The sequence below is a fragment of the Rutidosis leptorrhynchoides genome, chromosome 3 (genome assembly GCF_046630445.1).
Source record: "Rutidosis leptorrhynchoides isolate AG116_Rl617_1_P2 chromosome 3, CSIRO_AGI_Rlap_v1, whole genome shotgun sequence".
Classification (NCBI taxonomy): domain Eukaryota; kingdom Viridiplantae; phylum Streptophyta; class Magnoliopsida; order Asterales; family Asteraceae; genus Rutidosis; species Rutidosis leptorrhynchoides.
This window is the reverse complement of record NC_092335.1, coordinates 105,107,388-105,179,476: the sequence shown is the minus strand read 5'-3', so window position 1 is coordinate 105,179,476 and position 72,089 is coordinate 105,107,388. Positions and strand designations below refer to the sequence as shown.

Genomic DNA, 72,089 nt, shown 5'->3' with positions numbered 1-72,089 from the left:
ATCCTAATTGAGTTGTGAAATGGACATCTAACAGATTACAGAAAGAAAACAAAATTTGAAAAAGTTGGATTGAAATGGGTAACGGAATGGTACTAGTTCTTGACTTTTTTTTTTAGATTAATATTAATAATTAATAAATATATTAATAATAATAATAATAATAATAATAATAATAATAATAATAATAATAATAATAATAATAATAATAATAATAATAATAATAATAATAATAATAATAATAATAATAATAATAATAATAATAATAATCATCATCATCATCATTATATCCATAATAATAATAAGTAATAATGATACAAAAATCATAAAAAATGATAATAATATTATTAATGATAAAAAAAATAATGGTTTCTTTAATAATAATATCTAATTCACGGAGTATTATATTGTGTCCATTGCTAAACAGTTAACATATAAAAGTGTTCCTAAAAATCCCAATTTTTTTGATTAAACATATTTAATTATTTCACTCATTACCTGTTTGAAACCTGATCAAAAAGGTTCGAAAAATATTTATTTTCTGTTCCAATTTATATGTACGGAGTACAAAAACTTAGATTGAAATGGTAAAAAAAATATTTATGAAAACTATTATCTTTTTAATCAAATTTTGAAACAACATTTATTTTAGAACTTCTTATATATATTAGATCTATTTTAAAATAAGTAAACGTCAACCGAAAGTTACAGACATTTACCATTTAAGCTCAAAATTAAATATATTTAATATACACTATGTATATATATAAACAGTTTTAAATAACAAAATTTACTATTCACATAAATATATATTAAATGATTAAAATATATATACATATAAAATAATAGTTTTTATTACAATGTATTTTATTGTACATATTTATTTATAACAATAAATGTATATAATAGTTTATTAATGTTCATGTTATTATATATATTATACATATATTTATATATACACATATTTATATATATCCACATATTTACAAGCAATGGTTCGTGAATCATCGGAAACAGTCGAAAGTCAATTGAATATATGAACATTGTTTCAAAATTTTCTAAACTCAACATTACATACTTTGCTTATCGTATCGAAATCATATCAAGATTAAGTTTAAATTTAGTCGGAAATTCCCGGGTCGTCACAGTACCTACCCGGTAAAGAAATTTTGTCCCGAAATTTGAGTGAGGTCATCATGGCTAACGATAAATATGTTTTTCTGACGAATATGAGCTGATAAATAGAGTTTTATCATTATTGCATAATACAGATAAAATAATTCGATTATTCGAAGAGCACGAATGAAGCTATCACCAAAGAGTGAAATAGAAAAGTAAAGATTCATCTTAACTTTTGACAGAGTCAGGGTTGAATTTAGAAAATAAAGTTTGTCTTAACTTTTGACGTCGTCTTGATTAAATTCCGGAATTCAAGGGATATAAAGAAAATCTTCGAAATCTAAAAGATTTGATTATTTGGCGAATAAGAAAATTAAGATCTCTATAATTAAATGCGACGATTTGTCCCGATTACTACATCTGATATTTCCATTATAAATTTACCTTTTCCGTTCCATTAGTTTTCACCACTTCTATACTCAATTCCCAAATCCAGAAGATTGTGAAAATGCTTAATCCAATTCTAATCCTTGTCCTTATCCTGACTGTCTTAACAATCATTCTCCTTTTCCAACTTCCACAGAATGAATCTGTTTATTTCTACTATGCTCTACGGATTATTGTATTTATAATCCTCCCGTGTCTTTATATTGCTATACGCACTGATATCCACAGTTTGTAATTTCGGTGTTGTTGTTGGGCTTTATATTCTTCCTTATATTTCAATGTCCCTATTCCTGTCTCCTATAATCACTATCATCCACAGTTAATACTTCCCCCCTTATTTGCTGCGATTTATACTCCAATTTATATTTCGGAGCTTTGTCCCTTCGTTTCTTCTTCTTCTTGCGATTGTGCATCTCTGGTAATGGTCCAGAATTCGCAGATATAAGTTTCAGAATGAACATTGTTAGTGTCCTAAGAAAGAAACGGTAATAGCACAATTTGATTTGTTAAATTACCAGAATTCAAGGAAAGATAGGACTATCAAGAAAAATATGTTCTTAATATGTTTATAGATTAGACAGAACGTAAGAGTCGTGTAACATGGCACATGATGACGTTATGATCTGTGAATCATCATGTTCCATTTAGAAACTCAGCATGACTTATTGTAATATAATCACGTTGATCAAGTGTCATTATATTATACTAACTCATGCTTCGGTTCCAAACATTACTTCAATAACATTCATATTTTAAGCTCAAAAGTTTACATAATATAGAAACTAACAGTTTCTATATGATGTAACACTGATAGCACGAAGAGATTAATGATTTCAGATTAGAATAGTTATGAAAATATAATATAGAGGATATTTATAATGAAAGATACGATGATATCTTGGAATTTCTAATATCGAAGGGTGGTGAAGAAAATTTATCCGCAAGAGTTTGGAGTCAGAAGAAAGGTATTCGCTAAAGATTTCATCAGAAATAGAATCATCAGGATTCTTAATGTACAAGCTTAGTTCTTATGATTTGTTCAAAGACTCCTTCGTAGTTTGCTCAATCAGTTTTCCAGTTCTAACTTTTCTGAGCTTTTCCAATATACTATTCTTTATCATCAAACTTCCGATGATTAAGGGCGTTTATGGTTGTCTATGGTTTCTGCTGCTTCATTCAGCTTTTTTTCAACATTCAGAGTATTGATTTGTGACTGAGTGCTTTTCAGAATTTCAGAATGAGAGATCATAATTCTAAGAGATAAATGTCATACATATAACTGTTGATGTAGATATGCTGTGAGTTTTCAAAGTACTGATGGCTGATTCCCGGTAATTGGTATGGCAGTTCTCGTTACAAGATGCGTATGAGTATATGATAGGGTTTCAATGAATAAATATAATGATTTGTCAGAGAGATTTAAGCCAAGAAGCAACAAGGTTGCTGGTACGTCTGCTGGTAATATGGTGGAATATAAAAGAATTCTCCGGTATCAAAAGGGTAATTGTATATATCAGGATTTATAGTAAGGTTACTTCGAATGAAAAGTCGAAGTTGACCTGCTGGAGCTGTGACAAAATTGGCTACTTTGAAAAGGGATCGCAAAGTTATTTTTGCTAATAAATGCCAAAGGATCTGACGCGGCTACGTGTTAAACTTTTACTCAATTGCCGAGAGTTTCTTAGGTGCATAACTATATGCATAAATCTTTTCTTCTGTAGATGAAGTGTGGTTGGTTCATCCTCTCGATTGAGGTGTTTTCAAGAATCATGAAAGGTTTGAACGTAGACTGTAATCGTCAAGATACAAATGAGGTTTAAGATGAGACTAAGTGGCAAACTTGAAGAAATATTTAGTTTCATATGTTATAATCAATATTTTAATTCATTTTAATTGTCCAATGTTGATAGTCCACAGTTAGCTGTGTACAAATAATAATTCATATATAGTTTACTATATAATATTCGAATTAATTAATACGTGTCGTGACCCGTATACGTCTCAGACTCGATCACAACTCAAAGTATATATATTATTATAGAATCAACCTCAACCCTGTATAGCTAACTCCCGCATTACTACATATAGAGTGTCTATGGTTATTCCAAATAATATATATAGATGGGTCGATATGATATGTCAAAATCTTGTATACGTGTCCCGATATTTAAAGTGCGTAAAAATAAATAACAGAAATTAAATGACGATAAATAAAGTGCGTAAAGTAAATAACAGAAATTAAATGACGATAAATAAAATTGCGAGAATGTAAATTTCGATAATTAAATTGCGATAAATAAAGTGTAATCAGTTAGCTGGGAACAATTAGTTAGGAACAGTTAGCGTGGATTCTTAACAAAATTTCTCATAGTTAATTTGTTCGTTTCTAACAAATTTTATTTTGTCAAATGTTTCCTTCATTATGCCACTTGATTTTTGATAAATCAAAATCCAAATATGAAATTGGATGAATATGGTTATTCTGTGGTGAACGGATTTGTATATCGGTGGACGTAAGTAGGATAGTAAACGACTGTTGAATTATATTCGAAGAATGTACAGTGTAACTTATTAATGTGAAATCTAAATACTCCTCGAGTATTACCTACCCGTTAAAATATTTTCACCATTAACAGTTTGTACACAAGAATTTTTAATTACAATCTTTATGAAAATATATATACATATATATTTTCTTCAGATGTAATCATGGATTTAATGAGTCAATATGATATTAAACTCATCTGATTTACCGTTGGAACAAGAATATATAATCTTTAAAACATTAGAGATTACATAATCGCCATGTCGAACGAAGATAAATGATGTAGAACGATACGTAGAACGATGATTATACTTGAGGTACAGAGTGAGATGTTGAGGCATGGATTGTTGATGGTACTGGTACTGTTATTGATGGTACTGTTGATGTCGGTGATGTTGCTGAAGCTGGTAAATTTTGCACTATCTTTTCCAAGGCTACAACTCGGGCGTGAATCTCGTTGACTTCTTCTATTATACTAAGATGATTGTCGGTCGGAATGAGCGGATGAATAAGGTTTAGAATTGTGGATAGAATATAATCGTGGCGAGATATTCGGGCAACGAGAGTGAAAATGGTGTTTCGTATTGGTTCGCCGGTGAGTGCTTCAGGTTCATCGCCAAGAGGGAAATATGGTTGGTGAAAAGGATCGCCTTCTTCTCGTCTCCATTGATTAAGTCGACTACGAATCCATCAGATGAATTGGGGATGGCTGATTGATTGATTCATTCTGGTGACGCTGTTTTTGGAGCTGAAGTGGGACTCCATATCGGAATCCGAGGGACTTGAACTAGTGGTGAGTTCCATTGCGTACGATTGAATAAAGAATTTTTCGATATGAAATGATTTTCGGATATCGGATGATATTCTGATTACATAGAATACCTATGCATAGTACAGAAGATCCCGTAGATTATGAAGGGAATTAAGGAAACGTGTCAGATAAAGTCTACAGTAAAAGATATGCGGGGATATGAATTAGCAGATATGCTAAGATACGAATTTTGTCTATACACTATTCATGCAATCATTGCAGTAAGATATGTTTAGACTAAGAATGATAAGCAGGTAATTTCCTAAGGATGATAAGCAGATGATTTCCGACAAAAATGATAAGCAAAACTTTTGACATGCAGACACGGTCGAAGTCCAGACTCACTAATGCATTCTAACGACTATCAGTTTGACACACTAATGCAGACCTGGTTCGCTAAGACCACCGCTCTGATACCAACTTTAACGCCCCGTCCTAACCCATCCGGACGAAGTCCATATTGATTATAAACGATTCACAACAGTTGATTACATCGCGAGGTACTTGACCTCTATATGATACATTTTACAAACATTGCATTCGTTTTTGAAAAGACAAACTTTCATTTCATCGAAAGTTGACAGGCTTGCATACCATTTCATAATATATCCAACTATAATTGACTTGATAATAATCTTGATGAACTCGACGACTCGAATGCAACATCTTTTGAAATATGCCATGAACGATTCCAAGTAATATCTATAAAATGAGCAAATACACAGCGGAAGATTTCTTTCGTACCTGAGAATAAACATGCTTTAAAGTATCAAGCAAAAGGTTGGTGAGTTCATTAGTTTAACATAAATAATCATTCCATAATTTTAATAGACCACAAGATTTCATATTTCCATTTCTCATAAACATACGTCCCATGCATAGAGACAAAAATATCATTCATATGGATTGAACACCTGGTAACCGACATTCACAATATACATATTAGAATATCCCCATCATTCCGGGATCCTCCTTCGGACATGATATAAATTTTGAAGTACTAAAGTATCCGGTACTTTGGATGGGGCTTGTTGTGCCCGATAGATCTATCTTTAGAGTTCGCATCAATTAGGGTGTCTGTTCCCTAATTCTTAGATTACCAGACTTAATAAAAAGGGGCATATTCAGTTTCGATCATTCAACCATAGAACGTAATTTCGATTACTTGTGTCTATTTCGTAAAACAGTTATAAAAGTTGCGCATGTATTCTCAGCCCAAAAATATAAAGGGAAAAAAGGTAAATGAAACTCACAATACTGTATTTTGTAGTAAAAATACATATGACGACATTGAACAATGCATGGTTGGCCTCGGATTCACGAACCTATATCAAGTATTAACACATTATAGTATAAATCAATTAAGTTTATATATTTGTTATGTATTAATTATTCTTATAATATATTATGATACTTATTTGATATTTAATTAATGTTATATCAATAATATTAGTTGAAACATAATTTTATATAATATTAGTATATTTTATGTAATAATATATTTACATATATATCTTTTGTTTTGCAAAATTAATAATTGTAGAAATACCTGACTAAGGATAATAATAATAATATTAATAATAATAATAATAATTTTTAAAAGTATAAAACTACCTTAGGAGTCAGTTTTAAAAAGATTGCACCAAGCCGGGCTCGAACCCGAGACCTCTCGCTCACTCATCAACACCCTTAACCATTCCTCCATTTCAGTTTTTCTGATTTATAATACAAACCCAAATACTTATCTATTACATGTTTCAACCCACTTCATCTTCTTCACCAAAATCTAAACAATCAAACAACTTCATTCTTAATAGTCAATCATCAAAATGGTTTTAGGACTTCTAAACAAACATGAAACAAAAAATAAAAATGTGTTCATGATATAAAAAAAATGAGAAAAAAAAAACAAAAAAAAATCATACTGCTTGCTAGTAGCTAGAAAAAAAAAATTTTGTTTTTAATTTTGAGTTCGTTTTGGACAATCTTTACAACATGAAACATGTTTCAAATCATTCCTAAAAACTATTGAAATCGTCAATTGAACTTAAAACATCAAAACAAGCTCTAATTTCTCCAAGAACAAAACAGTTGACTTTTGACAATTTAACTTTGACTCGCAAATTCGAATTCGTTATTAAGAATTGGAACTTGAGATTTTGCAGGAAGTTTAAGTAAATGATTCCTAACAACTCTGAATTTTTAGTTTTTGAAATTTGTTTCGAATTTACGTTAGTGTATATTACTGTGAAGAACTCAAGAACTCAAAAATTGATTTTTAGATTAAGAGTGTTATAGGTTATGATTACAACATGAATTGTGTTGCAAATCATTCCTATAAACTTTATGGATCATCAAATTAACTGGAGATATCAAAACAAACTCGAATTTGATTCAAGAACACTTAGTTGACTTTGAAAACCAAAACTTTGACTCTCAAATTAGAAATTGATAGAAAGAATTGAAGATTGAAAACTTACAGATAGTTTAGATAGATGATTCCTAACAAGACTGCATTATTACATTTTGGAAATTCATTCGAAATCAAAATATGGTGAAAAAGATGAATGTACAGAGTGTCGAGCTTATTTTGTGATTTTTTATGTTTTACTTAATGAATTGCAGAATAATTCTTTTATAGAGTGATTGCATTGATCCTAATTGAGTTGTGAAATGGACATCTAACAGATTACAGACAGAAAACAAAATTTGAAAAAGTTGGATTGAAATGGGTAACGGAATGGTACTAGTTCTTGACTTTTTTTTTTTAGATTAATATTAATAATTAATAAATATATTAATAATAATAATAATAATAATAATAATAATAATAATAATAATAATAATAATAATAATAATAATAATAATAATAATAATAATAATAATAATAATAATAATAATAATAATAATAATAATCATTATATCCATAATAATAATAATAAGTAATAATGGTACAAAAATCATAAAAAATGATAATAATATTATTAATGATAAAAAAAATAATGGTTTCTTTAATAATAATATCTAATTCACGGAGTACTATATTGTGTCCATTACTAAACAGTTAACATATAAAAGTGTTCCTAAAAATCCCAATTTTTTTGATTAAACATATTTAATTATTTCACTCTTTACCTGTTTGAAACCTGATCAAAAAGGTTCGAAAAATATTTATTTTCTGTTCCAATTTATATGTACGGAGTACAAAAACTTAGATTGAAATGGTAAAAAAATTATTTATCAAAACTATTATCTTTTTAATCAAATTTTGAAACAACATTTATTTTAGAACTTCTTATATATATATTAGATCTATTTTAAAATAATTAAACGTCAACCGAAAGTTATAGACATTTACCATTTAAGCTCAAAATTAAATATATTTAATATACACTATGTATATATATAAACAGTGTTAAATAAAAAAAATTACTATTCACATAAATATATATTAAATGATTAAAATATATATACATATAAAATAATAGTTTTTATTACAATGTATTTTATTGTACATATTTATTTATAACAATAAATGTATATAATAGTTTATTAATGTTCATGTTATTATATATATTATACATATATTTATATATACACATATTTATATATATCCACATATTTACAAGCAATGGTTCGTGAATCATCGGAAACAGTCGAAAGTCAATTGAATATATGAACATTGTTTCAAAATTTTCTAGACTCAACATTACATACTTTGCTTATCGTATCGAAATCATATCAAGATTAAGTTTAAATTTAGTCGAAAATTCCCGGGTCGTCACAATAAAGACACGTAATTCATACGTCCAGAAACAAGTCATGCATTCTGGTTTTACTAGGACTACTTCCCATCCTTGGTCTTGTGGAACATAACCGTTATGGCCGTTGATAAGACAGCGTGTTGTAACGTTGTCAAAGGGACGAGGGTTACGTAATGACCAACAGTCTCGTAATAACCTAAAAACCTTGTTTCTCACCCCAACTACTGAGTCCGTTACTTGTGGAAACATTTTGTTTAATAGTTGTAGCCCGATGTTCTTGTTCTCACTTTGGTGAAAAGCGAACATTACTAACCCGTAAGCATAACATGCTTCTTTATGTTGCATGCTAGCCGCTTTTTCTAAATCACGAAGTCCTATATTCGGATACATTGAGTCAAAATAATTTCTTAACCCGTTGCGTAAAATAGCATTTGGGTTCCCCGTAATATATGCGTCAAAGTAAACACATCGTAACTTATGGGTTTCCCAATGTGATATCCCCCATCTTTCAAACGAATGTCTCTTATAAACCAAGGCATTCTTGAAACGTTCTTCGAATGTCTTACAAACTGATTTCGCCGTAAATAGTTGTGCCGAAGAATTCTGACCGATTCCAGACAAGATTTCATCAATCATGTCTCCGGGTAGGTCTCTTAAAATATTGGGTTGTCTATCCATTTTGTGTTTTTATACTGTAAAATAGACAAGAGTTAGATTCATAAAAAAAATACTTATTAATACAAGCAATTTTTACATATATCATAAAGCATAAGCGCACTATATTACATATATTACACCACACGAATACAACTATCCTATTCCGACTCGCTCGTTTCTTCTTCTTCTTCTTCTTCTTCGGTTTTGGTTCGTTTTGCCAAGTTTCTAGGGATATATGATGTTCCCCTAATACGAGCCGTCGTTTTCCACATCGGTTTAGAAAAACCTGGTGGTTTAGAGGTTCCCGGGTCATTGTTACAACTTAAGGACTTCGGGGGTTGACGATACATATAAAGTTCATCGGGGTTGGAATTAGATTTCTCTATTTTTATGCCCTTTCCCTTATTATTTTCTTTTGCCTTTTTAAATTCAGTTGGGGTAATTTCTATAACATCATCGGAATTCTCGACAGAATCTGATTCATCAGAGAATTGGTAATCCTCCCAATATTTTGCTTCTTTGGCGGAAACACCATTGACCATAATTAACCTTGGTCGGTTGGTTGAGGATTTTCTTTTACTTAACCGTTTTATTATTTCCCCCACCGGTTCTATTTCCTCCTCCGGTTCCTCCTCTTCCAGTTCTGATTCTTCTTCCGGTTCTGATTCTTCTTCCGGTTCTTCTTCGGGAACTTGTGAATCAGTCCAATATATATTCGACTCTTCGTTATTATTAGGTGAGTCAATGGGATTTGTGCTAGAGGTAGACATCTATCACACAATATCAAACATGTTAAGAGATTAATATATCACATAATATATACATGTTAATAATATATAGTTTCCAACAAAAATGTTAAGCAATCATTTTTAAAGAAAACACGGTCGAAGTCCAGACTCACTAATGCATCATAACAAACTCGATAAGACACACTAATGCAAATTTTCTGGTTCTCTAAGACCAACGCTCGGATACCAACTGAAATATCCCGTTCTTATTGATTAAAAACGTTCCATATTAATTGATTTCGTTGCGAGGTTTTGACCTCTATATGAGACGTTTTTCAAAGACTGCATTCATTTTAAAACAAACCATAACCTTTATTTCATCAATAAAGGTTTAAAAAGCTTTACGTAGATTATCAAATAATGATAATCTAAAATATCCTGTTTACACATGACCATTACATAATGGTTTACAATACAAATATGTTACAACGAAATAAGTTTCTTGAATGCAGTTTTTACACAATATCATACAAGCATGGACTTCAAATCTCGTCCTTATTTAAGTATGCGACAGCGGAAGCTCTTAATAATCACCTGAGAATAAACATACTTAAAACGTCAACAAAAATGTTGGTGAGTTATAGGTTTAACCTATATATTATCAAATCATAATAATAGACCACAAGATTTCATATTTCAATACACATCCCATACATAGAGATAAAAATCATTCATATGGTGAACACCTGGTAACCGACATTAACATGATGCATATATAAGAATATCCCCATCATTCCGGGACACCCTTCGGATATGATATAAATTTCGAAGTACTAAAGCATCCGGTACTTTGAATGGGGTTTGTTAGGCCCAATAGATCTATCTTTAGGATTCGCGTCAATTAGGGTGTCTGTTCCCTAATTCTTAGATTACCAGACTTAATAAAAAGGGGCATATTCGATTTCGATAATTCAACCATAGAATGTAGTTTCACGTACTTGTGTCTATTTTGTAAATCATTTATAAAACCTGCATGTATTCTCATCCCAAAAATATTAGATTTTAAAAGTTGGACTATAACTCACTTTCACAGATTTTTTACTTCGTCGGGAAGTAAGACTTGGCTACTGGTCGATTCACGAACCTATAACAAATATGTACATATATATCAAAGTATGTTCAAAATATATTTACAACACTTTTAATACATTTTGATGTTTTAAGTTTATTAAGTCAGCTGTTCTCGTTAGTGACCTACAGCTAGTTGTCCACAGTTAGATGTACAGAAATAAATCGATATATATTATCTTGAATCAATCCACGACCCAGTGTATACATATCTCAGTATTGATCACAACTCAAACTATATATATTTTGGAATCAACCTCAACCCTGTATAGCTAAATCCAACATTCACATATAGAGTGTCTATGGTTGTTCCAAAATATATATAGATGTGTCGAAATGATAGGTCGAAACATTGTATACGTGTCTATGGTATCTCAAGATTACATAATATACAATACAAGTTGATTAAGTTATGGTTGGAATAGATTTGTTACCAATTTTCACGTAGCTAAAATGAGAAAAATTATCCAATCTTGTTTTACCCATAACTTCTTCATTTTAAATTCGTTTTGAGTGAATCAAATTGCTATGGTTTCATATTGAACTCTAATTTAAGAATCTAAACAGAAAAGTATAGGTTTATAGTAGGAAAATTAAGTTACATGTCAATTACTAAAGAGGTAGTCATTTCCGTCGAAAAAACGACATCTTGATGACCATTTTGGAAAACATACTCTCACTTTGAGTTTAACCATGATTTTTTTGATATAGTTTCATGTTCATAAGAAAAATCATTTTCCCAGAAGAACTACTTTTAAATCAAATTTTATCATAGTTTTTAATTAACTAACCCAAAACAGCCCGCGGTGTTACTACGACGGCGTATGTCCGGTTTTACGGTGTTCTTCGTGTTTCCAGATTTTAAATCATTAAGTTAGCATATCATATAGATATAGAACATGTGTTTAGTTGATTTTAAAAGTCAAGTTAGAAGGATTAACTTTTATTTGCGAACAAGTTTAGAATTAACTAAACTATGTTCTAGTGATTACAAGTTTAAACCTTCGAATAAGATAGCTTTATATGTATGAATTGAATGATGTTATGAATATCATTACTACCTCAAGTTCCTTGGATAAACCTACTGGAAATGAGAAAAATAGATCTAGCTTTAAAGGTGTAACGACCCGGATTTTTCCGATCGTTTTATACTTATGAGATTAATATTTACATAAAATAAACCTTACCAACATGATAAGCAATCCAAACTGTTGAGACTTATGTTTTTGAAAAGAGTTTCACACAACGTTTGACCGTTCAATTTGACCGATGATATCACGAACTATATAACACACGATAATTATACGATTATGTATATGTACATATTTATACATATTTAACATGATTTAAGGATGGTTTAACATTTCATTGTGAACTAACAACAATGAGTTATAAGTATACTTTGAGACCACTAACTTAAGTTTTCAAAACGATAACTATATGTAACATTCTTTGACATATATACTTACAATATATAATGTGTTGGTGATCTATGTCACCAATATGATTTAAGTGTAATGGGATTAATTTGTAACCAAAATAATCTTGATAAATATCGAACAAGTTTGGGGAAGTGTGGAGTGCACACTTGTTTGAACTTATCTTGATTATGACGGGGGTTCGGGGGCAGCGCCCCCGATAAGCGGGGTCCAAGGGGTGGCAACCCCTGGCGGGGTCCAAGGGGCAGAGCCCCTGGCTGGGTTTATTAAAAATGTCTTAAAATTTTATTTTGGCCCGGTTTGACCCAAAAATAAAAGCCCAGTTTTGAGCCTCTTTTACAGTTATAAACCCGTCCATATTTGAATTCTCGTTCCGATTCCTCAAAATTTCTACAAGTATATCTAGGGTATATGTAACCGTATCATACCCAGCTTCTATACGTATTTTCTATTGGTATATACCAACAATAAACTTCAATGATCAGCCACTAGACATGATGTTACATGTGGGAACCAGCCATTTAACCTCATGTGTGACTTTTGTGCAAGAAAACAAACTAAATCTCCTATATATCCATCCCATAATCATGCTATTTTGCACACACACATTCCAATTTTCTTTCAAGTTAATTCACTCCCTAATCTCTCTTCATTTACCTACTCAAGAACGTATCAATATAGTCATCCGATTCAAGGAGATTACTTCCAATCTTTCAATCCCACTCCACCACTCTTTTGATTCCAAGATTTTTCTTACCTTTTTCAGTAGCTTTGTCCAAGTAAATTGAGGTAGTAACCTTATTCATAACCTTATTCGATTCATATTTAAATAGCTATCTTATTTTGTGTTATAAAATTTTAACAACAAGAACATAGTTTGAGTGATTTCAAACTTGTTCGCAAACTAAATAGATCCTTCTAATTTGATTTTTAAAAACACTTCAAGACCTGTAATATATCATATTATGACAAAATCGGATTAATCATATCTTGGATAATTAACATAATATTTAATATATATTTACTTATGATTTGATTTTATATATTTCAGGACCACCCGTAAACAACACGAGAAGATTAATCATAAGACCTCATGATTGTACGCAACACGTCATTTGACAACACGGTACTTTATGTACGCAACACGTCATTTGACAACATGGTACCATGGGTGAAGATTAATTCTGATCATTACGAATACGATGGGGTCTTTATTTATTTTATTTAAGCAACTAATTGTGGACCACTAACATCGGACTGCTAACTACGGACTAAGAAAATATTAAAAGTATTAAAAGTATATATATATATATGTAACGATTACTTGAAAAGAAAATATGTTGATATATTATATATATGGTTAGGTTCGTGATATCTATCGGAGACCAAGTCGAGTTAAATACCTTCAAGACAAAAGTGAGTATATAGTCCCACTTTTAAACTCTAAATATTTCGGGATGAGAATACATGCATTTTATGATTTACGTTATGGACACAAGTGATTAAAAATATATATTCTACGTTGAGTTGTACCACTGGCATACTTCCCTGTAACTTGGTAACTATTATTTACATGAGGTATTGTAAACGCGAATCCTGTTGATAGATCTATCGGGCCTGACAACCCCAACCGGACTGGACGACCAGTATTCAACGGTTGCACAGTACTTCGTTTCGGTGACTACACTTGGTACGGTGTAGTAAGATTTCATAATAAAGGGAATATGCGACGTTGATTAAATGTTAAGTATGGTTATCAAGTGCTCAACAACTTAGAATATTTTTATTAAAACGTTTATATATGAAATCTTGTGGTCTATATTTATAACGCTGCCGGCATTAAACCTATATCTCACCAACTTTATGTTGACATTTTAAGCATGTTTATTCTCAGGTGATAAAACTGCATATCGGAGGATTTGTAATGTAAAATATGTTGGAAATCGTATTGTTATTATCACATGTAAAGTTTGTAAGTCTAAGATTATCGCTAAACGATAATCATTATTAAGTTGTTTAAACCTTGTATTTGTAATAAAAGTTATGGTTTGTATTGTAAAAACGAATGCAGTTTTTGAAAAATGTCGCATATAGAGGTCAATACCTCGCGATGAAATCATATGTTATTGTATTCGTCCTTATGGTTAAGGTTGGGTTATGACAAAAGGATCCTTGGATGGATTGAAAGTTCTTGAAGCAGAATCATGACACGAAAACAATTTCAAGTAAGATTTCCACTCGAAATAAGATTGTTATAGTTATAGAAATTGAATTAAAGTTTGAATATGATTATTACCTTGTATTAGAAAGATAACCTACTGTAAGTAACAAAGGTTTCTTGATCTTGGATGATTACTTGGAATGGATTTAGAAAACTTGGAAGTAAACTTGCAATCTTGGAAGTATTCTTGATTTTATGAAACTAGAACTTTTGGAATTTATGAAGAACACTTAGAACTTGAAGATAGAACTTGAGAGAGATCAATTAGATGAAGAAAATTGAAGAATGAAAGTGTATGTAGGTGTTTTTGGTCGTTGGTGTATGGATTAGATATAAAGGATATGTAATTTTGTTTTCATGTAAATAAGTCATGAATGATTACTCATATTTTTGTAATTTTATGAGATATTTCATGCTAGTTGCCAAATGATGGTTCCCACATGTGTTAGGTGACTCACATGGGCTGCTAAGAGCTGATCATTGGAGTGTATATACCAATAGTACATACATCTAAAAGCTGTGTAGTGTACGAGTACGAATACGGGTGCATACGAGTAGAATTGTTGATGAAACTGAACGAGGATGTAATTGTAAGCATTTTTGTTAAGTAGAAGTATTTTGATAAGTGTCTTGAAGTCTTTCAAAAGTGTATGAATACATATTAAAACACTACATGTATATACATTTTAACTGAGTCGTTAAGTCATCGTTAGTCGTTACATGTAAATGTTGTTTTGAAACCTTTAGGTTAACGATCTTGTTGAATGTTGTTAACCCATTGTTTATTATAACAAATGAGATGTTAAATTGTTATATTATCATGATATTATGATATATAATATATCTTAGTATGATATATATACAGTTAAATGTCATTACAACGATAATCGTTACATATATGTCTCGTTTCAAAATCATTAAGTTAGTAGTCTTGTTTTTACATATGTAGTTCATTGTTAATATACTTAATGATATGTTTACTTATCATAATATCATGTTAACTACATATATAACCATATATATGTCATCATATAGTTTTTACAAGTTTTAACGTTCGTAAATCACCGGTCAACTTGGGTGGTCAATTGTCTATATGAAACCTATTTTAATTAATCAAGTCTTAACAAGTTTGATTGCTTAACATGTTGGAAACACTTAATCATGTAAATAACAATTTCATTTAATATATATATATATATAAACATGGAAAAGTTCGGGTACTACACCCACCAGTCCATATCCTATGTACTGGCAGCAACTAGTTACCAAAGCTAAGGGATTTTCGGTTTAAACTCAGTGTAGAATTAAGTATGTACTTGTATCCATTGCGTTTAAATTAAAGTGCATGTATTCTCAGCCCAAAAATGTATTGCAAAAGCAATTAAAAAGGGATCATATGAAACTCACCTTAGCAGCATATAAAGTCGTTCACCAAAATGTGACTGAAACTCGGATTACCAAATAACCGTAGATCTCAACCTAGAGAACATATGTTGGTCAATAAATGTCTATCAAGCTAGGTCTGGTCATAGTGTATCACAATCCTAATGCTCGAGATTGACATACAAAAGTTATCCAAAGTCATTTCAAAGAGTCAATTTTGACAATAGTTCAACAAAACGAGACATACCTTATATAAGGAGTTATTTACTCGGTTGGTAATATTCAAAAATCCATTTTATCAATCTCGTAAACAAGTTTTTTAAATCTTAATTGTAGATTCAAAAGCAATTTCAATTAACGTTAATCATAATTCAGTTGATCATATCTTTTAATCCTTTCATCGAAACTATTCGATATCTAAATGAAAAGTCATTGATTTTTCGCCAGCTTTCCAAAAACATGCATATCATATACCTTTTACCAGTAATATATGTATTTAATTCATGATTCATCATAAACTGTTTAACGATGAAATTTAGCATACAAGCATGTATAAATATATATACTCGAGCACTAGATATGGATACACAATTAATATATAAAAGATAAAATACGAGTGCATACGTATCAATATTGAGATTCAATATTGTAGGAAAGTACGTAGACACAACGGAGATGATAAACACTAGGTTTGATTTACAAATATACCCCCGAACATTACCCATAACCTCCTTGGCAATAACCCATAATTTCCTTAGCTCTATCCCGCTTGAAAACCATTTTGAAAGTGACACACTCATAACCTCATCGTAGTATTTTATGTATAATACTACTAATAAAAATAATAAGATTAATAATAATAATAATAATAATAATAATAATAATAATAATAATAATAATAATAATAATAATAATAATAATAATAATAATAATAATAATAATAATAATAATAATATAAATAATAATTATAAACTAAGTATAGATAAATATATGTGTGTAATTGAACTGAAATCGTGCAATTTATAGAACCTTTTCTGAAAAAGCACCCCATGCTATCGCATGGGATTTGTACTTCAAGGCCATGCGATCGCATGGCCCTCTGATCCAGCTCACAAACTTTTATTTTCTTGTTTGTCGACATATTTATTTATTAATATATAATATATATAATTTATATTAATTAATTATATATTATATTATATTCTCGTGCATAGTTGACTTGTAATTTTCGTTCCGATGACTCGTACGTTGTCACCCGACTTATGTCCCAGTTCCGGTTTCTCGAACGCATTTTCGTACGTTTAGAAAACTCGCAATTTACGTTTTGTGACTCGTACCTTTGTCAAAATATAGTCTTAAATTATCAATAAACTATATCATTCAAAGTGTATCTTAAACTTTCGAGTGTTTTGGTCATTTACTTCTATAAATCATTGTCTCGCTATTTGTTAATATATATATATATATATATATATATACATATATATATATATATATACATATATATATATATATATACATATATATATATATATATATATATATATATATATATAATAACAAATCATTTTATGACCAAGTTAATATATATTCAACATTCATAAACACGTTTTAAATATACATCGCAAGTTATTCATATAATTAATATTCCAACTTATCATATATATTCAAATAAATATTTAAACCAATAAGTTTAATGTACGGTATCAAACAATTAATACATTGTTACGTTTTCAAGTTATAGTATATATATATATGTATCTATATACATATAATTGTTCGCGAATCGTCAAGAACAACCAAAAGGTATTTGAATATATGAAAGTAGTTCAAAAATTTTGAGATTTAGTTTTACAGACTTTGCTTATCGTGTCGGAAATGTTAATCATACAAAGATTAAGTTTAAATTTGGTCAGAAATTTCCGGGTCATCACACTTAATCTTTATATAATTCCGACTTGATAAGCAATGAATTTTAATAAATCTTGAACCTCCGAAAAGAGTTTTACACAAGCTTTTGGTCACCCTTTTATTCCGACGATTCACGAACATCATAACTTGATTTAATTGTTTAATTGTTTAATTATTGTGTGTATATATGGATTTATATATATATTTAACTTGAAAATATGATAATTAAATATCTCATTAAGTATATTAACAAAGTATTATATATATATTTTTATACTACTAATTTAAAGAGTTTTCAAACAATATATATATTACTATTTAAACGACGTAATTAACTTATGTTAAAATGTATTTACATATAATGTATTACGAGTGTAAATACATCCTTACAAGTATTGAATACACTTTATAATATACCGATACATATAAAGGATAGCTATACTCGTATTTTCGTTCAATTTCCTCAAAGAATTCTGCTCGCATTCATACGGTATTTTTACCCGTATTATACACAGCTTCTAGAAGTATTTACTATTGGTATATACCAATAGAAATCTGCAATTATTTGTGTAATATGTCATCCATGACCTAATCAATTTAATATGTCATGCATGACTTAATACAATTTAACTTATCTTAGATATTTTCACTAAAAGCCAAAATTATAAGCTTATAAATAAGGACCATTTTAACTCATTTTTACTCCACATTTTCTTAAACTAAAAACACACACTTGAATGCTCTCATATCATACTTTAATCTCAGCAACTTTTCTCTTCATAATCAAGGTAAAATACTTCTCAAAATCCTTATTCAATTCCTTGTATAGTTGCTATCTTATTATACTTATAAAACTTGTAAAAACTAGAACTTGTTTTGGTGAACACAAAGCTTGTTTGAAAAACTAATCTAATCTTTCTAACTTAACTCTAATAACACTTATTTATATGTATTATGATGTTATATTAAGTTAATATAAGAACTTATAACTTGTACATATGAAGAACACCTTGAAACTTAACATATATCCTTTAATCTCCATTCGGTAAAAAGCGGGCTGTTTTGGGTTGGGAATTAAAAACCTATCTTAGACTTTGAGTTCGAGGCTAAGAATTTGGAAATATTTTAATATATATAAATAAGACTTCCAGTATTGTTTTCATGATTTTAGACAAAGTGAAAGTATTTTATCAAAAATCATATATTGGGTGGATGCCGGGATTTTTCCAAATCTGTCCACTGACATAAAAAGAGGGTAAAGCTCTAAAAATTACTACTTGAGATGAACTTTTCGAATTGGTTTTGTAAAATTTACTTCTTAATGAATCCATAGCAATTTGATTCACTTTAAACGGAGTTGTAATGAATATTTGGCGAGCAAAACAAAATCTGCTAAAATTAACGTTATATGGACGAAATTTATATTATAAAAACTATATTAACCATATTCTTGTTAACTTTTCCTATATCCTATATATATTTGGACATGTTATCAGTAGTATAACAAAATATTATAATCTTGGTTAATTCAGTGATTGTATATATGTATAATAATATTATTGGTACGTCCTAACACAATAAGTATACAATACGTTTTGATAAATCCTAAGACAATACGTACACAATACGTCTTAGTTAATTCTAAGACAATACGTATACAATACGTCTCTGGGTTGATGCAAAGACAATACGTATACAATACGTCGTGAGGTAATTCTAAGATTATATATATATATATATATATATATATATATATATATATATATATATATATATATATATATATATATACCGATTATTGGACTTTTCGGACTATTTTAGACTACTAACAAATGACTACTAACAATGGACTACTAACATAAAATGTTAAAAATTATTCTATAAGTATTCTATGAACTTGCTTTATTTTATCATATGTTGTATTATTATCTGAATTGTTATTATTGTTATAGGTTCGTGAATCCAAGGACGACGGTCATATTTTTAATAAGTTGAAAACTTATTATTAATATACTTTTACTACTGTGAGATTCATTTGCTCCCTTTTTAATTGCTTTTGCAATATATATATATATATATATATATATATATATATATATATATATATATATATATATATATATATATATATATATATATATATATATATATATATATATATATATATATATATATATATATATATATATTTTGGGCTGAGAATACATGCGCTGCTTTTATGTTTGACGAAATAGACATAAGTACTTAAATATATTCTACGTTGAGTTGTACCACCTTGCATATCTTCCCTAATAGCTTGGTAACTAATATTTACATGTTGTAAGAACATGTAAGCGCGAATCCTATTGATAGATCTATCGGGTTTGACCACCCCAACCGGGCTAGTCACTCTAGTATCGTAAACGGTTGCATAGTACTTCATTTTTACTATACTTGGTACAGTGTAGGGAGATTTCATAATAAAGGAAATATGCCACATTAATGGTTAAGTATGGTTACCGAAGCGCTCAACAACTTATAGAATATTTTTGTACACTTGCAAGTGTACATATATTTATAACTATGAAATCTTGTGGTATATATTTATATCGATGCTAAACCTATATATCTCACCAACCTTTGTGTTGACTGTTTAAGCATGTTTATTCTCAGGTCCTTAAAAAAGTTTTCCGCTGTTGCATTATATGAGCAAGCTGTGCATGGAGTCTCATGCTTTTGTTTAAATGAAGTGTTGCATTCAATAAAACCTTTGTCATGTATTATATTCGACTGTTATGTCATGTGTGTAGTACTTGGTAACCGATGTATCATGGGGATTATTTCTTAAATAATCGCCCACTTGTTTAAAACATGCATTATGTATAATAATGGTGTGCTTTTTATGAAATGAATGCAATATTTTTCTAAAACGTATCATATAGAGGTCAAATACCTCGCTATGGGACCAATGAATATCGTACTACGTTTATAGTAATATGGACGAGTCGTTTCATAAGGTTTTTGCTATATTTTGTACTCTAATATGCGAATTTTTTCTATAGTATCAAGCTATTCTTTTATGATAGAAGCTTTTGAAGTATGATTTTTTTTTTTTTTTTTTTTTTTTGTCTGTTTATGTGTGAGTTCCAAGTGACTAATAATTATCTGAAATCATTATCAATATGAACATTATTAAGTTAATTACTAAAACACTAAGCTAATTATATAATAACTATACCGATATAAGAGAGTGTTATTTGAAAATTTTTGAATGTAAATTACTCGCCCTTATTAAATCAGACGATCAAAATCCATCAATTCACATACCACAACGTTCTGCAGGTCAAAATCCACCAACTCACATAACACAACGTTCTGCAGGTCAAAATCCATGTTTCATATATTATGTTATACACATCAATTATCACGGATGATTGTTTAAGTTTAAACAAATAATTATAATGTGTTAAAAATCATCGACAATTGAAGAAACATCCGCGTATGTATAGTTTGATGTTATCGCTTTAATGATACGTTTTATAATTTCATCATGGTGTATAATACATTGGGTACCTTCACATTAAAAAATAGTGACATGTACGTTCAAAGAATTAGAAATTTAGAACCATGTATTACTCGAACAGATGATATAATTTAGAAGTCTATACTAATATTACACTAACTATGTAATACTACACTAACTGTATAACCCTCTTATAGAAAATAAGTGATGAAAAACGTTTTTATGTTATTTTCAGATAGGCGTCTTTGTAAATTCGAGGGCAAAGTTTATTCACGACATAATTGGATGCTTTTTATTTTTCAATTGTGGTTTTATTAAAATATATTTGAGTTGTATTTAACAAATATAAACTTTCCATATATAATATAAATTTTTCATACATAATGTAAATGTAATCATAATAATCCGTATACATTCACAATTGGAAAACACGGCATAGGATTAGGATAAACATAAATAAATTAAATTATTTAGAGATAGAGAATTAGGAAAGGGTATTAATATTTGCAAATATATCAATATTTTTTTTATCCAAGGGTCCTCATTCAATCTAGCTTGTTAATCTAACGGGTATTATTTAATTATGTTATTCTTTTGTCAAAATGCATTGTTAATTATGTTTTTGTTATAATAGATAAAAGAGATAAAGAGATAATATTATTTTGCATCACTTTCTTCTCTTTCTTTACACGATTTTATTTTCTAACACTTTTTTTTTCTTTCTTTACATTCCTTTTGCTTTATTTTCTCACATTATATTATAGATAGACGATAAACAAAAGTGTTCAGGTTACGGTAACATGATCAGTTTGATTAAATTAATTAGGTTGAACCAAATTATTGTTTTTATCTGTTAGACTCATTACGAGCAAAATATTCTAATAAGAAACATATTGTTTTGTACGATAAAAATTAAAAATTGTACCACCGGAATGTGCAGGCCGTGAACCTCGGTCATTATTATTACTTATTTATATAATATTTTTATACTAGTAGTTAAGCAATATAATATTTTTACAAAAGTGTGGTGTACTTTTCAATTCGTACTGTTGTTATTGAATTATATATGCATGCTATTTTATTTTATTTTTTTCGAAAAGCGGAATAGGTTCATAAAAGAAAACCACTAAGTGTGCCAAAAGGGCCAATACATGAACACAACTAGGCCATTGCAAGCCCTATAGAATACTCGAGGGAGTTACAGGGTTACAAGAATAAAACGAGTAGCAGCACAGTAGTTGCAGAGGATGCAACATGATACACACTAAACTCGTAGCTAAATAAGACACGACCAAGGATCCGAGATCTACTCTAACCAACCAATATTGCGATTCTTGATGCGATTGGAGATCCATCGAACGACTTTAGTTAAAATTCCATTAGAGCCATCGGAGCATTCCAACACGAATTTGCGAATACTTTTTGGTTGCGGTTTCTCCAAATGACGCGTGTCAAGCGAATGTATCATATCATGTTTTGATAAATAAACAATTATTATTATTATTATTAATATTATAATAATTATTGTTATCATTATTATTATTTATTTTTATATATACTTCTTTCGTCTCAAATTAATATCTAGTATTTCACTTTAACAAAATTTAAATTAATTGTATATTTTTATAAAATAGAATAAAAAATTAATATGAGAAGGAAGAATTATTTAATGTTTAATAATGTATTCATTAGAGTATGTGCTATGATATGTGGGGTGGTAAACATTTGTAGACGAAGGTATCTAATTTAAATTTTTAATAAATGATGAATTCATTAAAAACGTACGTAGTAAATATCATTGAAAATCGAGAATGGAGTACTGTATAAAATACGACTTACGGACAAACCATAAAGAAAACCACGCCCTTTATATGTAGCTATGGAGTACGTATTTCACACGATCAACTTTCTTTTAACAAAACCTTAAAACAAGTTGATACACAAAAATTTCTCCAAATGGATTCATCAGCTGATGAAATTATTACCGAAATCCCCTATTTCATTCGGGTATACAAAGATGGTCGATATGAAAAACTAAGCGGTACCGACACCGTTTCCGCCGGCAATGATCCGACAACCGGCGTTCAATCCAAAGACGTCGTTATCTCAACCGATTCCCAACTCTTCGTTAGGCTTTACATCCCCAAAACCAACACTAAAAAGGTCCCACTTCTCATATTTTTTCATGGCGGCGGTTTCATCATCGAAACAGCCGCCTCTCCTGTCTATCACAACTTCCTAAACCTCGTATCATCCGAATCCAATGTTGTCATAGTCTCGGTGAACTATCGGAAGGCGCCGGATCATCCTATTCCCACGTGCTACCATGATTCATGGGAAGCGATCAAGTGGGTCGCGCAACATGGTAATGGGAATGGGCCCGACCCATGGCTTAATGAATACCCGGACTATGAAAATGTTTTTTTCGCTGGCGATAGTGCGGGTGCGAATATCGCCCATCATATGGCTATTCGGGTCGGTTCTGAACATCCGGGTATGAAGCTTGCTGGGGTAATTTTACTACACCCTTATTTTTGGGGAATAGATCGAGTCGGATCGGAAAGCCAACACCCGTGGCTGCCAGGGATGACTGCTATATGGATGTTTGCCCACCCGGAAACAAGTGGGTTAGATGATCCGTTGATTAACCCCGACATGGACCCCAAAGTTTCAGATTTTGGATGCTCCAGGGTGTTGGTTTGTGTTGCTGAGCTGGATATATTGAAGGATAGGGGATATTTATATAACGAAATTTTGGGTAAAAATGGGTGGACTGGGGATATTCAAATTTTTGAAGATAAAGGGGTGGATCATGTGTTTTTCCTAAAAGACCCATCAGCTGAGATTACTTGTACTTTGCGCAAGAGAATGTGTACTTTCATCAACAGCTAGGAAGGACAGTCGAGCTTCATCCTTGTGACAAAAAAAAAAGCCAATTGATATTTCCCCCTTAAAAAATAAATCCATCACAAGTGTGTATTAGATATTTATACTGTATATCTAATGCATTATTATTATAGATCTATTGATTTTGATTGTGAAAATTGTGTACTTTCATCACATAAGAAAAAGTGGACGAATGTTGTTTGGAGTGTTACGTTCCATTATTACTATCTTTTAGCAAGTTTAGTTAAAAAAAATTTAATCTTATGTTTGTAACAATTGCCATGTTAAATTTTCAAGTAACAAAAAACACTCAATTTCACAAATGTAAGATGTCCGAGAAATGTGATTTACATAATAATTTCTCATTTATTATAATCAATTGATAAAATCAATTGATAGTTTGCATGTTTCATGGTTTAATCAATCAATTGATCAAACTAATCGCCGAGAAAAAACTCGTGACATGCGGATACTCGTGCTTTTGATAGGCGGGTAAACTCAAAAAATCCCACCCACGGGTACATATAAGGTACAATTTGGCACCGTCTGCAGGTCGCGGGCGAGTTATGAACATATCATATCCGTTACGGGTAAGATCCAACCTGTAAACCCATCATAAGTACGGAGTAATATCTAACGGTTCATGCTAGTTCATGAGCAGCATTTTCAAATGAAACCAGTAAATGCTTGAAAATGCTGCTCATGCATTCCTCTCAAGCATCCAAAAACCCACCAAGTCTAATCAAGACTCTAGGGCATTATAATCTTTTTCATAAATAAGAATAATCCTTTTCATATTTACTAAAACTTGGACAACAAGCTAAAATTTAATTTGGACACCAAGCTAAAACTAACTTGAACAACAAGCTAAAACTCAAAATCGAGTAGACCAAGTAAAGATAGTAAATAAAGAAAAATCACTTTTGAGTCTGGTAATCTATCATCTTAATGAGTGTACACTCCGTACCCTCCTAATTCATTTACAAGTGTAGATTAAATCCCTCAATTACACTAAATTTTTAACAAATTCACCTTTAGGCGGTCAGCGCTATACAACTTTAACGAAATTTCCCATAAACCTTCTTCGTAAACATCTTTGTCCGTCTATAAAATCGCCTGGTCAGTGTTTGTACCTATTGAAGTGTGCATTCTGGTGGGCGTAGCATTGGCTAACCATGTCTCCAAGGCAGATCAGTACCCACTCACCCATATTTTTCGGGGAAAATACACCATTTTAGTGTGCAATTGTTAATATTTTCTGTAGTATATTTGTGTGTAAGACCTGAGGTTTGCTCTCGCAAACATAGGGTTTAGAGTGTGTATTCTGTATCTATTTGCTATGTTGGTTGCTTTATCTTGGCTTCCATCATGGCATTTATCTTTTAATGGTAATGGTAATATATTCTTCTTGCTCTTCCAAAAAAAAAAAAAAAAAAAAAAAAAAATACACCATTTTAGTGGAATGGTATTTCATCAACTATTCTTTCTGATATCGTATCGGACATGTATTCTTTGACGACAGTTGCACCATGTTCATGAATCAACTCATATTAATCTCGTTAGTCAATCTATTGGAAACAGTCGGAAACGTTTCCAACACGAAAGAAAGTAGGTCTACTTTTAGGCCAGATTAGTTGTTATCCAATCAAGTTGTAATCAAAGTTCAACACGTAATAATGATAGGTTCACACTATCTTTTGCTGGCCTGGTATTGGGCATGTGTCTAAGGGTATACAATTTGACTATACAATAATACAATTGATATTAGAGCACATGTTGTCTGTAGTTCATTTCGATATCCATTATTCAGTGTCTAAAATAAAAGCCGAAATTGATTAATAGTATCATGGGTGGAGGTGTCAACACTGTCAATTTCAGTGTCCATTTGTTATTTTTTATTTTTTTATTTTTTTAATTTGAATTTTAAAATATATTATTTAAATTAATTTCATATATAATAAAAACAAAATATTAAATTGTAATAAAAACTTTTTATCAATAAATATTTAAAAACTGTTCAAATAATTAGGTATTAATTATATTTATATATTATGATTATGATTTATAATATAAGCATTAAAATTAAAAATTATTTAGCCCAACATAAAATTGGTTAGCCTATACAACAAATTAGGCCCATTTTTTACAAGCCCTATAAAACAAAATATCTTTAGGTCAATCACCAAAATACTCATTTTTTTGGTCTTTTCTGAGCTGGTACCCAAAAAAAAAAACCTTGACAAAATGCCCGCGCAAGGCGCAAGAGACCTTGCGACCTTGCGACTTGCGTCCTTGCGCCTTGCGTCCTTGCGCCTTGCGTCCTTGTGTTAAAAAATTAGGTCAAATATAGAAATCAGACACCACATACACACACACACCCCGACACTCGGCTCTTGCGACCACTTTGCGACCGACGGCGATTACAAAGAACCTTGCACTTGCGACCCCCTTGCGACCCGTCTACCCTTGCGACCTTTCTTCTGAGACTCACCACATCACCACCACCACCACCACCATCAGTACATCTCACCACCATTACCATCACCGCCTCCATTAGCATCACCATCACCACCACGATTGAGAAAAAGGAAGAGAAAAAAAACCGACAAAAAACGTGATCAATATGTCACAAGAACAGGTAAGTGTTTCCTTTCAACTATCTCCGTTCGATTACTCCATTTCTATGTCGAAAATGATATATAATTTTTGTTGCACACCAAGTGTTCGATGAAATGCTTCAACGAGCTTGGTGATGCAAAACTCACTTATAGTGTTGCTAGATTTGTTAAAGTTACAGTATTTGGAAGCTAACATTTTATAAAAACTGGAACACGATTGTTTTAGGGCTTAAAACTAGAATCTGGTATAGGCGCAAGGAAAGTCTTGCGTCCTTGCGTTTTGTCCCTAGTAGCTGGCGCAAGGCACGTCTTGCGTCCTTGCGCCTGTGTGATACACGAGACGCAAGGTGCGACTTGCGTCCTTGCGCCTGTATTTTTCTTCTGAAAAACTGTCTGTTTCAGGGATATGTTGAGGCGAAGTTGACGATGAAGAATATGCTTAATGTTATACCTCAACTAAAGGCATCAATGACTGAGAATCAACAAAAAATTTTTAGGGGAACTTGTTTTGGTCCTTGGCTAGATCTTTCTTACACCGGCAATGATCCGGGCCTTGTACATGCAATGCTCCAAAGAAAGAGTGAGCGACCGATAGGAATAGATGAAAAGTACCCTGCTGATGATGAGGAAATATGGTTTAGTTTCCGTCCGAATTTCAAAATTAGATTTAGTAGGCGGGAATTTTGTCTCATCACGGGGTTTAAGTTTAGTCGTCGCACGGACATGGCACATTACATTCCCAGAAGTTATGATGTAGAAACACCACCGATTAGACGACGTTGTTTCCCAAATCGTAAAGTTAATTCAAACATTACAATTACCGATATCCAAAAGCTTTTATATGATGGTGCTGATTTTGTGGTTAGTGATGATGATGTCGTGCGACTAGCCATTATTTTGATTGTGGAGAGAGCGTTTATGGGTAAGCAAGGGATTCATGTGGTGAGCAAAAAATACCTATGGCTAGTCGAAGACTTTGCTAAATTGAATGACTACCCGTGGGGTAATCGTATTTGGGATGCCACTTACCCCGTAGTTAAAGATGGATTTCAAGCTCGGGAAAGTCAGTTAGAGGTGGGAAAGGGTTATACTTTGGTCGGTTTTATGTGGTCATTTAAGGTAAAAATAAACAAGTTTGGTAGATTTGGTTAATACCTCTACATTTGAATCGTATATTATTTTTTTATGCGTCCTTATTTATTTAACTAATTTTGTAGATTTGGATTCTCGAGGCATATCGACGAACAATTAAAAGTTTTGCCCACAAGACAGACAAAAATGGAGTACCGAGGGCCTTATTTTGGAAACGTTCATCGGCTGAGACTTTTTCAGTCACTGATTACCTGCATCTACTAAACGTTATGGTAAGTGTTTGTTGAGTCCCCAAAATAATTAAGGATTTAATTATGACAAAACAATATTTATTTGCACTAAAGTGTTATGTGCAGCCAGCACACGTTTGTTTATGTATAGTCAGCTAGTATAGCTGTGTCGAGTGTTTAGTATGCTGCCTAGTCTATCAGCACAAGGTAGAAATGTATTCTTCGAATCAGCACAGGATGTGCACCCAGCAAATCAAGAATATCGAAGTGACTCAGCATATGAAGGACCAGTAAGTCTGGATATCAGCATACAACACAAGACAGCCATGCTCCATTACAAGCATGGTAGTTTCCCAGAGTGGTCTACATCAACGCACTATTCAACAGAAGTCGAAGACAAAGTTGAACAGAAAAGGACAGGAGTCGGCGGCTGACAAGTGACCTTACAGGACCACGTGGGAATGCAGAAGTGGAACGCATGTGCAGACATGTGTTATACTTTATTCATACCTAGGGAACACAACATTCCATTTGTTTAAATCAAATGGTAGTGCCAAACCGAATTGGTGTGTTCCAGCAAATAGCTACCTAAGAGGAAAGAAGGAGAGCACGCCTTCTGACACAATTGTCCCCACAAGTACAAGGCATCCAATGTACTAGTGGACAATAGATTAATTACACGGTTAATAGAACTACTATATATATTGTTGTATCCACTATTGTAAAATAGGAGTGGTGTGGGTTTATCTGTTAGAGTCAAAACCGTGTAATAGCTTTAGTTTATCTCTTAGCTATAATCTAGGTAATCTGTATCAACCAACTATCATTTCCGCCAAGGATAGTTGTGATTCTTTCTGATTTAATCAATAAAGAATAACAGTTGAAAATTACCTGTGACTCTATCTTATTTACTACAGAATACTAAACGTGATTAACTGACTAGTTAATTAAGAAAAGAATTGTATTCACCCCCCCTCTACAATACTCCTGTTGTTATTAAGGGACCAACAACTGGTATCAGAGCTTCAGTCTTGATAATTAATATCTTGGATCTGAATTCTCTTATGGCTTCGTATTCAAACTCAGCTTACCTTGAGAATGGCTCATCTAACAGACCACCTAAGTTTGATGAAGATGAGTATGAAACCTGGAAGGCAAGGTTCATGCTCCATCTTGAGTCTGTGGATTCACTCATGCCTGGAATTGCCAAAAATGGCCCTTTTGTTCCCACTGAGACAGTTGGTAGTGCACCAGCAACAGCTGACACTCCTGCCATCCCTGGCAGAGAGGTTATTCTCACTCCCTCTAGATGGGATGATGAGGATAAACGTCGAGTTGGTCTTGACCCTAAAATCAGAACCCTGTTAGCCATAACTTTGCCTAACCCACTGTTCAAACTGATCAAGGGAAAAGAAAATGCTAAGCTTATGCTTGACTACCTAGATGTCACCTATGAGGGTATGGGAGAAGTTAGGCAGAACAGGATGATTGCTCTTAAAAGAGAATATGAAATGTTCTTTGCCTATAAGAATGAAACCCTTAAGCAAACCTTCATTAGGTTTAACTCTTTGATAGCAGACCTAACCACTTTAAATGTAACCTACACTGAATTTGAACAAGTGAACAAATTCATTGATGCACTGCCATGTAAATGGAAACCTGTTACTGACCCATTAAGAACCACACAGACCCTAAAGAACTTTAACCTGTCTTCTCTCTACAGTTCCCTTTGGAATCATGAGAAGGCAGAAGCCAAGTTTGAACTTAACATGAAAGAAAACTTTAGGTCTGCCCCCACCACTTCAAAATCATCTAAAAATGATGATGCTGCTCTTATTGCTGCTGCTAAATGGAAGAAAGCTCAAAAAGCTTTACTGGTTCAAAAGTTACTGGCAGAACAAGAGTCAGCTGATAGTGTTGAGGAAAGTGGTACTGGGTCTGAAGAAAGCAGTACAGATGAAAGTGATGTAGAAGGGTTTGCTGAAGGTATGGCTCTGCTGGCTAGGCAGTTCAAAAGGTTCAATCGTAGTAGAACCAGCAAGTCATACAAATGGAGCAAAAAGCCAAATGCTAGGTACAACAGCAAGTCAGTCAAGGGTCCTAAATCTGAGTGCTTTAATTGTGGGAAGGTTGGACATTTTGCTGCTGAATGCATGTCCAAGAAACCTTCCACGTCACATGCTAACTCTTTCTCAAAAGCTGATAAGTACAAAAACAAGTACAAAGCTATGAAAGCTCAGATGAAGGAAAGTGCAAAGACTGACAAGAAGGGTAAACAGCCAGAAAAGGTTCTAGTTGCTGAACATCATGACTGGGATGAAGCCAGCACGTCCTCATCCTCTGATAGTGATACTGATGATGATGGTGCTGGTTATGCTACTGGTAAAAAGCTGTGTTTGATGGCCAAAGAGGTCGAGGAGTCTGATGAGGATGATGGTGGTAGTACGTTTTTGGCTGATATGAGGGAAGCTGATCAAAACAGAGATTCTCCTCAATGGAAAACTGAAATGATGTATAAGGTTGATAATTTTCGAACTTATACTGATGATGAAAAAGCTGAAATGTTTGACTACCTAAGAATTGATTTATGCAGAAGCTGCAAACGTGAAGAGAGTTTGAAATCTAATAACAAATCTTTAAATGAAAAACTCAAAGGCAAAAATGATGAAATTAAGATCTTAAAAGATACAATTTCCAAACTTGAAAAACAAAACTTTGCTTTAGAAACTCTTCACGTTGAGGCAGCAGAAGTCAAGACCCAGCTGGACAATCTCAAAAGAGTTGTTGCTTCATGGTGCACATCTGCTCAACGCACAGCTAAATGTGTTAACGAGCAGGTGCCTGCCCAAGTTCAAGCCTTCTTTGCTGGTGACTATGCTGCTGCTGCTGCTATTGCAGAAGTTACTTTCATGGACCCGATTCTTGAAACTGATCCTGAAGCTGTCTTGCCAAATACTTTTGCCAAGATAGTTGAAGGTAAAAAGGTTGTGACAAACAAATTTGTTAGACCTACTGTGTCCCCACCACCTGCCATGAAAGAAATTTTGGAGGATGAAGTTAGAGCAAGAGAAGCCAGTAACTCAATTGATGAGACTACTGACCCCTCAAGCATCCACTACATGACTCCGAAAGAAAGACGTATTAAAAGGGAAATCACTGAAAACAATTTGAGAAAAGTTAAACCAACTGATTCCCCTTCGTGTTCGAGTTCTACCAGTGCTAAGCCAGCTGATGACCAATCTACTGGTCACCCAGTAGCTGCAGACAAGCCAGTGAAACGAAATACTGGCAAATCTAAGGCAGCAGTTAAGATACCTACTGGTTCATCAGCATCAGAAGACAAGCCAGCAACTTCCCACGCTAACTTGTCAAATAATAAAGAAAAGACAGTTCGCCATGGTCATGGTACTGGTTCCAAAAGGAAAGCTGCCCATAAGGGAAAAGCAAAAATTGACTCGACTGATGAGCTGTCTATCACTGAGATAATGACAGCCAAGCTTGACCAGCTAATTGAGGCAGTAATTAAAAGTCGACCCGATCCTACTGCCCTTATTAGATCTGTGCATGACCAGCCACAAAAGCCAAAAGTGAGAAAATGCTACAAATGTGGCAGCAAAGCTCACCTGGCTAACCAGTGTACTCAAACCCAAACCCCATCTGCTGCTTCTTCTAGCAAGCCAGTAGAAAAGAAGAAGTCATCAAAGGTGACTCCTTCAGAACCCATCCTTGGATGGGTTCCCAAAAAGAACTAATCTCTAAGTTATTGTGCAGGGCATTCAAAACAAGCAAATCTGGTATCTCGACAGTGGATGTTCGAGACATATGACCGGAAGTAAGTCCCTGCTGATGGACTATCAGGAAAAGGATGGTCCAGTTGTTTCGTATGGAGATAATTCGTTGGGTTACACAAAGGGTTTTGGTACTTTGACAAATGGGAATGTCACGTTCTCAAATGTTGCATATGTAGTTGGGCTTAAACATAACTTACTCAGCATAAGCCAACTGACAAGCAAGAATAAGATAGTCCAATTCAGAAAGAAAATTGGTACTATTTTTGATAAGACAGGGAAGCCACTGCTGACTGCAAAACGTCATGAAAACATGTATCAAATTGACATGAACACAGCAGTCACAACAACTGATACTTGTTTCTATTCGAAGGCAGCAGACAACCTGAAGTGGTTATGGCACAAGAGACTCTCACATCTCAACTTCAAAGATATTCACAAATTATCCAGTAGAAGTTTGGTGTCTGGGCTACCCACAATGTCTTATGTGAAGGACAGATTGTGTCCTGGTTGTGAAAAGGGGAAACATCACCATGCCTCGTTCAAATCCAAGCAAATCTCATCTGTTGAGAAACCATTTCACTTACTTCATATGGATCTATTTGGTCCAGTGAATGTGGCCAGCTGTAGTGGGAAGAAGTATACACTGGTTATTGTTGATGAATACTCGAGATACACTTGGGTGTTCTTTCTGAGGCAAAAGAGTGAAGCTGCTGATGAAATCATCAATTTTATCAAAAGAATGGAGCTTTTGAATGGGCAACTGGTGAAGCAACTAAGAAGTGATCATGGTACAGAATTCAGAAATGCTACATTAGAAGAATTTTGTGCTGACAAAGGTCTTTCCCAAAATTTCTCTGCTGTGAGAACACCTCAGCAAAATGGTGTTGCAGAAAGAAGAAACAGAACTCTCATTGAAGCAGCAAGATCTATGTTGGCTGAGTCTGGGTTGAAGAATTCCTACTGGGCAGAAGCTGTGAATACTGCCTGTTTTACCCAGAATAGATCTCTTATTGTGAAAAGACATCAGAAAACTGCTTATGAAGTTCTCAAAGGAAGAAGACCCTCAATTTCATTTCTTCATGTATTTGGCACTCCCTGTTACATTCTAAATAATAGGGATCAGCTGGGCAAATTCGATGCTAAAGCTGATGAAGGTATATTCCTTGGATATTCCAACATGTCAAAGGCATATAGGGTCTACAACAAAAGAAGAGGTTGTTTTGAAGAATCCATTAATGTTACATTCGATGAAACTGCCTCTGCTTCATCTACTGATCGTGAAGATGAAGTGTTACTGTTTGAAGAGCCTACTCAGCAAGCTCTTGATGATGAAGAGCCAGCAGCACAACCCTCACCAATCCATGCTGCTGGGTTCTCTGATGATGAAATGGAACATTCTGTTCCATCTGTGTCTAAACCAAGTGGACCTACTGGCTCTACTGAAGTGCTGCAACTTGAGCCTAGGTCTGCTGGTTCTGAGAGATCACAAGCTGGTACTGATTCTACTGATATTGATCAGCAACCTTCTGTTGCTGCTCACTCATCTGAACCAGCTGATGATCAAGATGCTGTGTGTTCTACAACCAGCTCACCTGTTCATAACACCAAATGGACAAGGGAGCATCCGATTGAGCAGATTATTGGTAATCTTGCGAGTGGTGTTAAAACACGGAGGCATGCTACCAGTAACTTTTGTATGCATGTTAATTTTGTGTCTACCATTGAGCCCACGTGTCCTGAGGAAGCACTTCAAGATCCTAGCTGGGTTGGTTCAATGCAAGAAGAAATTACTCAGTTTGATAGGAACAAAGTGTGGACATTGGTACCTGAACCTGAGGATAAGACAAAGAAGATCATTGGTACTAAGTGGGTGTTTAAAAACAAGATGGATGAAGATGGTGTCGTTATCAGAAACAAAGCAAGATTGGTTGCTCAAGGGTTTAGACAGGAAGAAGGATTGGATTATGGGGAAACTTATGCACCAGTGGCTAGGATGGAAGCTATCAGATTGTTCTTAGCATATGCTGCTAGGATGAACTTTAGAGTATTTCAGATGGATGTTAAATCTGCATTTCTGAATGGGAAGCTGCAAGAAGAAGTTTATGTCAAACAGCCTCCTGGTTTTGTAAGCAGTAAATATCCAGACCATGTCTACAAGTTAGACAAAGCTCTTTATGGCCTTAAACAGGCTCCAAGAGCATGGTATGAGACACTTCATGTGTATCTCACTGGTATAGGTTTTAAAGTTGGAACAATTGATACCACTCTATTCTCAAAAGAGATAGATGGTGATCTCTTGTTGGTACAGATATATGTGGATGATATTATTTATGGTTCTAAAAATGAAAAACATTGTCAAGATTTTTCAAAACGTATGTCAAAGGCATATGAAATGAGTTTACAAAGAGATCTACAATACTTTTTAGGATTGCAGATCAAACAACTTGATGATGGAATATTCATAAGTCAAGATAAATATATCAAAGATATGCTAAAGAAATTTGGTCTGACCTGTTTAAAAGACATAGGGACTCCAATGGCAGCATCTATTAAAATAGATGCTGATCCAAATGGTGAACCAGTCAATATCACTGAATATAGAGGTATGATTGGATCCCTACTTTATCTCACAGCCAGCAGACCAGATATTATGTTCGCCACATGTCTCTGTGCCAGATATCAAGCTGATCCTAAAGAGTCACACTTGCTGGCAGTAAAAAGAATATTCAGATACCTAAAAGGTACTGCTAAACGTGGTCTTTGGTATCCCAAAGACCAGGATTTTGAACTAATTGGGTATTCAGATGCTGACTTTGCAGGGTGTAAAATAGACAGGAAAAGTACTACTGGTGGGTGCCAGTTACTGGGTAGTAGGCTAGTCAGCTGGACAAGCAAAAAGCAAAATACTGTGTCCACATCCACTGCTGAAGCAGAATATGTCTCTGCTGGTAGTTGTACTGCTCAAGTACTGTGGATGCAAAGCCAGCTAAAGGACTATGGTGTTCATGTTACAAAAACTCCAATCTACTGTGACAACACCAGTGCAATTGCTATCACCAACAATCCTGTGATGCACTCAAGGACTAAGCACATCGATGTTCGGTATCATTTCATAAGGGATCATGTTCAAAAGGGTGATGTTGAGTTACATTTTATTTCTACAGACCAGCAATTAGCAGACCTATTTACAAAACCATTAGATGAGAAACGTTTTAACTATCTCATCTCTGAGCTGGGTATGCTTGAGCTTTAAATAAAAGACAACTTTTGTTGGTGTGCTGGCTCTACAACGTGTAGGGCAAACCAGTAAGTCACATTTATTTACTTACTGCCTACATGTCAAACAACCAGCACAGCAAGGTCTTTTATATTTTGGTTACTTAAATGTTTTAAATGAAATAATAAATAGCTCTCCAAATTTAACGATTCCTTAAAACTGGAAACTCATTTACTTCCAATGATTTAAATTAAATTCATGACATATTAAATGTAACAAAAGTATTTTGTATTTAATACAAAAAATTATTTTTGAGGTTTTAAATCAATTTGTTTGAAATAAAATCTGATGCATTTAATGCTGTATGGGAGTAATGAGTGTTTAAGCCGTATAAATGTCATGTCAACCGTCTGTCTCCCTTTGAAAACGTGCCAGTCGTCACATCTGCCCACGCGCCTGCAGATGACAGTCATTTTCTCTCTCCTGCACTTTTTCACCCACTCACAACGGATAAAAGTGTGTTTCATCTTACAAAATAACCTTCGGTTATTCATCTTTCAAAATACACACACTTTTACTCTCAAAATCTTTTCAATCTTCAAATCTTCATCCTACACTCATCAATGGCAGAACAACAACAGCAATCACCACGTGCTGCAAGCCAGCAAGAGGAACAACAGCAACAACAACCTCAATCAATCGAACCACAACAGCAACCACAACCTGCCCCACAACCGGCACCGGCACCGGAGGAACCGGTGGTTCAAGAACACGTCGTTCAAGGACCACTGTTCAATCTCCACCCCAACCTGATTAGGGCTCCCAATGCACCTGATCACTCCCTGATTCGCCTATCTAGAGGCAATGCTGCACATGCCCTCTCTATTCCCAAATCGAAGGTTAACAAAGGGTATGAGGCCCTCATCGAATACATCCGTCAATCACCTCTGGCAAGAGCCATCACCGGTGTACCTTCCCGATTCTATGCTGCCTGTTTGGCACGATTTTGGTATACTGCCACTGTTGCCACCACTCCCGGCAACGTTCCATGTATTCGTGGCATGGTGACTGAAACCCTAAATTGCTCTGTCACCGTCGAAGCTATTAGACGTGCTCTTCAATTGCCCGGTGGACCATTTGTTGCTTCACCTACTAGTGACGAATTAAGAAGGGAGGTGTTGGAGACCATTGGGTTTGCTGGACCAGTGGCACATACACCGTTGAGAAAGCATATGCCACCTCTGTGGTACTACTTCTTTGGGTTGATGACTCAGTGCATGAGTCAAAAGTCAGGAAGCTTTGACCAATGCTCAGATTTTGAGCTCAAGCTTGGTCATGGGTTGTTGTTCAACAGGAACATCGATTACGCCCTTGAAATTTATTTGAGGCTAAGGGAAATGGTCACTGCTAGAGTAAGAACCAACTTGATTCCATTTCCACGATTCTTAAGCCTGGTATTTGAAAGTGAACTGGGTGAAGCTTATCAGCAAATTGCTGATCAATCATTTGAGGTCCCAGTAAAACAAGGGGGTATGCCAAAGGATGTACCTGCTGCTCCATATGCTGAGTTGACACCAGCAATGAACGAGTATCTTGCTGCTCGTCGTGGAGCCACCCAATCGACTGCCTCTGGTTCTGCACCAGCTGAGGGGGAGGGTCCTCAGCGAAAGCCAGCAACGCGAAGGAAGCAGCCAGCTACCTCAACTAGTACAGCCACCGTCTCATATACTGGTAAAGCAGTAGTTGTATTAGAATCTAGTGCTCTCTAATCATAAAGAACAGCCCTAGTCTTATATACTGACTACCCATTTCTAGTGTTGGAATCCGTTGCTCATCTATTTCTTGGTAACAGGCAAACCTAAGCGTGCTAAAGCTGGCTCCAAGCGAACCACAGGGGAGATTGCACCAGTCTCAGCTGCTGCTCCTGCAAAGGATGTAGCTATGGAACCTGGTGCGTTTCTAGACCAAACAGCAGAACAATCTAACTTAATTGAAAATTTTTTAACTGCTGACTTGAAAAATATTGAGGGAGTTAACGGTATAACCTTGGCTCCCAAGCTGACTGGTTTTAAAACTGGTGTCAAGAAGAGTAGCAACCCATACTCGTCTAACCAGGCACTTCCACATTTTTCTGAATTGAATTTATTGCAATACTCTCTGCTGACAGTACAACCAGCAGAGAACATAACTGACCCCCAAAGCAGGCTTGAGCTGGGTCTTCATCGTGTTGAACCAGCTCAGGTGACTGCACAGCCAGTATGTTACTCGGATACTGTTAAGAGTCGCACTCCTACATCATTACCAGCCAGATCTCTTACACTATCTGGGTCAACATGTGTTGCCAATGAGTCAGCAGAGTCACCGCTGTACTTACAGACACCTTCTTCTGTCTCATTCGAAGGGCTGACCAAATCAAAAGTCTGTCCCCAGAGACCAAAAACAGATGTGTAAGACCCGAATATTTATCTTGCTTGTTTGTGTATTAAGACGTTCGAGATTGGGTTTCGCGGATTATTTATATAAAGTTTAAAATGCAAAAGAATCTGTTTCAGTTATGTCGCGCGCCGCGCGGGGATTCGGCGCGCCGCGCCGTTTGCTGCTGACAGAATCCTTTGTTTTTAATTGGTTTAAATGAAGGGCAAATGGGTAATTTCACTTGAGGCCGGATTTGTGAGGCTTATGAGCTAGTTTGGATCAGTTTTGGATCCCATTCACATCCACTCATCATCTTCATCCATTTTTAGAGAGAGAGTAAGAGTTTAGAGAGAGATTGGAGGTTTTGGTGAGGAAGAAGCTCGAATCGTGCAAAGTCTCGGGTTTTAAAGTTGCTCCTTTCGTTCTCGGCTACACGGTGATAGTATTGGTAAGCTCAAACTCCGAATTTCAATTATTTAATTTGATATTCAAGTTAGGGTTTTGAGTTAATTAGTTGTAAAACCCTTTTATGTGATGAAATGGATTTATGGTGACTAGTTATTCTTGTCACTTGGCGGGTTTTGGGTTGATTGACGATTTGGCCTTGATTAGGCTTTAATCTTGGGATTTATCACTTGGATTAGTGATTATGGAAGTGTTGAAACCTATTTAGGGTTAATTGATTGACTAACTTTGACTTTGGGTCAAATTAGGGTTTGGTGGTGATTATGACCCATTTGGTGACTTAATGAGGTTTACGAACTTAAAATGGATTAAGTTGAAGTATAAGTCCGAGTTAAATGTGTTTTGGTGTCAAAACTTATAAAGGACGAGATTTTGACCTTTATGGGTCAAAATTAGGGTTTAAGTGTCTAAATGGGTATGACACGTGTTTGACACTTGAGTTCGGGTTTAATTGGCTTATTAGGACCATTCTCACTTGTGTTAGTGATTATTGGTTAGTTCGGGCACGGTTTGTGCTTGGAAGTGCAATTGGGTCGAAATTGCACTAAGTGTTGAATTGGGTTGGTTTGTAAATCCATCCTAATTGTATTGTTGTAATTGTGATAATGGAATAGGTATTTTCCATTGGCGAGTTGCGGATTACTTGGAAGCTTTCTTCAAGACTTCAAGGTGAGTGATATTATCCTATGTACATATGTATGTGTAGGATGGGTGCGGGTCGGGTGAAGTGATTCTCGGCTATAGAGCTCACTTCACATGTAGGTGGACTGGATGGACTTGTGTATGAGTCCAATTGGCACGGTTGTGCGTTTTGGTTGACCATCTTTGGCGAAGTATTCGTTCGTGTGTACGTTATCACACATGATTGTGATTTGGATGTTGTGGCCCCGATGTGGTGGATTTTATAATCCCGTGACCGTGGGTTTGAGTTGGAGAAGTGAATCGCGTGTGGTTTCGGATTCACGATGACGCGTGTGGTTTCGGTCATCTTATCAAATGAATCTCGTGTAGTTCGGATTCATGGTGACTCGTGTAGTTCGGTCATCTTGTTGAGGTAGTAATCTCGTGTGGTTCGGATTACTAAGGCTCGTGTGGTTCGGCCAACCTCGATGTTGTGAAGATAGTAATCTCGTGTGGTTCGGATTACTAAGGCTCGTGTAGTTCGGCCAATCTTCATTGTGGTATTGGTTCTCGGTATTGGGTTAAGGTGTTAACCTTGTTCGTTTATATTGATATATATATATTAATGTATTGTTGTGTTGTAGCTAACCCTCCGGGTGTAGCCATTTGGAGAGGTTCACCTTGTCGTTGGTGGACTCATATTTGTTGTTGTACCTTTAGCTTGATGCTTAGAGATTGTACGGTATGCTTAGTGTAGTTGCTTTATATTTGGATGCTACGGTATGCGGTATTTGTTTGTGTGGCGTATTCATTTTATACATATATATGTATGTAGTATATTATCATTCACTAAGCGTTAGCTTACCCTCTCGTTGTTGACTCTTTTTATAGATTGCATGCGGATGGTGGCTCGGGTAAGCGCGAGGATTAGAGGACTTGCATAGTTTGCGTAGAAGGCTTGCTTTTGGATTTATTAGGATTGGGTAGTGTATCCCCAATCGCCATGCTCGGCTTTGTCTTGTATTAAGAGTCTTATGGTCTAAAATTGTATTTTTATACTTAAAGGGTAAATTGGGCACGTGTGGGCCCCACTTTGTGAAACTCGCTCAAACCTTAGTTATGTGCTAGTTTTACATATATTAATGTACGGTTAAAAGCGTTTTGGCTAAATGTGTCGGGAACTAGTCAAACATTTTTGTTAAATTGACTTCCGGGGACAGCGGGCTGTCCAGGTGATTCGGCGCGCCGCGCGCCCACCTGGCGCGCCGCGCAAATGATCTGCACCAGAAATTTTTTTTTTGTGTTGTGAAATTTAACGGGAATTGTCGTGGTTTGGTTTGGGTTGTTACAAGTGGTATCAGAGCATGGTCTAAGGGATTTAGGTGACTTGAGATAGGTGCCTAGACTTAGACTTGTGTGTGCTTAAATTGTTGCGGGACTTGTAGGATTACGGGTCGGAATGGGTTGGTTAGTGCCTTGGCTATAGGTTGACTAACGTTTATATTAGTAATGCGGATATTATTAATATGTTGTTGTGTTGTGATAATAATTCTCGCGTGTGTTTGTACCGCGTAGAATTTTGGTTGTGTTTGTGTATATCATCGAGCGAGACGGTCGTTGTACTAACGAGTCGATGCGGCATGTGTGCGTAATAAGAACTTGCAAACCTTATTACGGGTGCAAATCGTGTCTAACAAGTGATGTACGATGAGTGTTTAGCAAGATGGGGCTGTGTCGTGCGTACGGTTTTACACGTTCGTGGACTAATCGTTTTGCATTCTTTAGAATGGCGACGCGAAACGAGATCGAGACGAATGACGAGGAGTTTAATACTAGAGTTGCGGCCGCCGTTGCGGAGCAAATGAGTGCGTTAGAAGAAAGAATGGAAAGGAGGTATTCCGAACTTCAAAGTAGTGGTGAAATGGAGCGTTATCTTAAGAGCTTCATGAGGACTAAACCCCCGATGTATGACGGGAAACCGGATCCTTTGGTGAGCACAACATGGATTTCGGATGTCGAAGGGTGTTTTCGTACTATTGATTGCCCTCCCGAGAGGAAGACGAGACTCGCTACGAGTTTGTTGCGGGGTAGGGCAAGGGATTGGTTGGATGGTAAGATTGATCTTGTTGGTGGCGAGACGTTTATGGCTTTATCGTGGGACGAGTTTAAGGAGGAATTCTTTGAGGAGTTCCGGACTTCGGCCGATTTGTGGGAATTGCGTAATGAGTTGCGAAATTTGCGACAAGGATCTATGGATTTGAGTACTCTCAAGACGACCTTTATGGCGAAGGCTCGTTTTTGTCCGGAGTATTTGGGGAATGATCGTTTGTTGATGGGAGATTTCTATCGGACCTTGAATGATGACTTGAAAAGTAAAATTAGCCGGGGTCAAGCGAAATCGTTTTCGGAATTATTCGACTTGGCTAGAGGTTTCGAGTCGTATTCACGATCGAAAAAGGGTGAACCTTCAAGTGAGCGAAGGGTCGTTTCTTATGGTGCTCCGAGTAAGAGGGCTAAGGGTCCGAGTGTGAGCACGGGTGGTACGCGAACGGGTATGTCGGATTCTAGTGCGGTTAGATGTTACAATTGTGGCGTGAGGGGTCACAAGTCTTGGGAATGTTCGGTACCAAAGGGTGATGGTATGGTGTGCTTCAATTGCCAAAAGGAAGGACATCGTAAGTCGGAATGTCCCAAGTTAGCGGGGACGGGTGCGGCCATGAGACGTTAAGGTACGTTTAAGTTTGATAAATATGTCTTTTGATTATTTATTAAATGCCGTTTGAGTTTGAGCTGCGTGCCTTTGTTGTGCATGTTATGCTACGGGTGACGTTCCTAATGGAAGTACCCTGTGTTGATGTTTGATTGACGGGCGAAGGGCGTAAGACTTGGCGTAACCAAGCATTCCTTAGTATTTGGGAAACGTTTCTACCAAGCCACGGAAATGGTTTTGGTGTTTGGTTGTTAAGCGCGTGTTCGCTTTGATGTTGAAGTGACGAATCATGAGGTTCGTCGGTTGGTTGGAACCCTTGAGATCGAGTGTTTTAAATCTCGATGGGTGTTGGTAATGGAGTCTTTATGACGCGACATTAGGTGCCCCTTTTATACCTACTAGCGTGGTGTTCGACTCCGATTGTGTTGCGGTACACTTTTCGTTCAAAGTGTTTAAGGGTTGGTTAAAATCCTTCGTGTGCTCAAGGTTGGAGCAAGATGTGGTAATGGGTCGTGCGAACCCAATTATTGGTAAAGTCTACCTTTGGTAGCATTGTACGAGTGTACGAGATGCGGTTATGGAACGTAATTCTAAGTGGGGGAGTTACACTCCCGCACGAGGAAGTTTTAGTGTGAGATTTCGGATGATGCTATTGGTAGATCCGGAAAATGTTGTCGAGACCTGGTTGGGGCGATTTGTGGTAGGGTACAATTTCGGATAAATTGTACTTATGGTTTGGATTTGAATCATCACCGAGGTGGTAACGTGGTAAATCTCGTTGAGAGATAATGGACGTGTTTGACGAGCAAGGTGAAATCCTTCGGTTAAGGGAGGTGTGTGTCGGATTCTCTTTTGGAGAATTATTGTTTGGTACCTATGTTTGATGTAGGTGGTTCTTACTCGATTGTGGGGATGGTTAGTGATATCCGTTAGGATTCACTATAGTGTAGCAGAGCGCGATGTTGCACTACTCGTTGTTTGAGGCCGAAAGTGCGTATGTGATTGATGAAGCATGACTTTCGGAGTCCGCTGACTTCATCGTGGTGTTGATGATTAATGAAGCATGATCTTTAGGGTCCGCTGACTTCATTATTGTATGGTTGATCGGTGGAGCATGATCTTCGGGTCCGCTGACTTCATCGTGGTGTTGAGATCGGTGAAGCATGATCTTCGGGTCCGCTGACTTCATCGTGGTGTCGAGATCGGTGAAGCATGATCTTCGGGTCCGCTGACTTCATCGTGGTGTTGAGATCGGTGAAGCATGATCTTCGGGTCCGCTGACTTCATCCGGTGTTGAGATTGGTGAAGCATGATCTTCGGGTCCGCTGACTTCATCATGGTTGTGAATCGCGTGTGGTTTCGGATTCACGATGACGCGTGTAGTTTCGGTCATCTTATCGAATGAATCTCGTGTAGTTCGGATTCATGGTGACTCGTGTAGTTCGGTCATCTTATTGAGGTAGTAATCTCGTGTGGTTTCGGATTACTAAGGCTCGTGTAGTTCGGCCAACCTCGATGTTGTGGAAGTGAATCTCGTGTAGTTCGGATTCACAAATGACTCGTGTGGTTTCGGTCATTGTATTGAGGAGTGAGTCTCGTGTAGTTCGGATTCACAAATGACTCGTGTAGTTCGGTCATTCCTCCGGGATAGTGACTCTCGTGTAGTTCGGATTCACTATGGCGCGTGTAGTTCGGCCATTCCCGATTGTTGTTGTGGTGAAGGTAGTGAGTCGCGTGTAGTTCGGATTCACTAAGGCGCGTGTGTTTTCGGCCAGCCTTCGTGTGTTGTGTGATCCATTGGTTGTTTGATACACCGATGGTGGGGTCGTAAGGACCGTGTTGTTTGATCTATCGGTTGTTTGATACACCGATGGTGGGGTCGTGAGGACCATGTTGTGTGATTAGTGATGCGATAGCCGTGTTTCGCTCACATGTTGTTACGGGTGTGACGAAAGTCGATTTTGTACACCTTGGTTTAGCGTTGCCATCATCGTTTTGGACGCTATCGGTTTTAGCCGTTTGTTATGATGTTACGGTAGTTGCGCTTTGGTCGTATTGCGCACTACAAGGGATGTTAGTGGTCGGTGTTGTCCGTAAGGATTCGTTTGGTTCGGTCTTCATCGTTTCGGGTTGTTGACCTTAGGTTGAGACTTGGTTGCTTTTAGCGTTGTACTCGGTAATAGTACGCTGAGGGATTGATATCTCGGTACGAGATTGGTTGAGTTTCCCGATGTTAGGGAATGAGCATGGTTTTAGTACTCGGATTGTGGTTTTGATAAATCACGGGTGACGATTTAGTTGTTAAAGGCGACTCCTTGGGGAGGATTGTCTGGGGAAGTCGGATTGGAACTTATGTCGAGGACCATAGGGTGGGGTCCGTTTGGTTAAGTGACGAGGATCACGAGGACGTGATCGAGTTTAAGTGGGGGAGAGTTGTAAGACCCGAATATTTATCTTGCTTGTTTGTGTATTAAGACGTTCGAGATTGGGTTTCGCGGATTATTTATATAAAGTTTAAAATGCAAAAGAATCTGTTTCAGTTATGTCGCGCGCCGCGCGGGGATTCGGCGCGCCGCGCCGTTTGCTGCTGACAGAATCCTTTGTTTTTAATTGGTTTAAATGAAGGGCAAATGGGTAATTTCACTTGAGGCCGGATTTGTGAGGCTTATGAGCTAGTTTGGATCAGTTTTGGATCCCATTCACATCCACTCATCATCTTCATCCATTTTTAGAGAGAGAGTAAGAGTTTAGAGAGAGATTGGAGGTTTTGGTGAGGAAGAAGCTCGAATCGTGCAAAGTCTCGGGTTTTAAAGTTGCTCCTTTCGTTCTCGGCTACACGGTGATAGTATTGGTAAGCTCAAACTCCGAATTTCAATTATTTAATTTGATATTCAAGTTAGGGTTTTGAGTTAATTAGTTGTAAAACCCTTTTATGTGATGAAATGGATTTATGGTGACTAGTTATTCTTGTCACTTGGCGGGTTTTGGGTTGATTGACGATTTGGCCTTGATTAGGCTTTAATCTTGGGATTTATCACTTGGATTAGTGATTATGGAAGTGTTGAAACCTATTTAGGGTTAATTGATTGACTAACTTTGACTTTGGGTCAAATTAGGGTTTGGTGGTGATTATGACCCATTTGGTGACTTAATGAGGTTTACGAACTTAAAATGGATTAAGTTGAAGTATAAGTCCGAGTTAAATGTGTTTTGGTGTCAAAACTTATAAAGGACGAGATTTTGACCTTTATGGGTCAAAATTAGGGTTTAAGTGTCTAAATGGGTATGACACGTGTTTGACACTTGAGTTCGGGTTTAATTGGCTTATTAGGACCATTCTCACTTGTGTTAGTGATTATTGGTTAGTTCGGGCACGGTTTGTGCTTGGAAGTGCAATTGGGTCGAAATTGCACTAAGTGTTGAATTGGGTTGGTTTGTAAATCCATCCTAATTGTATTGTTGTAATTGTGATAATGGAATAGGTATTTTCCATTGGCGAGTTGCGGATTACTTGGAAGCTTTCTTCAAGACTTCAAGGTGAGTGATATTATCCTATGTACATATGTATGTGTAGGATGGGTGCGGGTCGGGTGAAGTGATTCTCGGCTATAGAGCTCACTTCACATGTAGGTGGACTGGATGGACTTGTGTATGAGTCCAATTGGCACGGTTGTGCGTTTTGGTTGACCATCTTTGGCGAAGTATTCGTTCGTGTGTACGTTATCACACATGATTGTGATTTGGATGTTGTGGCCCCGATGTGGTGGATTTTATAATCCCGTGACCGTGGGTTTGAGTTGGAGAAGTGAATCGCGTGTGGTTTCGGATTCACGATGACGCGTGTGGTTTCGGTCATCTTATCAAATGAATCTCGTGTAGTTCGGATTCATGGTGACTCGTGTAGTTCGGTCATCTTGTTGAGGTAGTAATCTCGTGTGGTTCGGATTACTAAGGCTCGTGTGGTTCGGCCAACCTCGATGTTGTGAAGATAGTAATCTCGTGTGGTTCGGATTACTAAGGCTCGTGTAGTTCGGCCAATCTTCATTGTGGTATTGGTTCTCGGTATTGGGTTAAGGTGTTAACCTTGTTCGTTTATATTGATATATATATATTAATGTATTGTTGTGTTGTAGCTAACCCTCCGGGTGTAGCCATTTGGAGAGGTTCACCTTGTCGTTGGTGGACTCATATTTGTTGTTGTACCTTTAGCTTGATGCTTAGAGATTGTACGGTATGCTTAGTGTAGTTGCTTTATATTTGGATGCTACGGTATGCGGTATTTGTTTGTGTGGCGTATTCATTTTATACATATATATGTATGTAGTATATTATCATTCACTAAGCGTTAGCTTACCCTCTCGTTGTTGACTCTTTTTATAGATTGCATGCGGATGGTGGCTCGGGTAAGCGCGAGGATTAGAGGACTTGCATAGTTTGCGTAGAAGGCTTGCTTTTGGATTTATTAGGATTGGGTAGTGTATCCCCAATCGCCATGCTCGGCTTTGTCTTGTATTAAGAGTCTTATGGTCTAAAATTGTATTTTTATACTTAAAGGGTAAATTGGGCACGTGTGGGCCCCACTTTGTGAAACTCGCTCAAACCTTAGTTATGTGCTAGTTTTACATATATTAATGTACGGTTAAAAGCGTTTTGGCTAAATGTGTCGGGAACTAGTCAAACATTTTTGTTAAATTGACTTCCGGGGACAGCGGGCTGTCCAGGTGATTCGGCGCGCCGCGCGCCCACCTGGCGCGCCGCGCAAATGATCTGCACCAGAAATTTTTTTTTTGTGTTGTGAAATTTAACGGGAATTGTCGTGGTTTGGTTTGGGTTGTTACAAGATGCAATTGTTGAGTCAAATTTATTTGGTTCTACAGTTGCTAACATAACTTGTTCTATTGTTTCAGTTCTTAGCAGGGTAGATGAACAGGCAGAGGGGGAGCAAAATAAAGATGTTGTTATTCCCACTGGTGATATTGCTGCCTCTGCTACTGGTGTTGGTGCCACTGATTCTGTTACTGGTGGTGCTGATGCTAGTACTGTTGATTCTGCTGCTGCTGGTGTGGAAGATGTTATCATGGAAGAACCTCCTGTTCTTGAGAAGGTTATTGACAATATTGTCAAGGATGTTCTTCTTGATGAACCTGTCACCCAGCCAAGAGTGGACCCTGCATTAATGTCTGATGAGCCTGCTGATTCTTCTGATTCTTCTTCTATGGAACGTCAAGTTCTTACAGAATCGGCAGTTCGTCATCCTATTGGTCCGATTTTGGTTGCTACTGAACCAACCGCTGAGGTTGCTGATGTTAAGGATGCTGGTACCTCTGCTGACACAACTACTGATTCGACTAAGGCATCTGTTACTGAGGAAACAAAGCCATATGTTGTGCAGGTACCAGATCCATATGAAGTTGTTCCTAACTTCATTTTCAAGGGAGCTTCAATCTCTCCCAAGATTGCTATGCTGGTCGATCAGCTGACCATTGATCCCGAATCTGCGATAGTCTCAGCCAGCAGATTACCTCGTGAAGAGATGGTTGAGCTATTATCTCAGCTTGATAGACCAGCTAGAGAAGAAATTTATGAGAGGATAGCCCTGCTGGAGCAAATCAATGAACAGCCTTACTATCATGTTTTTGGTATGGCTCCAGCTGCTTCGCCATTTCCTGGTACATGGAGGCCTCTCAAGTTTGTCATCGATCCTACTACTGGTAAGTGTGTTATGCAAAATGTCCCTGATTCACCAGTACCTTCTTCTTCCTCAGCTTCTTCCTCCTCATCTTCTTCTGATGAGGATGCTGATGAAGGTACTGGTAAGGGCGAACCAGTCACTCATGATAACGTGACTGGTTCCAAAGACAAACCAGTGGATCTTACTGATGACAATGCTGATAGTAATGCTGACAAGGATATCAGTGGTTCTAAGCCTTCGGGCGAAGGTAAAAACGATGGTGATCATGATGATGAGTCAGCTCCTGACCTTCCATCTCCACCACCCCACGGTGATACTCCTCTGTTAGCTTGTGCTGACCAACCTTCAACCTCTGCATACTTAAAGTTCAATGCAGATGAGGTTGCCGATATTTCCACCTTTGCTGTCTATAAGACACTGCAAGGGATCACACCAAATTTAGAGGAAACTATTCGCAGAGCTATTGTTGATAGTGTTTCTGCTGCTGTCAGATCTGCTGGAGAGGCTGTTACAACTCCTATTGATCTTAAACTCCAGCAGGTGTGTGCTTTTGCTGATATGGCAGTCGAAGCAATCACAAAGCACCACGAAGATGAAGAGGAGCTTCAAAGGCGAATTATCTCTCACAATGAGTACTGTGAAAATATCACCCGACTCCAAGCTGATTTGGATGCTGCTAACCGCAGAAATACTTTCTTAAATGAGGAGAACAGGGTGTTACACGAGAGATTGGAATCGCAGGAAGCTCAAATGGCTAACATGATTCCTGCTGCTGCCTATGTTCAGATGGTTGAAAACATGCAACGAATGGCTGCTTTGCAAGGTGATGTTCGGGCCATCGTTGAACAAATGGCTATGGGTGTAGCCAGGAATGAAGTTAGATCCTCCAATCTTCTGCTACGACAATTTGGTGTGGATCCTGGTGCCCATCTTACTCTAGAGGTTGCTGAGTGGAACAATTTTGCCTTCTCTGCTCCTCAGTCAGACAGTGATCTTGATGCTACTGTCTCCCCTTCTATTACTGCCCGTGCTGATGACAAAAAGGGGGAGAAAAAGTCTCAAAAGAAATCTAAAAAGAGAAAACAGTCTGAGGGGGAGCATGAACATGAAAAGGCTCCTAAACAACCCAGGAGAGATGGAGATGGTGATGGTGATGGTCAAGACACTGGCCCTAAGCCCAGCAACGCTCATACTGAAGCTGGTGGTGCACAGGCAACTGGTGGTACTCAACCCAGTGTGTCTGCCACACCAGTGGATGATATTGGTTCTGGCAGTAAGCCCAGTGATGTTTCTGATATGGCTGTAGCTGAAGCTTTTGTGCTGTCTCAATCTATTGAACGTAAAATGAAGAGGAAGTTAGAGAGACATCAAAAGCGACAGCAGGAACTAGATGATGCCTTCAATGCCAAGTTTGAGGCCTTTGCTGATCTTAAACGTCGTAAGATTATGCACAGAAGATGGCTGAGTCCAAAAGCATTGGAAGTCGATGATGACCTGACTGCCTTTGATAAACACAGAAAAGAGGCAAGAAAAAGAAATGCCAAGTTCATGGTCAAATACGACAAACAGAGGGAAAAGCTGTATGCACAGAGAGCAGAAAGAATCAGGAACATGACTCCTGCTGAGATGAAGGATTACCTTGATTCTACTGGGTCAACTGGTGGAGTTAGAGCTGATATTTTCATGAAATGGGTTGATGCTATGTTAGAACCCAGCTCTACTCCTCAACCAGCATCTGCTGCTCAGCCAGCTACACAACAAAAACAGCCAGCAGAAACAATCATCCTTAGTGATGATGATGTTATTAGACAGGGGGAGCATCTTGCTATTGTTCCTTACCTGCCTCCTATTCAACCAGTATCGACACAAGAACCATCAGCTGAACCCAGGCCTATTGACAAATACAGGGTGAAATCTGCTCCTAGGGACAATCAGCCCCTGAGGAAAGGACCCCTATTCGAGGCAGCTGATGAAGGTACTGATGTGGTTGAGCCAGCTGATACTAATCAGTCAGCTGGCATTGAAGACACAGCAAGGAGTGCTGTGATAGAAGACCCAGCCAGAAGTGTGCTGCTGGGTAGTACAAGTGTTGAAGACCCAGCAAAGTCGGTTGAGCTGGGTGCTAAACAAGTAGGTGATGAAACGGTTGATCCTGCTCACTTCACAGTCTGGGGAAGAGACGGCCAAACATTTGTTCTATCTCCTCTTCCTCCCCAGATTCAAGTTTACTTTGACAGAACACAGGATAACCGGGTCAATCAGCATCCAGTTAGTTCATCTGGCAGCTATGAATCATCTATGTATCCTCCATCTTCCCCAAGGGTTCATGACAAACATATCACTTGGGAAGATGACTCAGTAACCCATGGTGAGCCGAACATCAGGAAAATGAACCCAGATGAAAGAGATGCCTACAGACTTCAGATCACTGTTCCAGAGTTGCTTGAACAAAGACAAATTGAACTTAATGAAAGAATTCGTCAAGTCAGGCTGCTGCATCACCCTCTTGATCACCCACACTATATTGCTGCACTAAACTTTGGCGTTGACATTAGGGTGTACTTGAATAACAGTGGTCTCAGGCTCTCCACTACTGATGAAAGAATTCATTTTGAATATGCTCTCCAGCTGGGTATGGATATAAGGGAGTATTGTGCTGCCCTTAGTACTGAAGAGGGTAGAAAGATGGTTGAAGCAGTAAGATCCCTGAACATTTCATATGATGATTATCTGATGGGTTTAGCTGCTGAAAGGGAAGCCAGAGAAGCTGCTGATGCTGAACTTGCTGAACGTTCAAGGCTTCAGGATATTGAAGACAGATTGGCTGCTGACAGAAAGCAACAGGCTGAGTCCCTCAAACTAGCCAGAGCCATTGTCAAAGAACAGGATAAGGTTTTTGATAAGATAGAAACTGCTGAGAAAGTACCTACCACTGCTCCTGTAGTACCTGATCACAATATTGAGTTTCCTGATACTTACTATAAGAGCAGGTATGGTAATGTGATGAATAGAAGATCTAATCCCTGCAGAATTATCAAGGTAAACAGGGGGACAAAAAGGGCTTTTAATGTTGTCAGGGAGAACAATGTTCAAGAAAGGATCAGTTTTGATGACTTAAGAACTCTTGGATTCAGTGAATGGATAGAAATCTTGGAGTATTTCATTGGTAAAGGTGAGAGTGCTATCAAGAGTGCTCTTAAGACTGAACTCCAACAGCTGTTCAAGAAGGCAACTAAGTTTGGGAATGCACCAGTAGTTGATGTTGATGAATTTCTTGCTCAAAAGCCTAAAGGGAAGCAACCTACTGGTGAAGGACCAACTGGGAGAAGCCGAATTGTTCTACCTCCTTCCATCCCTGTTTTTGACCCTGCTGAATTACCTCTCCTGTTCCCTGAAGCCTGGAAGATTAAACAAGAGGAGCTATCTGATGAAGAAAGAGAAAGAGAAAGGGATAAAGATAGATAGTCTCCTATGTGCTTAACTTGTATCTTTGTAATTTACCTTTTATTATGAATTATCTTGTAATTATTGTATATATCTGATGTAATGTAAGTAAAGTGAGTTTATCTTCAAAATCATATCAAATTATAAGATATAGATAACTCATCAAAAGATCCCAAAACAAACTTAAAGGGACGAATTTACTGTCTACTCTCTCTAGGTCTCTAAGTGCTGGCTTTAGTGTTTTCTCTTCAAGTCATAGGTTTTGTCATCATCAAATAGGGGGAGATTGTTGAGTCCCCAAAATAATTAAGGATTTAATTATGACAAAACAATATTTATTTGCACTAAAGTGTTATGTGCAGCCAGCACACGTTTGTTTATGTATAGTCAGCTAGTATAGCTGTGTCGAGTGTTTAGTATGCTGCCTAGTCTATCAGCACAAGGTAGAAATGTATTCTTCGAATCAGCACAGGATGTGCACCCAGCAAATCAAGAATATCGAAGTGACTCAGCATATGAAGGACCAGTAAGTCTGGATATCAGCATACAACACAAGACAGCCATGCTCCATTACAAGCATGGTAGTTTCCCAGAGTGGTCTACATCAACGCACTATTCAACAGAAGTCGAAGACAAAGTTGAACAGAAAAGGACAGGAGTCGGCGGCTGACAAGTGACCTTACAGGACCACGTGGGAATGCAGAAGTGGAACGCATGTGCAGACATGTGTTATACTTTATTCATACCTAGGGAACACAACATTCCATTTGTTTAAATCAAATGGTAGTGCCAAACCGAATTGGTGTGTTCCAGCAAATAGCTACCTAAGAGGAAAGAAGGAGAGCACGCCTTCTGACACAATTGTCCCCACAAGTACAAGGCATCCAATGTACTAGTGGACAATAGATTAATTACACGGTTAATAGAACTACTATATATATTGTTGTATCCACTATTGTAAAATAGGAGTGGTGTGGGTTTATCTGTTAGAGTCAAAACCGTGTAATAGCTTTAGTTTATCTCTTAGCTATAATCTAGGTAATCTGTATCAACCAACTATCATTTCCGCCAAGGATAGTTGTGATTCTTTCTGATTTAATCAATAAAGAATAACAGTTGAAAATTACCTGTGACTCTATCTTATTTACTACAGAATACTAAACGTGATTAACTGACTAGTTAATTAAGAAAAGAATTGTATTCACCCCCCCTCTACAATACTCCTGTTGTTATTAAGGGACCAACAACTGGTATCAGAGCTTCAGTCTTGATAATTAATATCTTGGATCTGAATTCTCTTATGGCTTCGTATTCAAACTCAGCTTACCTTGAGAATGGCTCATCTAACAGACCACCTAAGTTTGATGAAGATGAGTATGAAACCTGGAAGGCAAGGTTCATGCTCCATCTTGAGTCTGTGGATTCACTCATGCCTGGAATTGCCAAAAATGGCCCTTTTGTTCCCACTGAGACAGTTGGTAGTGCACCAGCAACAGCTGACACTCCTGCCATCCCTGGCAGAGAGGTTATTCTCACTCCCTCTAGATGGGATGATGAGGATAAACGTCGAGTTGGTCTTGACCCTAAAATCAGAACCCTGTTAGCCATAACTTTGCCTAACCCACTGTTCAAACTGATCAAGGGAAAAGAAAATGCTAAGCTTATGCTTGACTACCTAGATGTCACCTATGAGGGTATGGGAGAAGTTAGGCAGAACAGGATGATTGCTCTTAAAAGAGAATATGAAATGTTCTTTGCCTATAAGAATGAAACCCTTAAGCAAACCTTCATTAGGTTTAACTCTTTGATAGCAGACCTAACCACTTTAAATGTAACCTACACTGAATTTGAACAAGTGAACAAATTCATTGATGCACTGCCATGTAAATGGAAACCTGTTACTGACCCATTAAGAACCACACAGACCCTAAAGAACTTTAACCTGTCTTCTCTCTACAGTTCCCTTTGGAATCATGAGAAGGCAGAAGCCAAGTTTGAACTTAACATGAAAGAAAACTTTAGGTCTGCCCCCACCACTTCAAAATCATCTAAAAATGATGATGCTGCTCTTATTGCTGCTGCTAAATGGAAGAAAGCTCAAAAAGCTTTACTGGTTCAAAAGTTACTGGCAGAACAAGAGTCAGCTGATAGTGTTGAGGAAAGTGGTACTGGGTCTGAAGAAAGCAGTACAGATGAAAGTGATGTAGAAGGGTTTGCTGAAGGTATGGCTCTGCTGGCTAGGCAGTTCAAAAGGTTCAATCGTAGTAGAACCAGCAAGTCATACAAATGGAGCAAAAAGCCAAATGCTAGGTACAACAGCAAGTCAGTCAAGGGTCCTAAATCTGAGTGCTTTAATTGTGGGAAGGTTGGACATTTTGCTGCTGAATGCATGTCCAAGAAACCTTCCACGTCACATGCTAACTCTTTCTCAAAAGCTGATAAGTACAAAAACAAGTACAAAGCTATGAAAGCTCAGATGAAGGAAAGTGCAAAGACTGACAAGAAGGGTAAACAGCCAGAAAAGGTTCTAGTTGCTGAACATCATGACTGGGATGAAGCCAGCACGTCCTCATCCTCTGATAGTGATACTGATGATGATGGTGCTGGTTATGCTACTGGTAAAAAGCTGTGTTTGATGGCCAAAGAGGTCGAGGAGTCTGATGAGGATGATGGTGGTAGTACGTTTTTGGCTGATATGAGGGAAGCTGATCAAAACAGAGATTCTCCTCAATGGAAAACTGAAATGATGTATAAGGTTGATAATTTTCGAACTTATACTGATGATGAAAAAGCTGAAATGTTTGACTACCTAAGAATTGATTTATGCAGAAGCTGCAAACGTGAAGAGAGTTTGAAATCTAATAACAAATCTTTAAATGAAAAACTCAAAGGCAAAAATGATGAAATTAAGATCTTAAAAGATACAATTTCCAAACTTGAAAAACAAAACTTTGCTTTAGAAACTCTTCACGTTGACGCAGCAGAAGTCAAGACCCAGCTGGACAATCTCAAAAGAGTTGTTGCTTCATGGTGCACATCTGCTCAACGCACAGCTAAATGTGTTAACGAGCAGGTGCCTGCCCAAGTTCAAGCCTTCTTTGCTGGTGACTATGCTGCTGCTGCTGCTATTGCAGAAGTTACTTTCATGGACCCGATTCTTGAAACTGATCCTGAAGCTGTCTTGCCAAATACTTTTGCCAAGATAGTTGAAGGTAAAAAGGTTGTGACAAACAAATTTGTTAGACCTACTGTGTCCCTACCACCTGCCATGAAAGAAATTTTGGAGGATGAAGTTAGAGCAAGAGAAGCCAGTAACTCAATTGATGAGACTACTGACCCCTCAAGCATCCACTACATGACTCCGAAAGAAAGACGTATTAAAAGGGAAATCACTGAAAACAATTTGAGAAAAGTTAAACCAACTGATTCCCCTTCGTGTTCGAGTTCTACCAGTGCTAAGCCAGCTGATGACCAATCTACTGGTCACCCAGTAGCTGCAGACAAGCCAGTGAAACGAAATACTGGCAAATCTAAGGCAGCAGTTAAGATACCTACTGGTTCATCAGCATCAGAAGACAAGCCAGCAACTTCCCACGCTAACTTGTCAAATAATAAAGAAAAGACAGTTCGCCATGGTCATGGTACTGGTTCCAAAAGGAAAGCTGCCCATAAGGGAAAAGCAAAAATTGACTCGACTGATGAGCTGTCTATCACTGAGATAATGACAGCCAAGCTTGACCAGCTAATTGAGGCAGTAATTAAAAGTCGACCCGATCCTACTGCCCTTATTAGATCTGTGCATGACCAGCCACAAAAGCCAAAAGTGAGAAAATGCTACAAATGTGGCAGCAAAGCTCACCTGGCTAACCAGTGTACTCAAACCCAAACCCCATCTGCTGCTTCTTCTAGCAAGCCAGTAGAAAAGAAGAAGTCATCAAAGGTGACTCCTTCAGAACCCATCCTTGGATGGGTTCCCAAAAAGAACTAATCTCTAAGTTATTGTGCAGGGCATTCAAAACAAGCAAATCTGGTATCTCGACAGTGGATGTTCGAGACATATGACCGGAAGTAAGTCCCTGCTGATGGACTATCAGGAAAAGGATGGTCCAGTTGTTTCGTATGGAGATAATTCGTTGGGTTACACAAAGGGTTTTGGTACTTTGACAAATGGGAATGTCACGTTCTCAAATGTTGCATATGTAGTTGGGCTTAAACATAACTTACTCAGCATAAGCCAACTGACAAGCAAGAATAAGATAGTCCAATTCAGAAAGAAAATTGGTACTATTTTTGATAAGACAGGGAAGCCACTGCTGACTGCAAAACGTCATGAAAACATGTATCAAATTGACATGAACACAGCAGTCACAACAACTGATACTTGTTTCTATTCGAAGGCAGCAGACAACCTGAAGTGGTTATGGCACAAGAGACTCTCACATCTCAACTTCAAAGATATTCACAAATTATCCAGTAGAAGTTTGGTGTCTGGGCTACCCACAATGTCTTATGTGAAGGACAGATTGTGTCCTGGTTGTGAAAAGGGGAAACATCACCATGCCTCGTTCAAATCCAAGCAAATCTCATCTGTTGAGAAACCATTTCACTTACTTCATATGGATCTATTTGGTCCAGTGAATGTGGCCAGCTGTAGTGGGAAGAAGTATACACTGGTTATTGTTGATGAATACTCGAGATACACTTGGGTGTTCTTTCTGAGGCAAAAGAGTGAAGCTGCTGATGAAATCATCAATTTTATCAAAAGAATGGAGCTTTTGAATGGGCAACTGGTGAAGCAACTAAGAAGTGATCATGGTACAGAATTCAGAAATGCTACATTAGAAGAATTTTGTGCTGACAAAGGTCTTTCCCAAAATTTCTCTGCTGTGAGAACACCTCAGCAAAATGGTGTTGCAGAAAGAAGAAACAGAACTCTCATTGAAGCAGCAAGATCTATGTTGGCTGAGTCTGGGTTGAAGAATTCCTACTGGGCAGAAGCTGTGAATACTGCCTGTTTTACCCAGAATAGATCTCTTATTGTGAAAAGACATCAGAAAACTGCTTATGAAGTTCTCAAAGGAAGAAGACCCTCAATTTCATTTCTTCATGTATTTGGCACTCCCTGTTACATTCTAAATAATAGGGATCAGCTGGGCAAATTCGATGCTAAAGCTGATGAAGGTATATTCCTTGGATATTCCAACATGTCAAAGGCATATAGGGTCTACAACAAAAGAAGAGGTTGTTTTGAAGAATCCATTAATGTTACATTCGATGAAACTGCCTCTGCTTCATCTACTGATCGTGAAGATGAAGTGTTACTGTTTGAAGAGCCTACTCAGCAAGCTCTTGATGATGAAGAGCCAGCAGCACAACCCTCACCAATCCATGCTGCTGGGTTCTCTGATGATGAAATGGAACATTCTGTTCCATCTGTGTCTAAACCAAGTGGACCTACTGGCTCTACTGAAGTGCTGCAACTTGAGCCTAGGTCTGCTGGTTCTGAGAGATCACAAGCTGGTACTGATTCTACTGATATTGATCAGCAACCTTCTGTTGCTGCTCACTCATCTGAACCAGCTGATGATCAAGATGCTGTGTGTTCTACAACCAGCTCACCTGTTCATAACACCAAATGGACAAGGGAGCATCCGATTGAGCAGATTATTGGTAATATTGCGAGTGGTGTTAAAACACGGAGGCATGCTACCAGTAACTTTTGTATGCATGTTAATTTTGTGTCTACCATTGAGCCCACGTGTCCTGAGGAAGCACTTCAAGATCCTAGCTGGGTTGGTTCAATGCAAGAAGAAATTACTCAGTTTGATAGGAACAAAGTGTGGACATTGGTACCTGAACCTGAGGATAAGACAAAGAAGATCATTGGTACTAAGTGGGTGTTTAAAAACAAGATGGATGAAGATGGTGTCGTTATCAGAAACAAAGCAAGATTGGTTGCTCAAGGGTTTAGACAGGAAGAAGGATTGGATTATGGGGAAACTTATGCACCAGTGGCTAGGATGGAAGCTATCAGATTGTTCTTAGCATATGCTGCTAGGATGAACTTTAGAGTATTTCAGATGGATGTTAAATCTGCATTTCTGAATGGGAAGCTGCAAGAAGAAGTTTATGTCAAACAGCCTCCTGGTTTTGTAAGCAGTAAATATCCAGACCATGTCTACAAGTTAGACAAAGCTCTTTATGGCCTTAAACAGGCTCCAAGAGCATGGTATGAGACACTTCATGTGTATCTCACTGGTATAGGTTTTAAAGTTGGAACAATTGATACCACTCTATTCTCAAAAGAGATAGATGGTGATCTCTTGTTGGTACAGATATATGTGGATGATATTATTTATGGTTCTAAAAATGAAAAACATTGTCAAGATTTTTCAAAACGTATGTCAAAGGCATATGAAATGAGTTTACAAAGAGATCTACAATACTTTTTAGGATTGCAGATCAAACAACTTGATGATGGAATATTCATAAGTCAAGATAAATATATCAAAGATATGCTAAAGAAATTTGGTCTGACCTGTTTAAAAGACATAGGGACTCCAATGGCAGCATCCATTAAAATAGATGCTGATCCAAATGGTGAACCAGTCAATATCACTGAATATAGAGGTATGATTGGATCCCTACTTTATCTCACAGCCAGCAGACCAGATATTATGTTCGCCACATGTCTCTGTGCCAGATATCAAGCTGATCCTAAAGAGTCACACTTGCTGGCAGTAAAAAGAATATTCAGATACCTAAAAGGTACTGCTAAACGTGGTCTTTGGTATCCCAAAGACCAGGATTTTGAACTAATTGGGTATTCAGATGCTGACTTTGCAGGGTGTAAAATAGACAGGAAAAGTACTACTGGTGGGTGCCAGTTACTGGGTAGTAGGCTAGTCAGCTGGACAAGCAAAAAGCAAAATACTGTGTCCACATCCACTGCTGAAGCAGAATATGTCTCTGCTGGTAGTTGTACTGCTCAAGTACTGTGGATGCAAAGCCAGCTAAAGGACTATGGTGTTCATGTTACAAAAACTCCAATCTACTGTGACAACACCAGTGCAATTGCTATCACCAACAATCCTGTGATGCACTCAAGGACTAAGCACATCGATGTTCGGTATCATTTCATAAGGGATCATGTTCAAAAGGGTGATGTTGAGTTACATTTTATTTCTACAGACCAGCAATTAGCAGACCTATTTACAAAACCATTAGATGAGAAACGTTTTAACTATCTCATCTCTGAGCTGGGTATGCTTGAGCTTTAAATAAAAGACAACTTTTGTTGGTGTGCTGGCTCTACAACGTGTAGGGCAAACCAGTAAGTCACATTTATTTACTTACTGCCTACATGTCAAACAACCAGCACAGCAAGGTCTTTTATATTTTGGTTACTTAAATGTTTTAAATGAAATAATAAATAACTCTCCAAATTTAACGATTCCTTAAAACTGGAAACTCATTTACTTCCAATGATTTAAATTAAATTCATGACATATTAAATGTAACAAAAGTATTTTGTATTTAATACAAAAAATTATTTTTGAGGTTTTAAATCAATTTGTTTGAAATAAAATCTGATGCATTTAATGCTGTATGGGAGTAATGAGTGTTTAAGCCGTATAAATGTCATGTCAACCGTCTGTCTCCCTTTGAAAACGTGCCAGTCGTCACATCTGCCCACGCGCCTGCAGATGACAGTCATTTTCTCTCTCCTGCACTTTTTCACCCACTCACAACGGATAAAAGTGTGTTTCATCTTACAAAATAACCTTCGGTTATTCATCTTTCAAAATACACACACTTTTACTCTCAAAATCTTTTCAATCTTCAAATCTTCATCCTACACTCATCAATGGCAGAACAACAACAGCAATCACCACGTGCTGCAAGCCAGCAAGAGGAACAACAGCAACAACAACCTCAATCAATCGAACCACAACAGCAACCACAACCTGCCCCACAACCGGCACCGGCACCGGAGGAACCGGTGGTTCAAGAACACGTCGTTCAAGGACCACTGTTCAATCTCCACCCCAACCTGATTAGGGCTCCCAATGCACCTGATCACTCCCTGATTCGCCTATCTAGAGGCAATGCTGCACATGCCCTCTCTATTCCCAAATCGAAGGTTAACAAAGGGTATGAGGCCCTCATCGAATACATCCGTCAATCACCTCTGGCAAGAGCCATCACCGGTGTACCTTCCCGATTCTATGCTGCCTGTTTGGCACAATTTTGGTATACTGCCACTGTTGCCACCACTCCCGGCAACGTTCCATGTATTCGTGGCATGGTGACTGAAACCCTAAATTGCTCTGTCACCGTCGAAGCTATTAGACGTGCTCTTCAATTGCCCGGTGGACCATTTGTTGCTTCACCTACTAGTGACGAATTAAGAAGGGAGGTGTTGGAGACCATTGGGTTTGCTGGACCAGTGGCACATACACCGTTGAGAAAGCATATGCCACCTCTGTGGTACTACTTCTTTGGGTTGATGACTCAATCTCAATCTCAATCTCAGTCTCAATCTCAGACTCAATCAAACTTATCTACTGATGCAAAGGAATTATACATGTCTTTGGTGAAACGGATGGATAGGCAAGAGAAGGAGCTGCAAGAGTGTAGAACGCAAATAAATGATCACGAGAGACGTATATCTGAACAAGAGAAACGAATATCAGAACAAGAGCAAAATCAAGATGAGGAGTTACTTGGTCGATCCTTCTCAGACAATGAAAACGACAAATCAGCTCAACGGATTAGACGTGGAATGAGAGATCGACGACCAACGCGTGTACTAAGCTCCCCTTTCACAACACCGGGATACAGAAAACCAATCGAGAAGGTATATCTTTAATTACATTTTTTTTACCTTAAACTTGCAGTTTTGTCATTAATTATCGAGAATAAACAGGCTGTGTTTGTTAAAAGTAGGCGCAAGGTCATGTCTTGCGTCCTTGCGCTTGTTTTGACAAACAGGCGCAAGGTATGGTCTTGCGACCTTGCGCCTATGTTACATAAATGGCGCAAGGTCATACCTTGCGTCCTTGCGTGTGTCGCAAGGGTTATCTTGCGCCCTTGCGCCTTTTTTCCTGACTTTCTATAATTCACAGCTGTCAGATGATGTTGCTCGCAAAGTGAAAAGGCTGAGGGTGTCTGAGGCTGAGGAGGTTGTTAATCTCGATACTGAAGAACAGGGTGTTGTTGAAGAAGAACCCCACCCTATTGTTGAAGAAGATGTTGTTGCTCCGATTGTGAAAAAGCGTAAACGGTCGCAAAAGGATTGGGTTAATGACGAGGAAATTTGGTCGATGGTAGACAGGCTAGTGAATGATCAAGGAACTCTACTACCACCACCACCCAATGCTTGGAGAGACGGTAGAAAGCACGTTGGGCCTGCAAAAGATCCGAAGAGTATGGTGGATAGTAAGCAAGAAACGCGGTGCATGTTCATTTTTCAGAACGAAAATTTTATATACCTCACACCTGAGTTTTGGATCAGGTTACTTGGTCTTGGATATTCCGGATACTTGGAAAACTTAGTAAGTTGCTCGCTTATTTGTTTCCATTCTTGGAAAACTAAGTAAGTTTCATGCTTATTTGTTTTATCACAATTGTAGCATATTGATGGATGGGCTACACTTATGTTGAGATATCGTCAGAGGGTTCTCCCCCGAGCAAGCCAGTATTCCACTCCTATTATCCCGACCGACTCGTTTGCGTGTAGTTCTCGATGGACTGTCATGCCATTGGGTTTCCTTTCTAGCCTTGCAGCGTTTCAGTCCTATTATGATGATACACAAAGGGAGGAAGAGAAACGGAAAGAAGCGGAGAAAAGAGGAGAAGTAGCAATCACAGGGGAGAATCCACCTGATTATATGTATTTGATTGGATTAGGGGATGGTAGTGATGAGCTATATCCATCCTGGGCCTATTGTGATAAGGTATGTTTTAATTCCCAATACAAATTTTAGGTTTTGAAGTGTTCTGGAACAGGCGCAAGGTTAAGTCTTGCGTTCTTGCGCCTGGTGTTTTAGGTTGGACGCAAGGTTGTCCTTGCGTCTTTGCGTCTGGTGTTTTGAGGTGTTCTGGCACAGGCGCAAGGTTCAGTCTTGCGTCTTTGCGCCTGGTCTTTTTAGGTGTTCTGGCACAGGCGCAAGGTGTGACTTGCGTCTTTGCGCCTTGTGTTTTAGGTTTGACGCAAGGTTGTCCCTGCGTCCTTGCGCCTGTTGTTTCTGGTTGACGCAAGGTTGTCCTTGCGTCCTTGCGCCCTTTAATCTTGCGTCCTTGCTTCCATTCTGCAGGCGCAAGGTATGGTCTTGCGTCCTTGCGCCTATTACAGTTTAGCTAATATTGTGTATGTTTTTTGCAGATTTTGATCCCCGTTCACTTTTACGATGCTCAACACTTTATTCTGATTGTGTTGAACTTGGAGGAACAGAAGATATTGGTGTACGATAGTTTGCCCGGTCATGTTGATCAAGAAATTGTCAAGCTCACCAAAGATCTGGGAGATCAATTGCCTGTATACTTAAGAGCAATTGATTACTTTAACCAAAAGCAAGACTCCCAGATTGTTGACTACTTGGAAAACAAGGAGAGCATCGAGTTCATGACCGAGGCAGCACCAGTCGTGCCGGTGCAAGGTGGAAGTAATGGGGACTGTGGTGTTTGGGTCTGCATCCATATGGAGAGGGTGATCTTTGGGTGGGATGAAATCCCAAACATTGGAGATCCTAAAAAGGCCGCAGAAAACTACAGAGTGAGAATGGCCAAGACCTTCTTTCGTGCACGCTTTGATACCCAGGAACCCCCACCAAAAGAGAAAGCAAAAGTTGGTAATTGAGGTTTTATTTTGAAAACTGTAGTTAATTATGTAATTTGTGTATAAAACTGTAAATGTTGTAAACTGTGAACAGGTCCGTAACTGTATTTTTGAAGGCGCAAAGGTGTGTAATCAGACCTTGCGACCTTGCGTCCCGTAATAGCCGTAGACGCAAGGTCCTTCATGCGGCCTTGCGCCTCGTATTTAGAAGCAGGCGCAAGGTGATTCTTGCGTCTTTGCGCCTTTTTATTAAGCAGGCGCAAGGTTCTTCTTGCGTCCTTGCGCCTATTTTTGAAACATACGCAAGGTTCATCTTGCGACCTTGCGCCACAAAATTTTTATTATTATTGTAACACTAGCTTGTGCATTCAATATTATAACATATAAGTAACACACGAAACCACATCATAAAATACTAATTAAAAAATATTACAACAATGGAAGACATCACACCTTAATTTGTTCCTGAAAATAAACGTATTCTAGGAACTAATTACTACCTAAATTGTACGTTGGATAAAACTGAGATTGATAAGCTTGAGATGGTTCGACTGTCTCTTTCGCCTTCGAGGTTGTGTTTCTTGCCCGTTGAGAAGTTGATTCACCTGTTCGGTCATAAGCAGCTGGGCATGTTGATCGAGAATGACCTGGTTCTTTGCAACGACTACAAGTTCTTACTTTTTTTGAAGTTTCTTCACCTTTTGAAGGAATGCGTTTTTTACCTTTAGGACGTCCAGGTTATCTTTTCTTTAGAACTGGGGGGTGTACAAGTTGCAAAATCCCGGGAACCGGATCCGACCATTCAGACCGATGGGGAAGAGGAAGAATGTGTTCGGAATACATATTTATGTATGTTTGAGTGCTGAACCAATGTGATACATAACAACTAATATCCTCCACTCCGAAGTGTCGTGCTGATGCAATCACATGACCGCAGGGTATGCCTGATAATTGCCATTGACCACATGAACAAGTTCTATCTTGTAGATTAACCAACCCATTTTTTCGTCCATCATGTACCTCTATTAGATCATTTGTCGATGGAAATGCTCGCCATCTTCTTGATTTGTCCATCCTCTTAGCTAGCTTACGTTCAACATATGGAGTAACCGGTGAAGTAAGACTAACTGATTTGTTGCGATGTTTGAAATACCAATCCTGTATTGAACAACGAAAAAATTCGAACAACATGCAAACGGGTAGTTTACGAGCATGTCTTGATAGAGAGTTTATAGACTCTACACTGTTGCTTGTAAGGTATGAATACCTAATATGAGTAGATTGACTTCTGGACCATCTATTGATACCATCCTCACATAGAACTTTATAAGACGCTTTCAATCTCCTTCGAAATACATCCAGATGATCATGAAAATACGACGCACGGTACGCCTTAACCATTTTCCAAAAGTGCCATTCGAAGAATTTCATCTTGTTGGATTTAGTTTTGATGTTCATGAATAAATGACGTGCACAATGAGCGTGAAACGCTTCCGGAAACACGTTTGCAATGCCGTGTGCTATTGAAGCAGCACGATCAGAAATAAAAGTAATCTCTGACATACGATCAACCATACCATAACTCATTAAATGATCTCTTAGGTTACCAAAAAACCATGACCAAACACTGTTTGTCTCGCCTTCACCAATTCCATAAGCCAATGGCAAAATTCCATTATTGCCATCCATCGCAACAGCAACTAAATTAGTACCCAGGTACCCACCCTTTAAATGTGCAGCATCGACGATGATTATCGGGCGGACATGTTGCACAAATGATCGAATCTGCATGAAATTTTCACAGTAAATCAAATATTATTAATAAAGACCTCATACACCATACGCAAGGCGCAAGGTTTTTATTGCGTCATTGCGTATTAGTTGGCGCAAGGTGACCCTTGCGCCTTTGCGTATGGTGTACATATTAAAAGGTGGTTTTTGCTAAAATATATTTACTTACAACTACTCCAATGGACATGTAACACATCACAAATTTATTTTCTTTATCGGTAACCAAATTGGTGATGGTCCCCGGGTTGTGGATCTTAAGGTTATGAAGGTAAATGGGAAGCATTCTTAAGGAGTCATCACTACTGCCACGTAACATCTCTATTGCTTGACACTTGGCCCTCCATGCTTGATTGTATGATACACTCACTCTAAACCGATTAGCTACATCATCACGTATATCTTTTGGTTTATACTCTCGATTAGCAGCCTTGAACGAATCCATAAGAATACTACCCAACACCTTTTTAGTAGCATGTTTATTGTTTCCCATAATTTGTGTGCGTGAGCAAGTGTGTACGTCATGCAACTTTTTAACCATAAAGTTTTCAGTGTGTCTTATTTTGTATGCACTACATTTCCACTCACAATTTGGCAACACACATTTAGCGGTGTACCGAGATTTGTCTGACTTTACAGGCTTTATTTGAAAGTTTTCTTCAAGGCATTTTGTAAATAGCTGGTTTAGGAATTCTTCCTTGTTCGAAAACGTTTGACGAACTTTGACCAAATCAGATACCTGATACGTGGTTGGAATTGGGGCCGTAAATTCTGGGTTTTCTTCATCTTGCTGACTGTGTAGAGTTGGCATATTCCAGAATACATCTTGTTTTTCTTCATCTTCTTCATCTTCATCTTCCTCGTCACTTGCTTCATCCGATTCACTAGACCCAACAACAGGTATAAACGGGTTCTCTATTTTTTTATTTTACACACGTTCTCGGCGCCATGGTTGAAGATGTCAAATTCTTCTGTGTTTGGAGGTGGTATTTCAGCCTGTTTTTCTTCCGAATAGTGTGTTTCGAGGTTTGGTTCGGAATTGTGTATTTCATCCTGTTCTTTTTGCAGATGGTGAGTTTGTTTGTTTGGTTGAGACTCGAGAATCCGGAGGTTTTGTTGGAGATGGTGTGTTTGTGGATTTTGTTGGGGCTGGTGTGTTTGTGAATTTTGTCCGGGTTGAAGCATTCTAACTTTGTCGACAACATAAATATCAATAGGCTCGTTTGTGACAGCGTGTTTTAAAAACTCAAAAAAATCTTCATGATCATCAGTAATATCAAAAATATGATTATTATCAATATATCTTAGCGAAATAGGTGCATTAGGTGGCAATTCAATTTTTTTGAGAATTTTCCTTAACAATACTCTTCGATTTATTGGTTTTTGTGGAGCAAGTGGTAGTTTTAATCTGGTTCTAAAACAGTCAAGAGGCAGATACATAGGTATGTTGTTAACAAATTCAAAATTACCTCCACAACATACATGAACAACAAATGCTTCATCATTACTACAGCTCATTAAGACACAAATTAGTGAAAAAATAGATAAAAGTTGGTACCTTAACGATGCTCTAATGACTTGATCTTTTTGAAAATGAAGTAAAATAAAATTATTAATCTGGAGTTCTAGCCTCATTAAATAGACAGGTACATAATCTTTTCCGTAAAGGTACAAAGAATCCAAAAAAATCTTATCCCGAAATCAGGAAAAATCCATTCTGATAAGGCGCAAGGCGCAAGGACGCAAGCCCTTATCCTTGCGCCTTGCGTTTACACGCAAAGGCGCAAGCCGCACGGTCGCAAGGTCTAAAGATACTTGCGCCTTGCGCGGGCAAATTCTCAAAAAAAAAAAGGGGTTCCAGCTCAGAAAAGGCCAAAAAAATGGGTATTTTGGTGATTGACCCAATATCTTTCATCTACATCATCTAGAAGTCATCAGTGGGCAACATAGCATCCAACGCCTTCCAGCCCGGAAGAAAAAATATCAAAAAAAAAAAAAAAAAAATCGAGAGTTGAATTCAACATATGAATTCAAATAAAACCCTTCAACGGTCAAAAATGACACCGTCCGTGGCTCGACTTTGAAGACGGATAGCGGAATCAACGTCGTGCCAGTGTCGATCGACGGTCGATCCCGGCGTTGGTTGGTGATGAACGGCGATGAAGGACTGTAGATACCCGGTGCTCTTGAGCTCGAATAATTAAGACACACATGTTATATATATATATATATATATATATATATATATATATATATATATATATATATATATATATATATATATATATATGGAGGATTTAGTGAGAACTTTTTTTAGTGTGAGAACTTTAGGAACTCCAAATACACTGGAATTCGAGCAAAAAAGGTGCGCAGGCGAGCAAAAAAAGGAAATTCGAGCAAAAATAAAAAATATGGATGAACAAAAATTCATAGTCGAGCAAAAAAAAATTTTCGAATTTCAAAAATGTAAAACACATTTTTGTTCGAATATCAATATTTTTGTTCGACTACCCGTGTATTCTACATTTTTTTGTTCGACTTTCAAAAATGTAGAATACCCGTGTATTCTACATTTTTTTGTTCGACTTTCAAAAATGTAGAACACATTTTTGTTCGAATTTCTTTTTTTGTTCCGCTTTTTTTTTGTTCGACTTTCCTCATTTTTGCTCGACTATCATGTTTTTTGTTCGCCCGTATCCCATTTTTGCTCAAATTTTTCTTTTTTTCTCGAATTTCTGTGTAATTTTGAGTTCTCGAGATTTTCTCACAAAAAAATGTCTCATTATATATATTAATGATATCATTAATTCAAATTAGACACAAAAGTCTACTAATGCTGTAAAAGTCAGTATTGGCTGACAATTTTTTCAATACTTGTACAGTAAAATATGTAGTAAATGACACACTCTTTAATACTACTACTATATATTAGATAGATATATATAAACTCCCTTTTCCTACTTATATATAAGTCTCTAATTAATAAATAGGCCAAAGGTACTTATAAATAACTACTGTACTAAATTGCAACAACACCTAAATTAAAAACAAATAAATGTAAATATACTCTCAACCACCGTCCATTGCACTTTTCCGTCACATAGTTTGACCGTATTATCTAGTCTGGTCCACCATACACTTGCTTTTGTAACTTAAATTTTAAATAGGCCATGAAGAACATGCCACGTGGCCAATTTGTTCTATCATCAGGATAGCTAGGATCTCACTTTGATAAGGTTATCTTCCATCCAATTGGTAGACATATCCACGTGTCCATAACTCCATATCCACCCAGATTCTCTTTACATGTTCCGCTAGATTAATTTATTAATGTTATTACTACGAATACCATTTCATCTAGATTAATGTTTAAAAGTTGGTAGTATGTTTAAATGTACGAGTTTAAATAAACCGAGCTATTCACGAGCTACTGGAGTTCAACTCGTTAAAAACACAATTCAAGCTTAAACGTTTTGAAGCTCGTTTTGTAAACGAGTCTGGCTTGATTGCTCGAGCTTCATATCTCGAATCGAACAGGCTCATGAGCATAAATGAATTTTTATTTATATACATTAAATTACTCTTTTATAATAATATAAAGATAGATAGATAAAGGTAATATAATTTCATAAATATTCTTTTTTAGTTAAAATACTAATATTAAATCTTATTAAATGCGAATATAAAATATACAAAAACTAATATGTAATATAATTGAATAAAAATTTATTAAAAAAATATTACGTAATAAACGAGTTGAGTTCGAGCCGAGCTCGATGTAACGCGCAGAATTTTAAACATCAGATGGTGCGCGGCACGCACGTTCTTGCGCGACGCGCATAAGCAGCTGGCAGTCCACTTCGTTATTTTCTGTGTTTTAAATGGGCATTTTAGTCTTTTTGCTATAGTGGCGGGTTTGAGGCCACAAAACTGACCAAGTCTTATCAACTTCTCATTTCATTCTCTTTTCACTCAAATACATTCAATTAGAGAGAGAGAGAGAGAGAGAGAGAGAGAGAGAGAGAGAGAGAGAGAGACCCTAGTAAGAGAAAGCTTAAAGCTAAATATGGTCATTTAAAGTTTTTGTGACGACCCGGAAATTTCCAACCAAATTTAAACTTGATCTTTATATGATTTCGACACGATAAGCAAAGTCTGTAATGTTGAGTCTCAAAAATTTTGAACTGTTTCTTATATTCATTTGACCTTTGACTGTTCCCGACGATTCACGAACAATTGTTTGTATATAAATGTACTTATATATATACATAAGTATAAATATATGTGTATATATAATAATGTAAAATAATAAAATATACATTAATCAATAGAATTAAATATGTAAAAATTGATATATATATATATATATATATATATATATATATATATATATATATATATATATATATATATATATATATATATATATATATATATATATATGATATTAAAAGGAATATATATATATACACCTGTATATGATTTCTATATATAATTAATATTATGTATATACTGTAATAAATATAAAATGTATAAATATTAAATTTATGTTATTATACAAGTATCAAATATTACATAATTAGTAATATGTAATATTAATATATTAAATTTAATTACAAGTAAAATATAACTGTTATACTTACTACTTCTATCATTATTATTAATATTAATATTAACATCAATATCATTAATATGATTATCATATTTAGTATTACTATTAATAATACAATTTATTATTATTATCATTAATAATATTGTTATTATCATTATTTTTATTACTCTTATTATTCTTAATATTATTTTGATAGTATTATTATTAATATTATTATTAACAAATATTATTATCATTTATGATTACTAATATTAATAGAATTAGTATTATTAAAATAATTATATATATTAATTATTAATATAAAATTTATAAAATCACAAAACAATTGAGATTCAGTTTCATGTATCAATATAACTGTATATGATTCGTTTCCTGTTTCTAATTTGTTACCAGTAGAAATCAATTCCACTAAAAACAAAATTTGTTAACTATCCTAATCTGTTAGAATCAAAATCAGATATTATAATAAGATACAAAGTTGTTAGATATTAATTTGAAACAGAATCAAATTCAGTAATGGAATCTGTTGCACATCACGATCATCCTTTTGTTTTCTATCTCTAAACCTGTTTCAGAATCAAATTCAATCACAGATGTATCCAAATTCTGTTAGGCATCAACATCAATTTTAATTGATATTTTTTTTACTCGTCCTTCCTGTCTCCAACTGGTTACCCGTCCAGATGAACTTCTCAATACAAACAACCTGATCAAATCAAGCTGTTATTAGAAATCGTACGATTCTGTTAGCCATCACTATCTGACTTATTTTTTTTCTTGTTTTCTTCTTCTTGTTTGGAGAACTCTATCTGTGTTTTGTTACACGTCCAAATCCCTTCACAATGCGAACAAATCGATCAAATCATAATGCCTGTTTCAATTATCATCCATATTATCATATAGATATATAATGTTATACGCACCTAATGAGAAGAATCAAAAATCCAAAGATTTCAAAAAGAAAATAAACACTTATGTTCTTCAGTTACCAAAACCACCACTGTGATCACAGTCGACTTGCACCATTTTACACCCACAACCCACCACCATCTTATACAAACACTAAATTATCACCTACATATTTTATGTTTGTCTCTTCCTTTTCTGGTCGAGTTTCATACTCACCACAACCAACATATAAAACCACTTTGATCAAACTTCAACCGTCACCACCTTGTTGAACCATACACCACCCCACAACTATTTTAAACCGTCACCTTTACCACCCTACGATCATCATGAACCACCACTCTCTCTCTTTCTCTCTCTCTCTCTCTCTCTCTCTCCTCCTTTCCCTCTCTTAATGCAACCACAACCGAAGTCATCATCTCCAATTATCACCACCACCATTGAGAACACTTTTATGTTCTTTCTTTTCTTAAACTACAACTGCAACTCCTCCTTTTTCTCTATTTTGATCCTGTTAATGGAAAACCGAAAACCACAAGGAGATTTATGAAAAACTACGATATTTTTTTTTATAACAGCTGCAACCGAAGTGGGTTAATATAGATTGGTAATGATGACCCATCCTTTTTCTTTTCCCTTGTGACCAACACTTTTTAGAACAATTAACCCACTTGTGCTATTGTAATTACATAAATTATACCTTTTGAAATAGCCAACTCGATAAACCCCACCACACTTGTGTTTGCTTTTGGCCGAATTCCTTGAATTGCATTCCTTCTGTTTGAACACATGCGATATTATTAAACCACGATCAAACACTGCAGCAACCTTTATTTTTTTTTTTAGTTATCTGCTATTTTTTTATGGATGGCAGACAAACTGAACCTTTAGAAAAAGTGGCGTTCAATACTTTGTTAAAGTAATATGAATGATGATTGTGACCACGTTTTTTTTCCCTTGTACTACTCGTAATGCTGACCCAAATCCATATGATTCCTACTGGGCCATAAACTATTGTTTACTATCGGGCTACATGGACTGGTACCATCTTATGCAAATAACATTGGGCAGTACATTTAGTAGAATGGTGGGTTGCTGCATTAATTAGCGAATGAAAAGAATGGGGGTACGTTAACAGGTTGATGGAAGCTTGATCTAGGCATCATTAACAGTCGGTGATAGGATGAGAATGTAGTGATCGAGATGACTAGGATTTTAGCTGAGATAATGATGTGGTACGCATGATGATGATGATGATTAGATGATGTTAAATGATTATGGTTTGGTTATAATCATGATGATTAGATTGTGATTTTATGTTAGATAAAAGATGATGATTTCACAATAAGAATGATCGATGATGTAATAATGATGATGACCAGCGAGTTATAATGATGATACTTATTATGATGATGATGTTATAGCAAGGAGATGAAGAGGAGCACAATGGCAGTAGATTTAAGAAGAAGGAGGCAGAAATATATGGGTTAAAAGAATTTAAAGGAATAATTAAAGGTAAGCAATGACTCAATGGTTCAGGGTGTTATGTGTTAAACTAGAAGTCGCAGACAACCAGATATATTGGTTACATACTGTAGTCTGTAAATTAGAACAGAAAAATAAGGGTAGAGGAACGGTTAAGGTGTTGTCCGAATGAGCGAGAGATCGCGGGTTCGAGTCCGGTCTGTGCCATTTTTTTTGTGAAAAACTTTTAAAGGTAGTATACTTATTAACATTATTCTTATTATTATTATTATTATTATCATTATTATTATTATTATTATTATTATTATTATTATTATTATTATTACTATTACTATTACTAAAAGTATCATTATTTTTAATTTTATTACTGTTATTAAAATTAGTATTATTATTAAAACTAACATTTTATTTAAAATTATCATTTTTATAATTAAAATTATCATTTTTATTATTATTAGAATTATCATGGTATTTATCATAATTAGTATTATTTTTATCATTATTATTATTATAATTAATATTACTAACTACAACTTTAGTATAAAATGTATTTTTAAACTAATAGATATTATAAGTTAGATACAAACATTAGATATATAGAAGTATAGGTAATAAGTATACTACTTATACTAATAAAATACTTTTTGTTCATATACGTTTTAATATAACTCGAATTTATTAAAAATATTATCTTATTAAAAGTTATGAGTATTTAAAAAAATATTAATACTAAGTATTTATTCAAAATACATTAATAAAGTATATGATATATTATTATCATAATTTAATGAAATATATAAAATAAAAATATTTAAGTAACTTTGAATATTACATTTAATATCACGAGTATATTACTAATATCAAAATATATATTTATTTGAATATTATTATATGTGTTAATATGCATACATGATATAGGTTAATGAATCCGAAGCCAACCCTGCACTTTTCCAGTGCCGTCGTATGCATATTTTTACTACAAAATATCGTACTGTGAGTTCATTTGCAATACATTTTGGGACTGAGAATACATGCGCTACTTTTACAACTGCTTTATTAAATGCTTTTTGAAATACATTTTGAACTGCGAATACATGAAATGCTTTTATAAATGTTTGACGAGATAGACACAAGCAAAACATTCCTCGAATGAATTATGTAGACGTGATAATTGCCACCATTGAATTATGTGGACGTGATAATTGCCATAATTGATATGAATATTTTTCCCCTGATTATTATTGCTTGGTAACCTAAGAATTAGGGAACATCACTAATTTTGAGAATTAGTGCACGCCTAATTGACGCGAATCCTAAAGGTAGCTACCGGGTTTAACACCCCCACCCAGAATGTTCACTAGATGGAAGGGCTAGTGGGCGTGGTGTTTAGTACTTTGAAGTTTATATGATTATTATACAGATGAGATGTTCTGTTTTGGGGATATTATTATGCGCATTATATGTTAAGGTCGGTTACCAAGCCAAGCTATGAAAGAAATGAAAAGTGAATGTTATGTATCGAGAGAATGATTTTATACACAGGTTATGTGTATGTTAATTTTGTGCACGAGATATGTGTACGGTTACTAAGATTTATGAAAAATGGATTTCGTACACGAGAA

At 36.3% G+C, this 72,089-nt stretch overlaps 3 protein-coding genes across 3 annotated transcripts; 2 read left to right on the top strand and 1 right to left on the bottom strand.

Annotated features, from left to right (window-relative positions):
- Positions 1-23,496: 23,496 nt before the first annotated feature.
- Positions 23,497-24,745, top strand: LOC139896614 (probable carboxylesterase 12). Its single transcript, XM_071879261.1, has one exon. The coding sequence runs from the start codon at positions 23,609-23,611 to the stop codon at positions 24,542-24,544; it is 936 nt and encodes a 311-aa protein (XP_071735362.1). The 5' UTR covers positions 23,497-23,608; the 3' UTR covers positions 24,545-24,745.
- A 2,416-nt stretch (positions 24,746-27,161) lies between these two features.
- LOC139900270 (uncharacterized) lies at positions 27,162-61,694 on the top strand. The gene is made up of 7 exons (XM_071883058.1): positions 27,162-27,176; positions 27,559-28,275; positions 28,374-28,520; positions 59,370-59,693; positions 59,962-60,390; positions 60,469-60,792; positions 61,221-61,694. The coding sequence occupies exons 1-7, from the start codon at positions 27,162-27,164 to the stop codon at positions 61,692-61,694; spliced, it is 2,430 nt and encodes an 809-aa protein (XP_071739159.1).
- Positions 61,695-62,120: 426 nt separating this feature from the next.
- Positions 62,121-63,732, bottom strand: LOC139900269 (uncharacterized). Its single transcript, XM_071883057.1, has 3 exons — positions 62,941-63,732; positions 62,765-62,831; positions 62,121-62,138 (listed from the first exon to the last, which is right to left on the bottom strand). The coding sequence occupies exons 1-3, from the start codon at positions 63,462-63,464 to the stop codon at positions 62,121-62,123; spliced, it is 609 nt and encodes a 202-aa protein (XP_071739158.1). The 5' UTR covers positions 63,465-63,732.
- Between the last annotated feature and the right edge of the window lie 8,357 nt (positions 63,733-72,089).

What these genes read in the sequence shown, in the direction of transcription:
- LOC139896614 (XM_071879261.1), top strand. Translation starts at nt 23,609, where the DNA reads ATGGATTCATCAGCTGATGAAATTATTACCGAAATCCCCTATTTCATT.
- LOC139900270 (XM_071883058.1), top strand. An exon ending in TGCATCTACTAAACGTTATG is followed by an intron (nt 28,521 to 59,369) that starts GTAAGTGTTTGT and finishes TCTCAATCTCAG; the next exon opens with TCTCAATCTCAGACTCAATC. An exon ending in ACAGAAAACCAATCGAGAAG is followed by an intron (nt 59,694 to 59,961) that starts GTATATCTTTAA and finishes TATAATTCACAG; the next exon opens with CTGTCAGATGATGTTGCTCG.
- LOC139900269 (XM_071883057.1), bottom strand. Translation starts at nt 63,464, where the DNA reads ATGCAGATTCGATCATTTGTGCAACATGTCCGCCCGATAATCATCGTC. An exon ending in AGTCAATCTACTCATATTAG is followed by an intron (nt 62,832 to 62,940) that starts GTATTCATACCT and finishes TGTTCAATACAG; the next exon opens with GATTGGTATTTCAAACATCG.